Source organism: Rhinolophus sinicus, chromosome 6 (genome assembly GCF_057876585.1).
Source record: "Rhinolophus sinicus isolate RSI-liver-muscle chromosome 6, RSI-T2T, whole genome shotgun sequence".
Lineage (NCBI taxonomy): Eukaryota > Metazoa > Chordata > Mammalia > Chiroptera > Rhinolophidae > Rhinolophus > Rhinolophus sinicus.
Genome location: NC_142506.1, coordinates 28,484,128 through 28,556,216, shown reverse-complemented (window position 1 = coordinate 28,556,216; position 72,089 = coordinate 28,484,128). Strand labels below are relative to the sequence as shown.

The window sequence follows — 72,089 nt, the reverse complement described above, 5'->3', positions numbered from 1 at the left end:
CAGAAGACAAGGAGCTGAGTTGACCCCCACAGAGAGACTTCTGGATGAGACTAAGCGTTTTTACCAATTCACTACAGAGGAAGGATAGGTTTATATAAAAAATATTGTATATTATTTGTAACGTTGTTTCCTGCTGTTGGCTCAGCAGTTCAGTGCCTAGAATGAAGAAACTATTCAGAAAATATTTTTAGAATGAATGAATAAGTGTATAAGTAACTTAAGTTAATTGGTGGCTATTGCACAGAATTTATTTATTTATTTGTTTATTTATTTATTTGTAAGGCTTTATTTCTTTAGAGCAGTTTTAGGTTCACAGAAAAATTGAGAAGTTACAAAGATTTCCCTTTATCCTTACTCCCCTATACATGCATAACCTCTCCCACTATCAATATCCCCCATCAAAGTATTACATTTGTAATAATCAACCTACATTGACACATCATAGTCACCCAAAGTTGATAGTTTTTTCTTAGGGTGCACTCTTGGGGTGGTACATTCTATGGGTTTGGACCAATGTACAATGATGTGTATTCGTCATTACAGTATGATATCCTAAATGATGTATTTTCACTACCTGAAAAATCCTCGGTGCTCCACCTACTCATCCCTCCCCACTTGGCAATCACTGATCTTTTTACTGTCTCCATAATTTTGCCTTTTCCAGAATGTCATATAGTTAGAATCATATACTGTGTAGCCTTTTCAGATTGGCTTCTTTCACTTGTAGTAATATGCATTTAAGTTTCTTCCATATCTTTTCATAGCTTGTAGCTCAATTTTTTGTGCTGGATAATATTCCATTGCCTGAATGGACCACAGTTTATTTAGCTATTCAACTACCGAAGGGCATCTTGGTAGCTTTCACGTTTTGGCAATTATGAATAAAGCTGCTATAAACATCTGTGTGCAGGTTTTTGTGTGGACATAAATTTTTAACTCTTTTGTGTAAGTACCAAGGAGCACAATTGCTGGATCATATGGTAAAAGTACGTTTAATTTGTAAGAAACTGCCAAGATGTCTTCCCATGTGTCTGTACCAAGTTCATTATTACATACATTTATACAAGGTGTGATAAAAAAATACAGTGAATGTTTAAATTTTAAAAAATTATTACAGTAAAAGGCATATTGCCATTAATCCCTCTCAAAATACTCCCTCTTGCTCTGAACACACTTTTCCCACCATTCTTGCCACTTTCTGAGGCAGTTCTGGAAGTCCTCTTTCGTGAGTGTCTTTAGTTGCGCTCTCGTGGCTGCCTCGATGTCCTGAATCATTTTGATTTTGAGAAAGAGCCAGAAGTCGCACGGTGCCAGATCCAGTCACAAGGCAAATAAGGTGGATAAGGACACATCACAATGTTTTTACTTGACAGAAATTGCCATACCAGAAGCGATGTGGGACATGGAGCGTTGTCATGATGGAGGATGATTTCCAGCACACTTTAGAACACACTTTCTCTCAACCGTAGCTCACACCCGACTGACCGCACTGAACAAAGTGAAACTTGTCACACACTGTTACTAAAGTTCCATGTGCTGCTTCCTGTATTGAAGATCCCTGCCTTTCCATTGGATGGCACTCGGCTGCAGTGTTCACTGTATATTTTGATCACAACAAAGGCTCCATGTCACACATCACTTCTGGTATACGGCAATTCCTGTCAAATAAAAACATTACGGTGTGTCCTCATCCACCTTATTCACCAGATCTGACACCTTGCAACTTCTGGCTCTTCCCCCAAATCAAAATGATTCAGGACATTGAGGCAGCCACAGCAGCGCAACTAAAGACACGAAAGAGGACTTTCAGAACTGTTTCAGAAAGTGGCAAGAACGGATGGGATAAGTGTGTTCGAAGTGAGGGGGAGTATTTTGTGAGGGATTAATGGCAATGTATCTTTTGTTGTAATTTTTTTTTTAATTTATTGGGGTGACAATTGTTAGTAAAATTACATAGATTTCAGGTGTACAATTCTGTATTACATCATCTATAAATCCCATTGTGTGTTCACCACCCAGAGTCAGTTCTCCTTCCATCACCATATATTTGATCCCCTTTACCCTCATCTCCCACCCCCCACCCCCTTACCCTCTGGTAACCACTAAACTATTGTCTGTGTCTATGAGTTTTTGTTTCTCATTTGTTTGTCTTGTTCTTTTGTTGTTTTTGGCTTATATACCACATATCAGTGAAATCATATGGTTTTCTGCTTTTCCTGTCTGACTTATTTTGCTTAGCATTATACTCTCAAGATCCATCCATGTTGTCACAAATGTTCCTATATCATCTTTTCTTACCGCCGAATAGTATTCCATTGTGTATATATACCACAACTTCTTTACCCATTCATCTATCGAAGGACATTTTGGTTGTTTCCATGTCTTGGCCACCGTAAACAAAGCTGTAATGAGCATTGGAGCACACGTGTCTTTATGTATAAATGTTTTCAGATTTTTCTGGTAGATACCCAGGAGAGGGATTGCTGGGTCATATGTTAATTCTATTCACAATTTTTTTGAGGAACCTCCACTCTGCCTTTCATAACAGTAATTTTTTTTAAATTTAAACGTTCACCGTATTGTTTGATCACACCTCATAAAGCTATAAGTCAAAGGGTCTTTGTGAATCACACCTAAAAACTGTAGTCAAGACTAGTGACCACAGTGAAAAGGCTAGGTGAGCAGCCAACTTACAGAAGGGGGTCTTAATAAGGCTTATTTTTGACAGGATCTCTTCAATGTTGGATTATCCTGGGGGAGAGGGAAGCCAAATGTTGGGTCTAGTACCAAAGTTTGATTAGATTTGTGTCTCTTAAATCGCAGGAGAAAAATGCCCCTGTGTCTCAAGTGTGACATTTCCATGTTCATGTCCGTGGTTCATAGCCTTTTGCTCCTGGTGTGATATAGTCAAATGAGCTGTACCTCTAGATTAGCCTCCAGTGTAATGCAGCACCCAGCCACGTGAGTAACTGTAGCCAAACACGTGTGTAACTATAGCCCAAGCTTGCCAGATGTTTCACAGAGCATACAACCCATCTGTTCATTTGGCACTTTACTGAGGCACGTGAGAAAGCCTGGTTTCCAGCCTCAGCAACAATAGCAATGACTTAAGAAGAATATTTACTTTGTATATTTACTCAGATGTTTGGAAATAAGTTTTAGAAAAATCAATAAAAATATCGCAAACTGTGGGGAAACTTTGAGATCATCTATTTCTCCTGCTTGGTGTTGAACAATAATTATCCTGTAACTCTCTGCATTTTGAAGGAAAAAAACCCCAGCTTTTTAAAAAAGCTTCTACTCAAGTATGAGTCTTAAATGCAATCAATCTTTCTTTTTGTCTCTCTCTTGCCATGTATATGTGTTTATATGTATATACTGGGGGTGCTAAAAAAATGTATACATTTTAAGAGGTGTTATCTATGTATTACTTTTCCAAGTTGAATTGAATGACTGTAGCAACGTGTAGTATGACATTCACTCAAAAGATGGCATTAATCAAATGAATACTAGTGTCTTTCATTGCATTACAATTTTAATACAGTTTTTTCCTTTATTAAAATGTGTATACATTTTTTGGCACCCTCTGTATACCCTCTGTATCTATACATATGTCTATATATTATATCTATATCTATATCTATATCTATATCTATATCTATATCTATATCTATATCTATCTATACACACACACATTAGAGGGTGCCAAAAATGTGCACACATTTTGTTTTACTTTTTTATTTTTTAAACTTTTATTTATTTAAGTGAGTTTTTCCAGGACCCAGCAGCTCCAAGTCAAGTAGTTGTTTCAATCTAGTTGTGGAGGGCGCAGCTCACAGTGGCCCACATGAGGTTCGAGCTGACAACCTTGTTGTTAAGAGTGCCGCGCTCTTACCAACTGAGCTAACTGGCTGCCCCGTATACACATTTTAAGAAAGAAAAAACTGTATTAAAATAGTAATACTCAATATATACCGGTAACAAAAGATGAATACAAGTCATGTGCATACATTTTTTTGGCACCGCCAGTACACATATGTATACATATACAGATATCTATTTCAACATCTTATTGGGTATATGAGGAGGTAGAGAAAATACAAGTTATGATCTTTGCCCATTTCTGAGAAATAATTTTGTCCTAAGGCACTCAGAAAGTTCTACTAATTAACCCCTTCTGCTAGGGTTACTGAGTGAAATTGTCTGCACGAAGGGGCAGAATACCTAGACTTCCCCTCAGTGCCATTTCCCCCCACCCCGACCCTGTGTTACAAAGAAGTTGTAACCTTGTGGTAGTCATTAATTTCCCTGGATTCAGTTTGTTTGGAGGCAGCTACCTCTAACCTCATGGGACGCTGATGCCCTTCTTGACCAATCTCTCCCTCCTAGAGCATCTGAATGAAGAATGTAGAGACATTGGTGGTCTTCTCACCATCTGGCATTCTATGTGAGAAAGGAATGTAGAGGCCACCCAGCATCTCTCCCCCCTTCCATTGATAACAGCACTCTGAGTTCCTTTAGGGGAGCCACCCTCACCCCCACCCTCTGTCCATGTGCTCTAGGCGGGGCTCTGACTCAGACCCCAGGGTATCAGTGTTCCAAATCCTCAGAGACCCATGACCAGTCCAATCAGATTGAACCCCAGTATCTGCTGTTTCAGGAAGATACTCTTCCTTTCAACCTGAACTTGGAAGGATGTGAAACTGGGAAGCATCTGTCTCAGAAAGGAGCCACCATAGAAGCAGAAGAGCCAAGGGCTGGAGAAACATAAGAGGTCCAGATGACATAGTGTGAGTGCCTGAAGCCTTGGACTTTTTAATTCCTGAACCAATAGGCTTCCTTCTTGGTTTACCTTACATTAGGTTTTCTGTCACATGCAGAAAGAGCCCTAACTTTTCCATATCTTGTTTTACTAGCACCCACTTTTATTTAAAAGGACTTAATAATTTCAAATGTTAATATTCGTTATCATATCCTGACATGACAAGGCAATTTCCCTTCATTCATTGATTGTCTACCTGAGCCTCTTCAGGTACTTTGAATTTTTTATACAAAGTACATCTAAGATCATGATAAAAAATAATACAAAAAAGGTAACTCAAAAAACTTTCAAACAGCACAATAAAACTTGAAGAAATGAATTAAATCAGTGTCAGTGTTGCTCTATAGAACTATTGTAAGAAGCCAGCAAGCCAGGAGTACACTGAAAGGAGAATTTACAGTAACTAGGAAACTATGGAAAGGCAGAGAGGAAGGGACAATGCCTTCTGTTTGTGACACTCAATTGCTTGGGAAGCATTTCAAAATATTCCCATATAAGCAGCATTTCATTTTCAACCTATTTTGCAGTCATTACATGACACAAAGATTAAATCAAGAGAAGAACCTGGGAAGGAAATCAGTGCTCTTCGATTCCTCCATTATAGCTTTCTTTTGTGTTTAGTTGATTTTTTTTTTTTTTGTAGTGTACTGTTTTGATTCCTTTCTTATTTCCTTTTCTGTATTTTTTAGTTATATTCTTGATGGTTACCCTTGAGATTACAATTCAGTTCTTAAACATATAACAATCTATTTTGAATTATTACCACTTTAGCCTAACAATATACAAAAACTCTGCATCTATACAACTCCATCTCCCTTTTATGTTGTTATTATCGTTACAAATTACATCTTTATACATTCCATGCTCACTAACATCATTCTATAATTATTATTTATGTCTTTATATTTTAAATCATATAAAGGAAAAATGAGTTATAAACTAAAAGTATAGTACTGGCTTTCTAATTACCTATGTAGTTATATTTACTAGTTCTCTTTATTTCTTCATATGGCTTCAGGTTACTGTCTAATATCCTTTCATTTCCACTTGGAGGATTCCTTTTGGCATTTTTTGTAAGGCAGGTCTACAAGTTTCATGTGTCAGGATATACAGGTATGAACCAACCTGGGGACATCTCGGGGAGGCACGTGGCAGTTTTTTTCTTAGAATCAGAGCCGAACTCCACCAAAGACCCCATTTTGAGCTGGACTCAGGGAGCTGTCATTTTCTCTGCTTCATTCAGGCTTTGGAGTCAAGACATCAGAATTGCAGTTCTGGTCCTGTCCCTCGTTAGCCACGCCACTGTGGACAAAGTCACTTATCTTATTTGGGCCTTTTTTCCTTATTTGTCCAATTAGGTATTCTAGATCGGAGTTGTCAAATTTTTTTCTGTAAAAGACCAGATTCTAAGTATTTTAGACTCTACAGGACATAAAGTCTCTGTGACAACCACTCAACTCTGCCACTGACGTGCAAAAGCTGCCATAGGCAATAGGTAAGTGGGCATGATTGTGTTCCAATAAAACTTATTTATGAAAATAGGAAGCAGGCCAATTTGGCTGTGGGCCACAGTTTGCCAACCCCTATGCTAAATAGTGTTGGAGAATTCCTCTAGCTTTAAAGTATAAAAGGTCCGGTGAGCTACACTGGTGTTAATGAAGTCCTACTCCTTCACACCATTCTAAGGCATCATCTCTGTCAACAGCACAGTAGTAAGCATCACTGCACTCTTTGTGTATCTGTGGACCAAGCAATTATTTTGTACTTTATTCATTCCTCCCAATAAGACCACTACGTGGATGCTATGATAATCACCACTTTATGTGAAAACAAACTAAGTTGCGAGAGGTTCCTTAACAAGTCCAAGGCCAAAGAATTGGTATCAATAGGTAAGTAGGATTCCAAAACCTTTACGTTTTCTCCATCTCATGTCTCCAATGTGAGATGAGCACAGGAGAGAATTCAATTTTCTTGGTAGATAAAACAAATCTTAAAGATACGAGTCTGCAGATTGCACATTGACTATTTTTAATTATAAATAAAACGATTAGTTGCTGACTTAAAATGCTATCTCTAAGATGCAAAGCCAGCAAAAGAACACGTTGATATCCTAAAAAACTCACCATCTGTCTGGCAAGACATAAGAAGAATTGTGAACAAGATACAGTTCTGAATTAATTACAGAAGAAATGCTTTTAACTACTCTTTACTTACTGCCCTTGCCATATAGACTGATACATTCCCTCGGTACCAATTTGCTTGTGACACTCTGAGTGCTTCTTCAGAACAATACACTTGGGTTCTCTTTAATTCCCTACAGCCCCTGTAGCAAATTACCACAAACATAATGGCTTAAAACAACACACATGTATGATCTTACAGCTTTGGAGGTCAGAAGTTCAAAATCAGTCTCACTGGGCTAAAGTCAACGTGTTGGCCAGCATGGTTCCTTCTGGAGCCTCGGAGGGGAGAATCTGCTCTCTTGGCTTTTTTTAGTTTCTGGAAGCTGCCTGTATACCTTCATTCATAGCCCCTTCCTCATGTCACTTCAATTTCTTGCTTCTCTAGTCACATGTCATACTACTGACTCTGACCCTTCTGTTTCTATCTTATAAGGACACTGGTGATTATGTCGGGCCCATCTGGTTAATCCAGGATAATCTCCCATCTCAAAATCCTTAACTTAATCACATCTGCAAAATCCTTTTGCCATATAAGGTAACATTCGCAGGTTCCTGGGATTAGGGCATGAACATCTTTGGGGAGCCCTCATTCAGCCCACCATATACCCCATCCCCCAACATCTCCTCCCACAAGGAATTGTACACTTACCAATAGTTCTTGTTTCCAGACCTGCTTTTGTGCTTGTTCTTGTAACTAGCTAATTTAGTTGAAAAATTGTGAAATCTGAGGGCAAAAAGAGAGTTGCAGTGTCTGTAGAAAACAAGTTAAATGAACTAAGGTAAGTCATTTTAAAAATGTGGTCAAATTAGGTGAGGCCAAAAAAAATCTGTGAAAGTTTGACTAAAAAATATCAGACTCCAAAAAATATATATAAATGTATGAAAAATATGTACTATGTAATAGTGATGGCTTGTGTAAGAAAGATGACGGAGAACTCTTCTCAAGGGAGATAGACTGGAGCAAAAGGACTAGGTCTCTCATCAGAAAATTGGGCAACAAATGTGCATTTAAATGTTTATATTAAAAATTTAAAGTAGATGTGTTTAAATTATGACATTCCTACTTTAGCCAACCTTTCAGGTTACCTAACCACTCTCTCATCATTCTTAATAAAGGGGTCCTATTAAATTTGATTCAGGGTTTCAGAGACAATATTAATCATTTAGGGCTGCAAAAATTTGGGAAGAAGGTTTAATCAAAAGAGTGGGTCTTAAACTATACCTTGAAAGTTATGTAGTATCTAAATAAAGGTGATTGGGGGTTGAGGAAGGCACAAGGAGAAAACAAATAACATCCAGTGGCCCTCCATATCCATAGGTTCTGCATCTGCAGATTCAACCAGCCGCTGATGGAAAATATTTGGGAAAAATAAGTTATATTGTTGTTAACGTGTACTATATAGTTAGGCCTACAATGGTTGCATGTTTGTACTGAATATCTACAGACATTTTTGGGTCATTATTTCCTAAACCATATGCTATAACAACTATTTGCAGGGTAATATAAGTAATCTAGAAATGATTTAAAGTATACAGGAGAATGTGTGTAGATTACATGCAAATACTATGCCATTTTATATAAGGGATTTGAGCATCCTCGGATTTTGGTATCTGCGGGGGTCCTGGAACCAATCCCCTGTGGATACCAAGGACTCTACTCTCAACTGTAGGGGTAAAATCAGTAGGAATGATAATTTCAACCCATTAGGTAGAACCTGAGACTCCAAACACATATGTCATTCCAGCAGCGTCAGCAACACCTCCTGGGAGCTGCTTAGAAATTCAGACTATCAGGCTTCCCCCCCAATCCTACTGAGTCAGAATCTGCAATTTAACAAAATCCCCGGGTAATTTATTTGCACATAACCTGTTAGAAGGGCTGCTTTAGAGAGAGCTTGGACCTTCCCAAACTGCACCGAAGAGTTACTATGGTGCACACAAAACAGAATGGCAACAGTTTATTAAGCACCTACTGTGAGCCAGGCAAACTACCCAGTGCTTTTAAACTGTGTCCTACTTAATTCTCAAGTGTCCCAGTCTTGTGAAATGATGAAACAATCTCTGCTTTCTGTGATCCCTTTGGTTGGAGTTGGTGTAAAGAATACATTAGTGTCTCAAAAACCTCAAATAATAACTTTTTGAATTTGAATATGTAAAATATTTTGACATAATATTTCTTCACTCTCTCTGTTTCCTGGGTTGCAAACTCTTACAGCTGCGATGATTTCAGATGCCTCGATAATTTCAACCTATGAGAACAGAGGCAACTCACAAGCACTTTGCTTCGGATAAGGGTAAAACAAAACAAAACTAGTCCGAAATAACATACTATCAAGTGGAATTTGAGGATGATAAATTAGATTGAGCCAAATCTTGGAGTGTTCGGAATGCATTCTGGGTACTCCTACAGAGCTGCATGCCTCAGCAGTTTATGCAAAAAGAGAGGGCTTTCTCAAGGGGGCATTACCCAGACTGGAAAAGATAAAGTTCTTGTACCTTCTTGCTCCTCCCTGAGTTCAGTGCTCAACCCACACTGAACAGTGCTCAGCCCACTCTGAACGGAAGGAATGGCAGCAATCCAGATGTTGGGCGCTATGGAGAGCCATGAACTTGTGCGTGCCTCTTTCACTAGGTTGGTTTTCAGTAGACCTCCTGTTGTGACTGAATTCCTTTCAATATGAAAGATTCAGTGGGTCTCCACCCAGCTTTTCTCTTCCTACAATCTGGGGGTGGCAGACAGAGGGCCCCGAGTGCAGCGTGGAAGGCTGAGACCTTGTGCTCATTGCCACTAGACTTAACCCCAGAACTAAACCTAATTGTGATGGGGAGGGGGAGGCGTGGTGGGGGTGGGAGGGTTGGGTTGTGAGGGGCATTCCTTTCCCTTGGACTTGCACAGAGCACATGTTGTACTCCAGAATCAGAAATTTTGGCGTGGGAAGTGGTGGGTTAGCCATGGAGAAAAGGAAGGGAGGATTGTGGGTTTCTGAAAAGAGCGGAAAGCTAAAAACTCAAGCTGGTTTACTTACTAACCATGATTCAACGGCAGCTTTGCCAGCTCCCAATACAGCCTTAAAAGTACCTTAAATCCAAGAAAAATTCCTGCAAAGCAAGGGATTTTCCCTGCTTTACTCTCTACCACCTGAATCCTTACAGGAAGTATAGCGTGTATTAATCAGTCTATTAAAAATAATTTTAAAGTTCTACATATGTATTAAAATTTCATATTCGTTTTACATTAATTAAACATTTCCTTAAATGAAACAGGTACAGGAATACCTTGGAGAGATTGTGGGCTGGGTTCCAGACGACCACAATAAAGCAAGTATCGCAATAAAGTGAGGCACACAAATTTTATTTATTTCCTTCAAGAACTTTTCCTTTGCATTCACAACTTGCCTAATTGTTTGGCACAAGAGGCCTAGCTTTCAGCATGCCTTCTTCACTATGACAGAATAAAAATTACTTCTAAAATAAAATTGAGATATGAAGATTACATGATAGATTGTTTGTCTTGTCCAAAAGGTCTCTGGATATGGACACATATTGTTGGAGACTGGGTTCCCCAGATACACACTGAGATGGAATCTGGGGTATATCATGTTTATTAGGGATCAACACCTATAAAAAGATGGGAGGAAAAGGCATCATTGGGCAGAAGTTGAATTGTGATGTAGCCCCACAAAGACTTCAGCCTGGTGGGGAGCCCTGATATGCATACCTGACATGGTGTCAGGGTCAGGTTGAAAGAGTTGGGTCTTTCCACTGCCTTACTGTCACCAGAGAAAGGTGTGAACTCAGTGAAGTGGCTCTCTGCAGCTGTGGCAATCCTGAAGAAAATGATAACTGGAGGGTATTTATTGACCCCTCTCTCTGCAGCTGGGCAGCACGTCTGTCCTTCTTTGAAGGGAGGTCCTGGGCAGTGTATCTCCATGTCTACTATAGTCCACCCCTTTTGCTGCTTGGATCCATTCTCCATGGGCGTTCAGAAAGCCGCTTCTCCAAGATTCTGATGGGCCTCTCTTCTTAAGGTGCACTTTGTGAGAAACAAATTCTGCCCCTACTTCTACAACTGGTCTCTGGCCACAATTGACCTACATCATTTCCCTCCCTCACTATCTATTCTAGAGCCCCCTCACCCTTGGTTATCATCTCTTCTGGCTTTGGAGTCTTACCTGGTGCTTTGACCTAGACTCTCATCACTGTGCCATGAACCTGAGCCTTGGTCACCATTCCTTTCTCAGGCCAGGATCCTGTACCTGCCCATTTACAGTCATATTGGGCAAGGGAACACCAAGCCACACCCAAGGAAATCACCTGAGTTTTACACATATTCTCTCTGCCCCATTGTGTAATAATAGCCTTACCCCTTCCTGATGACTAGGGTCAATTACTCCTCCCAAAATGGTGACTCCTCTTCTTGCCTGCTGGTCCCTGGACACAAGGAGCCCAAAGTGCCCAGGCAGAAGCTGTAGTTTATAATTAAATGGACTCCTGCTGGATCCCCTGGAAAAAGTGAGTCTAACCCTGCAAAGCCCAGGGAGACAGGAAACATGCAGTCCCTCAGAAGTGGGTGACTGAGAAGTCCTTGGTTTCTGGGGTTATTTATTCTTTATACTTGGAACACTGGGACACCTAAAGACTTTGGTTCAATGGCATACTGTGCGCTGGAGGATGCATCCTCACAGAGTATTGTCTCTGAGCTGGCACTTCAGCTCTGGCTTCAGCAGGCTGTTATAACTTCATCAGGCTGGCAGCGTCTGCATGATATAATCGGTGGAGCCTATGGTCACAGCGCATTTCCACACCTCCTTTCTTGTTAAGTTGGTCCCCTGGTCTGACAAGATGTTATATGGGATTTGGGGCTGGTGAGTGGACACTCCGTAAGTACTCGGACACTGGTGCTGACTTAGGCTCTTCAGTAGGAAAGAAAAGCTCATACCCAGGATATATCCCTGTGGAAACAAACTGCTGACCCTTCCAAGAAGGAAGTGGCCTTATGTGGCTAACTTGCCATCAAGTGGCCATTTGGTCTCACTGAGGAACAGTGTGTCTCATCAGGGGTTCGGTATTGGCCTCTGTTGCAGACAAATTGGACATTCAACAGTGGCAATAGCTATATCAGTCTTGGTAAGTGTCGGGAGTATGGTGGTTAGTCTTCACTTTGAATGGTTCCAATATACACACATTTCAGTTACATGATTTAGTTCAATATCAGCCCACTCCGAACAATATGGCTTAAATTTCAGTTACAATAGTGTATTAACTGCATAATTGAATAAAGTACACACCTTGCTGTTAGCTTTTTAGTCCAGAAATCACTGGTGGTCACTGTACATCTGTTGTTCAGTTCATACACAGACAGCCAAGTATGTAGTTCTGTTGCCTGTTTCCCTGTGAATAAACCCATGTGATAGTTCACAATAATAGGTACTTGAAAAAGGGAATTGGCCAAAAAAAGATGAAAATGCAGCGCAGCAAAAAATTTAAAAAATGATAACATTGGAAGTGAAAGTCGAAGGGAATGAGTTATAGAAAAAACAGCTGATGTGGGACATGGCCACCCTTCAGGAGACGCTAGATGTACAAGCTTAGTGAGAGCAAATTCATTGACTGAGAAAGTGGTTGTGGTGAAAGGACGAAGATGTCCCAGAAGACGTGGACCTGGCAAAAACTTCACGCTGAAGCAACTCTTAGAGATTTTTCATGACATTGAAAGCACAAAGGATACAATGTTGGAAGCTGATCCAGACTTAGAAGGAAGTGCAACAATTCTCCATAGAGGCACAGAAAAGCTGCTCTCTCCATATCATAAATTATACAAGAAGAAGAAAGTAAATACTGTCCAAACTACTCTTGCTAACTTTATTTACATAGAAATGAACCGCTTGAATCCTCAGTGTTTCTAATATTAAGAGTTATGTTGTACTAAATAAATATTAGATGTACTATTGTTTTTATACATTTATAACTGATGTTAAAACCATTTTAATATTTTGACAAAGCATTTTTAAAGTTGCAGAGCAATTATAATTTCCCCTACTGCTTATTCAGATTCGTCTGCATGGTTGCATGGTCGTTTTCACCATCTGGGTCTACTGTGCAAGGCGGGGACTTCCTTTGTGTACTGTCGGAGGTACATACAGCCTCTGTCTCTGTCATGGGGTCCACTCCATCACATGCCCATCATGCCAGTCCTAGGGTGACCGATGGCTTAGGAAGTTCAGGGTCTAAAATGTCTCATCAGGGGACAATCTTTGGGGACATCCACCAACGTGTCTCCATTCCATCTGTTAGGGTTAAAGGTTTTCCTAACCTAGGCCGTGACTTTGATAAAGACCTGCCTTGATTTCCTTCCTTCCTTCCTTCCTTCCTTCCTTCCTTCCTTCCTTCCTTCCTTCCTTCCTTCCTTCCTTCCTTTCCTTCTTTCTTTCTTTTGCAGTTCAGCCTCTTGGCTGAAAAAGACCTAAACTTTTTCTGTCCTGACATTGTGGAAGGAGCATCTTTGTATACATCCAATGAACCTTCTAGCTTTCACACTCTAATTTCCTACTTGGCTTTCACCCTCAGCCTCTCCTTGTCTTTCTGTAGAGCATCAGTGGCACTTAGTAATAGCCACCCAACCTTCTTATCTTTACATCTACCTTTTTCTTCAGTCTCAAATGCCTGATACATTGTACCTGTTGATATATTTGCTCCTACTGGTACCCATGCCCAAATCACCCCCAGGGGAAGACGTAACAATTGAATGGCTACCTGTGCTAGTGGCGTCTGGGCTCTACCTTCCACTAGGGGTCCTATGGCCAGTCTGGTGGTGTGTGATCCACTTCCAAACCCTCACCGTATTGTCTGCTTTCTTGGACGACTCCCAGCACCAACGGTTGCAAGTTAGAGGAAGCAGGACTGTGTTGAGGAAGAAACTAACTATGATGTCAGCCCAACAGCCTTTGGCAACCCAACAGGAAAATCTGGAGCAGGTATGGCGTGTCAGACTTTCCCCACTTAGGCCCAAAATGACTATGCCTTTGTATCCCCACCTCCTTCAGACAGTGGATTCAGGTTGTTATGGGAAGGGCTTTGCCTCAGATGAAGCTGCTCAAGCAGCTGTTTGCTGACCACACTCCCTGCAGCTGGGCAGTGCGTCCTTCCTTGAAGAGGCATCTGGAGGGCACATCTCTGTGTCTACCACATCGTGGGGTCATGTTCCTCACACCCAACTGCCACAAATAACAGCATTGACAAATATCCATTCCAGTTGCCAACCAATTGTAGAATACCATAGAACTAGAACACAAGTCTAACAGCATAAATCTCATCCTGAGACTGAAAAAAAGTCACGATTCACACATTTTTGAAAAAAATAACACGCTTTGCTATTTCTTCATTACAACATAGATATGCACAAAGAGAAGAGTCATTTATATTTCCCTCTTTAAAACCTCCTAGAAAAAATCTTGAATGATTTTTCCTTTCCAGTATCATTGGAAAAGCAGTGTCGTCTAGTAAGCCCTGTTACTAATATACACTTAAACTGTACAAAATTAAACACTTTTCACATGACTGTCATGGGTTCCCTCTGAAGAGCTGAATCATGTACAAAAGCAAACTCCCCTAGAAGAATAACAGAAACATGGAAAATGAGAGGAAGTCTCGCTGTTAGAGACCCAGCAGGAAGGGAGCTTGGAGGTTAGGCATGACCTGAATTCCTACAGAGCTAAAATAATTAAATGATTTTAGTCCATGAACAAGTGTTTACTTAGCATCTTCAGTGTTGCCTCTAAGGTTGCACCTGGTCCTGAGGGAATGCTGAGGGCCACAGGGACTAAATGACTCCTCCAAAGTCAGGATACTGACCAAACTGACCAAAGCCCAGGCCTCCTGACTCAAAGAATGGTGCTTGTTACTCTCATCGGGTTGCTTTCTCTTCGGCACTGAATGATATGTTTGGTATCTAAATGGATATAAAACATAGCAAAATCCAAGGTCTACGTTCTTTTATGATGCTGCTCCGTTTTCCAGATCATCTTAGCAGATGTCAGGGTGCATTGGCTCTGGATGTGCTTTCCACCACCACCACACCTTCTCACATAGCCCACCTTACCTGTGCTCTTAATGGAGCCAGATTTCCCTGGTGATTATAACCCCCCTCCACATTTCCCAAGATCTACCCTTAATGAATGATTGGCAGGTATGGAGATATAAATGTTCCCAAAGCTTTCCTCTGAGAAGACAACTCTGAGAGGGACCTACCGCCTGCCCAAATCACCTCTGCTTGGTGTCACCCCCTTACTCGATCCTCTTTGCTTTCCTGCTCTACCTCCTTACTCTCCTCATGATTTTTCCCGGAATACTCCTTAATATATCATTTTCATATGAATTTCTGTGTCTCAGAATCTGCTTCCAAGGAATCCAAAAGAAAAACCATCAAGTCTGCAATAATAACAACAACAACACTTTCTTGAGCACCTACTGTGTAAAGCTGGGCCCCAGAGAATCTTGGTTAAAATCCTGGATCCATTGCTAATTTGTCATTTGATTTGAGACATGTTATGGAGCCTCTCCTATCTAAGTTTCCTCCTGTGTACAACATGGAAAATAATCTCTCTCTCAAGGATATTAAGTGCCTGTTTTTATGTGGGTGTGGGTTGGAGACTTGGCCCTTGATTTGAGAAGAGGTCAGGCCAGTGCCTTGTATGCAGTGAGTTTGCAGTCAAATAACTTGCTGAAGTGTCCATCACTGAATCCTGTGACCACAGAGTGAAAAAACTGTATTTCCAAGCCTGACTGATCAGTGGGGCAAGAGAAATGCTATTTTTCTGTATCCCTCATGGGGCTAGACCATTGAAGGGTTTTGTAAGCACTTGTTGACAGACAGGTAAACTCAGTCAGATAAGCTCCCAAGGGGAGAGCTTTGTAGGGGACATGGTGGAAAGCGGAAGAAGCTGAAGGGAGTGAGTGAAACAGGTACAAGCGGGGGCATCAAGCCTGAAATGGGGAAGGGGAAAAGAGGGGCCTTCTCCATAGAGGTCCTGGGGAGCAGCTGAAGATTCCAGAGGAGAATGGTTTGGGAGTGGGAAGGCCTGGGTGCTTAGTTGGAATAGGTGAAACTGGATGGAGACACAGCACAGGTAAACAAAGCCAAGGAAAAGAAGCTTCCAAAAAGTTGTAATCCCTTACTAACTGCCCAGGTAGTACGCTGCGTAACTGTGAGAGATTTATGACTAAAAAAACCCACAACACATCCTATTTGAGAATGTAGAGCCTGCACTGGCCAGCAACAATGACTGGAATTCCCACAATTCATCAAACCATTTGAATAAGGCAAGATTTCCTAACCTGGACCCAAGCCCCAAGGACCTTGAATTCAGGGGATCTATGAACTTGGATGAGAAAAAAATTATATCTTAATTGTCACTCTCATCTAACTGAAATTTAAAGTATGAATGCAATCCATAAATCTTAGCACTACCTAAGACTTTGTTATCAGTAGAAATCATAGATTATATTCCTATTACACTAGAGTTGCTGTGAATATTTATACTCATTTTGAAATTAAGAAAGCTACTAGACTTGCTTTCTAGATGTATTAACCTCTAGATCTTGTTTTCTAATGTATTAATAAAGAAGAACATGCATTACTATGTCACATTTTAAAACATGAGAGCAGTGCTTTGATATAATTGGTTTCCTTTTCATTTTATTTTATATATTTAAAACCGTATTCTGAAGAGGGGTCCATGGAAGAAAAAAAAAAGAATTAAGTCATTGAAAGCACAGGTAATAAAAGCTCATGCGAGTAACAGTGACTGTTTTCCTTGAACACAGAAGAGCTTCATTCCCCAGTGGAGAGAGGGTCCAACAGGAAAGATGAATTCTGAAGAGGGAGAGACAAGACAAAGCTGTGCTGCTGGTGGACAGAGCTGGGTGTTGTCACCACACCTGGGGAATCTTTAACACCCTGGAAGAACTTGCTTCAAAAAGAGAGTTAGAGGATCTGTTAGCACAACACAACAAACAAAAAACAACCTTCTTCCTGCAAAGCGATTGTAGATTGAGGGACGAACCAGCCAACACGAGGTGTTGGTTAAAATACTGATCCCCAGGTCTCAGGGTGAGTGTGGGCATTTGCATTTTTAACAAGCACTCCGGGTGATTTTGGGATAAAACAGAAGTAGGGGGTCTTGCCTACATAAAAATGTTGAGACAGAAGAAAATGCTGTCGCTTTTCAAGGAACAACTGGCTGTCCTTGACATGCTAATTTGTACCTGAATTCCCAAGAAATGGAGATTTCCATCCTGCAGGTTATAATCCAGCCTCCTACTGGAGCAGCTGGACCTTCCACCCACCCCCCTCCACCCCACCCCTGAAATTTTAAATCCTGCATTATTCATGAATGTATGGGGCCGTTTTCAAAGCCCCAGGTCTGAGCTTTCCTTGAACTAGATGAATTTTCTAAGGTAGGTCTGTATTCTAACTACACTTCCCATCTCAATTTTATAAAGAGTAAAATATTTACTTATTAACAAAGACTTATTATGTAAATCACAATGTCCTAAACTTAGAGGAATTAAATGAAGCAGTTTTTCTTTTTTTTAAGTTCTGAGGAGTAAATCCACAGTATGTTTCAAAGAGCGATTTAAATTGCCAGTTCCCAGCACTGGAATGTTAGGAAGGATTGTCACAGATTTAGCATGAAAGCCACGTATGTATTTAACATTCCTAAGTAGTAACTGTCTCTCCAGTTGCACTTTGGTTTGAGAAATAGCAAGAACAAATTCAGCACGAGGGGGAAACTTTGTTGTTTATTTTAAAGGGAAAGACAATGGATGAAGAGCTTCTGCCCACCAGGACAGAGCAGTCTCTTTAGCCTCCCACGTGATTTTGTACCTCTGATCACATCGGAAAGAACCTTTTTTTTTTCCTGATGCTGTCTGTGTTCTGCATTTTGGTACTTGGAATAGGGAAGTGAAGGGATATGTAAGACACACACGTAATAGAAATGTAAAGTTCAAGCATATCACCAGGTAATATATGTAATTTGGAACAAAGACATTTTTATTTGCCTAAGGCTCAGAAAGTTGTGCCTGGGATGCTGTGAGGAACCAGAACTGGGTCTCTCCTTTCCCAAACCCCAAATTGCCTCTTAGCCAACTCCTCTGTGCTCATTCCCTTTGGAGTGGCCAAGACATGACATTTTGATTGTTAGCTAAACCTCACTGTGACATTTTAATGGTATAATTAGTGATAATTCAGCCAATTTTTATTGGGCACCTTTCACATATCCCAGGGTCTGGGCTCAGCCCTGTATGTACTTTGGCTCAGTGACTCCTCACAATAACTCCATTAGATAGGTCTTACCTGCCATATTTTACAAGAGTGGGATTTTAAAGTGGCTGGCAGAGAGTAAGCACTCGTTGAATGATAGCCATGGTTTTAAATCATTATTATTACTTGTATGAAAATCTTCTGTATGTAGCAATCAGGACAATTTCCGACCCTTAGTTGGGCCTTGGAAGAGAGGTTTTTTCCATTTCTCCTGTCTGCTACCCCCAGTGGAAGCTTCTTCCTCGGGGAAGTAGCAAGATGGCTGCTATCGTTGCAGATACCACAACAGAAGTATAACCATTTGCAGGAAAAGGAGAGACCCCCTCTTCCTGTATCTTTCTCCTAGGAGTGAGGAAACTTCACAGAAGCCTCCCAGGAGACTTCCCTTCATGTCTCATTGGCCAGAATTAGCTCACCTGCAAACATAAGAGAAATGGCATTATCTTCAGAGTAATCAGACCAATTCCTGACATTTTCCTCTAAAATACTTAGCCATACGGATATGTCCCTGAACAAAATTAGGATTCTGTCAGAAAGGAAAGAGCGAATGGATCCTGAGTGGGCAACTTTTAAGTGGAGGGTACATTATCAGTCTCTAGAATTACAAAGAAATATTTGCTTAGGATCTCCGTCTAAAGGGACTTTTAATCTAGCTGGTGGTAGACACGCCAGCAAATGACAACAGAGTTTTTAGTACAGCATTGGTAACACAGTAAGCACTCCAAAATATTTGTCGGATGAATGAATACATACTAGTATATCTGAAATGCTAAATGAATAATACAACTGTGCTGCAGAGATTCAGAAGCTCTGCTCAACAAGTTCTAGTGCAATGATTTATTAAACTTAGTGAGGTTCTATTAAAATGCAGATAGATGCACAGGCAGATAGATACACCTGCAGAATTCAGTATTTTTCATTTGTCACAGATATCTGCATTAGTAACAAGAATCCAAGGGGAGTCCAGTACAAGGGGAGTCCTTTGGTGTTAGGGAGGGTGTTTATGGGGACAGAGCCAGGAGTGCAGTTTCCAGGCTCTCGGCCTCACTTGGAAAGGTGCTGGCTCAGGTAGTAAAAGGCCATCAACTGTGATAGGATGGCTGTCAGCTGTAACCAGTAAGCCATTGGCCACTAATATAACTGCCATGGCTACGCTAGCAAAAAAATGGGGGCTAGCAAGAAGATGGTGGCTGAGCTAGCAAGAGTGGATCGCAGTTAGCAAGGCGGATTGCAGTTAGCAGGATGGACTGCAGCTAGCAAGTGGGGTTAGTTGGTTGGCAGAGAAGTGGACAGTGGATTGCAGTTAGCACAGCGGATTGTAGCTAGCAAGAGGGGTTGGTTGGTTGGCAAAAAAGCAGATGGCAGATTGCGGAAAGTGTGGCTCCTTCTTCCTGTGTCTCCAACCCAGCCGCCAGAGACTATAGTGGTATGACTCCCCTATCTATGGCTCCAGGGGTGTTCCTTTTTGGCCTCACCATATCCTGTGTTCTTATGTGGGGGGCAGGAGCTGAGACCCCGCCTGACACCTCGCATGACAGTGTGGTTGGGTTGGATAGGTATAATTATTTAAAAAATAATTTAATGAATCATTAAATTAAAGAACTAACAGTTTCCCTTCTACTATACTTGTAAAGTGGTTGCTAGGATCTACAAAATAGTGTTTTCTAGTTCTGTTCAAAGAACCATATAGTATAAAGGGAACTTATTGTGCAATTTTTCACTTTTGGGCCCAAACTTATTGACTGATGAGGAGAAGGTGAATTATGTCTTAGTTAAACAGTGTTTCCAAGTTTCAAGGTGTTTGCTTTATTTCTGAATAGAATCACGTAAATTATTAGGTTGCTTTTTAATAATGAATGGAAAACATTTGCTCATACTTATCCTTCCACAACACATATTCAACCCCGCCCCAGATTTCTTTATAATTTATTGTACCCAGCAAATTTGCAGGTGTAGGAAGATACTTTTATTTTCTCCTTGATTGCAAAACTTATGTTTATTGAGAGGAAACCTGAGTTTGCTACAGCTCTGATTGAATTGTTTAAAGTGATGAAATGTGGTCTAAATTCCAACTGGCAGGCTTAGTTGTACTCGCTTTCATGTTGCTAAAATTATTTTCATTCATATCCCGTTAGTATTTATCTCCCTTTCATAATTCACCCTTTACTTCTGGGTTATAGTCACTCCCTTTGCTTGAGATGTGTGTGTACATGTGTATATTTTATTTTCTTAAAGAAAACACTGATATTTATACACTATTTTGGATTGTATATTTATAAATCCTAGTGCAAGAATTATGTAATAATCATAATCATAATAAAAATTATAAAGCAAGTATGTTTTCAAAGAAATCTCACTTCCATTATCTCAAATCTCAAAATATAAGACGTACTAATATTAATCTCATTTAACAGGTTAGGAACTTGATATTTCCCTAGGATCATAAAGCTATTAAATAGTGGAAGCAGGAAAACAATTTTTTTAGTATGCCATGGTGGATTTGGTAGTGTTACATAAACTGGACTTAATTTGATAGGATAATTTTTTAAAGTTAAAAGATCATCTCATATGCTAATAATAATTATTAGCTATATCTAGATGCTCTCTAAGTAAATTGTTACTTTGGGGGTTTTATTAATGTCAGGGATTGTTTTAATACAATCTGAGTGTTTAAAAATACTTTAACTTGGGGTGGCTGGATGGCTCAGTTGCTTAGAGCACGAGCTCTGAACATCAGGGTAGCTGGTTTGATTCCCACATGGGCCAGTGAGCTGCGCCCTCCACAACTAGATTGAAAACAACAACTTGAGCTGAGCTTCTGGAGGGGCAGCTGGGCGGTTCAGTTGATTAGAGCGCGAGCTCTCAACAACAAGGTTGCTAGTTCAATTCCCGCATGGAATGGTGGGCTGCGCTCCCTGCAACTAAAAACTGAAAACAGCGACTGGACTTGGAGCTGAGCTGCGCCCTCCACAACTAGATTGAAAAACAACGACTTGGAGCTGATGGGCCCTGGAGAAACACACTGTTCCCCAATACTCCCCAATTAAAAAAAAAAATACTTTAACATGTGAACGTTGAAAAGTTTTAAAAGTATACGTGTGTACACGTATGTTAACAGAAAATAGGTTATGATTATTCACATGATCCTTTAGACACTGCATGTGTTCAGCTTCTGAGGCAGTTTTTTTCCAGAGGTCAAGGTTCTGTTTAGTCTCTGAGACCAACCCTGAAGGAACAGAGGTGTGAGACCTTCTAGCTCACCCTGCTGAGATTCATGATCTTCACCGTGTGCCTCACACACCAGTTACTCTTTCGGTAACTTGGCTATTGGGTTTTGAGATTCAGTCCCCTTCCTTGTATTCCATCTGTATTCATCAACGATAATGATCATTGTAGCCAGCAATTTGTGGAGCGCCTTTGGGTGCCAGGTGCTCGCTTAAATGCATGATCTCATTTCATCCTCCTAATAAGTCTCGTGAGGAGTATACAAATGAGAAAGCTGAGATTCATATACAGCAGCAAATGGCAGAGCGCAGCCCACCTTCCTTGTTGCATCGAGTCCCTGCCTAGTACCCAGTCCCTCTAAGATCGTGCTTTACAAGCCTCCTTCCCTTTATCTAGCTCATGCTCCCTCTTATTAACCACAAAACTCTTACGAGCCCCAGAGAATCAATTATGCTAAGAATATTGTGTCAGATATTAACTTCTGTAAGTTGCAATACACTGTGTCCTCCTTCCACAAATAAAGTGATATTTTGATATTAATTGTACTTTTCAAAGTACATCCCTACTCTGTTTGAGGATCCCTATTTCGGAATCCAGGTCCCACATCATGCATGCCTTTTGCTGCTGTACAGTTCAGGACTAGAATCCTACTGCTGAACTCCAGGCCAAGAGCCAGGGTCCTTCCAAAGGCTCATGGACATTACTGAACGTCTGTCAGAACTGCCTGTCACTATGCTCTCCTGACATGACTAGCTGTCATTACAGTCCTCCTCACACACCCTCATGAGCACGTGACAGTAATACCTGAGGTCAGCTCCTGCATCCCCCAGACACCAGGTTTTACCAAGGTGTCAAGACTTCTCTCCCACCTTGCAGAGAGCTCTTACCTTTCCAACTTTCCAACAGTCTGTTTTCTCTCACCTTCACACCTAAATTGCTTCACTCCCATGGGCCCATATAGTGTGTTCCCTTCCCTTTTAATTACTAGGCAAAGACTGATTGATTCAACCAAGTTCTATGCAGATAGATACCAGCCTGACTTCTTACCTCAGATTCACTCTACACAACTGTTAAAAGAAATTCGTGCATTTTAGTTCAGTTCATATGTATCTATCAAACGGGAACTTGTTCTATGCCTTGAAGGAGCTTACAGTCATGTGGAGGGTTGGTGGGGAGAAGGGAGTATTGTAAAAAAAAATGTGAAGAGTTTTGGATTTTGTCCTGCTTACAAGCTAACAAGTTAGTCTGCCATATTTTAATGGATGCTGTATAAGACATAAGTCTCTTGGGACAGAGAAAAAGGAGTTTATTATTCACGGCACAGTAATCAGCACGAGCACAATCTTATTTCTCTCAGCTCCTCTGACATCTCAGCCCTACAGGGTTATGTGGACAGACCCAGATGGATGCCTGGACACACAGTGGGTTGTCTTACAGGAGAGGAACCCTGAGTTGAGGGAACCCAAATCTTTCAGACTAAACAGTATAAAACTTACCTAGACAAATGTACCATAAGATAATGATAATAATGGAAACTGAGTGTAATATTTATGGGAACTCTCTGCTATCTTCACAAGCTTTCTGTAAACCTAAAACTATTCTAAAATAAATATTTGTTTAAAAAATGCTTATCTATCCTTTTTTGCTTTGCAGAGAGATACTATCTGTATCTTCCAATACTGTTTGTTATCCAAATATACTTGAAAAAAGAGTCCAGACAATGGCAGAAATGCAAGAAACCCATGAGGCATTGTTTCCTAGTAATATCCACCCCTTGTTTCTACATTGTCATGGCTTCTGGTGAATTTTCCCATAAATATGCCACTCCACTGGCCACTCTGGATTAACCTAACTGACAGACTGGAACCAAACCTGTTCTATTTGTCTCATATAGATCTTACAAAGGTCACTATGAGCAAGAATCTCAGCAGCAGGAGGAGGCCATCCTGCAGCCATGTCCTCAGCTAAGTTGCCTGGGGTTTCAGAATCAATCTATGAAATAAACCCCAGAAGCCACCAGGGTCTAACTTAAGAAAAGACAAGGGATGCTCTCCTTAAGTTTCTGTACTGATCTTTCCCCTTGGCCCAAGCCGTTCATGTAGGCACAACAGGATGTATTAGCAATTGTATAGACTGCCTCGGCCCATGAGGAAGGACTTTGAAACGATTCTACCATCTTATAATGTCCCTGACCACTAGGTTGAGGCTGACCCGAATGCTCTCCAGGGTCGCAGTGGTGTCACTGATCACTTCAGCTAAACTCAGGGACAAATTTTGTACTGCTTTTTCTGATTGGATGACCTCCATTGTAGCAATAACTGGCTGCTGATTATGCACAAATAATGAGTAATCAAAGGAAGCTTCATTTTGGAGATATCGCCACAGTCATTTGAGGGCCATGTGGTTTACTGATGGTGTTTCATTAAACACTTGAAGGTCTCTTATGATCACTCCTAGGGTTCAAAACCCATGGTTTTGGAAATGAGTCAGGGTAATTCCTGGCTTCCATGCAAATACTACAGTCCTGTGGGTACACATGGGAGCCCTGGGAAGGAGGTAGTATTTATAACTATTGGGGCCCCCCAATTCAGACCTACATTCAGTGAGCATAGGTTGACTGTACCACCAACATGGCCTCTCCACCCACTGTTAAATCTTAGGGTTCTTAGTGGGCTTTGAATAATTGGGTCCAGTCCTTGTTTATGGAGGAGCTGCCTGAGGGCGGTCAGACTAAACTCTCCTGTTTGTCCATGTCACCAGGCAGGTAGCATTTATTCACCCCATGGAATGACTGAGCAATGGCTATAGGAATGAAGGAGGGGAAAACATCCAGAAGTGTTGACAGGTGTTTTGTGTGGGAGGTGCAGGAGCTGGGGCCATCCCTTGCTGTTTTAGATAGATGTCCTGGTCAAGTGAAGGGGAATGGCTGATCAAACCTCAAACTGTGCTCAGAGCTATCTGGCAGGAGATGGCAGACCTGGCAGTGAGTTAAACAGAAGGTGCTTACAACAGTTTAGGAGAATCACCCTAAGATGTTTCCTTCCTGAAAAAGCCTCCAGGGATAATTCTGAAGGACAAAGACCCTCAAGGTCCTTCCTCCCCCACACCTGCTGAGGTCTAAAGTGTTATTTTCCCAGGTGCTGGGTTGTTGTTCTCCCTCTACCAGTCACAAAACCAGTATGTCCCATTCCAGTTGCTACACTTTCACATTTTCCCAGTCATTCCCTACTCTCACTGTAGAGCGCATATAAAATGTATTATATATGTTGGGTTGAGGTTTGCAAAACAAGTTGTTTACTAGTAGGGACAGGTTATGGCCACACGTGTAAGACTGATAAGAGTGAAGTGAAAAACATGTTTTTGCGTGAAACTGAGCATAACAAAATTGAGTGATAGACACGTTCACCAATATAACTTCTGGTTATCACCTAAGAGGTAAACAAGTCCAAGGAAAAGAGGATAAAAGCAGAACTCCAGAGCAATGCTGTGCGTGGTCCTACTGGGTGCTCCAGCTAAGACCCTCTGTAAGGTGCAAGCCACCATACTCCGGGACTTCCCTGCAAGACCCGCTCGCCTTGGACCCGTCGTAGGCCCAGTCATCTCTCCCAGACCAGGAACCTTCTCCATCCCGATTGACTCTGGGACTTGGTTCGTGATTAAATTCTATTCTATTCTGTATAATATTCTGTGCTTACCAGAGCATTGGACTCTGGAGGGACATTGGTTCCCAAATAAAGCTGTGTTGCTCACTGTATCTGAACCCGTGTGCTGGGACTTTGTTCCCCACTCGTGTCATGCGTACCACGCAGGGACGTAGGGCCCTGCTGAAGGGTTAATGTCCCCTTGACTTCCAGGAAGAGACTGAAATGTAGCAACAGCCCTTACAGGCGCTCGCAACACTCACCCAGACCTTTCATCTGGGAGAGTCATACATGAGGGATGAGCCATTTTTATAAACTTACAGTGACTCATCATGTCCCCACTTTGGCCCATATGGTGCACTGTAGGGTGACATGGTGAGTAGTGTACTCAACCAAGTAGTCATTATTCTTATGACCCCTATAACTGTTGTTTGATAGGGAGTGGCACATTCTGCCTACACACGACAAATATTAGTACAAGTCATTATAAGGGACAAACCTGAGGCTGATGGCCTTCGGTGAGGAAGTGCCTTTGCCTGGATGACAGTTAACAGTATAGCAACCATGGGCCCATTTGGAGTCTTTGAGACAACATGGACAGCACCCACCTCCCCAATTCTTCCTCATTAGCAGGCAATAAAGCAGACCACACAATTTAGTCTACAGCTGATTCCCTGGGACCACACAATTCAGCTTACTATCAATTTCTACGGACTTGTTGAAAATTCCATGAATTGTTCTATGAGATCTTCATCCTTTCTCTTCCAGAAAGCTGTGTCTCTCATGTAGCCCATATTGCCACCAACATTTTAAGAGATGGGAAGCATATGAGATTTTACTCTACAAGTTAGCTTGGCTTGTCACAGTTTCAAGGACACTGGTAGCTGATACAAGACCGTGAGTCAGAAACAGAGGACTTTTACTCATAGCACTGCAAGCAGTATAAGCGTCGGCATATTTGTGTTAGTTTCCCCTGCACCCAATTTCCATAGGGAGATATGGATGGGGCCAGATGGATGTGGGGACACACAGTTTCATTATAGGAGAGTAAACCTGAGCTTAGGAAACCCAAATCTTCTATATTGTACAGTAAGTGTAGCTGTTCAGTACTTCAGAGGGAAACGTTATCTCTTTCCAATGCTGTTCTATACAAATATCCTTGAAAAGATAATCTGGAAAAAAGGCAGTCAGTGCCTCTACTCACAAGACAGGCATAAATGCAAGATCTATGAAGAATTGTTTCCCTACAATAGTCATATAAGTAAGTACATTCAATAAAATAGTAAGGGCTGAGATAAAAATATTCAAGGGGCACTTAAAATGGATGTTCATTATTTTTGTTGATACTCTTTTTTTTTAAATTTATTTCTTTTTAAGGAGGGCGCAGCTCACAGTAGCCCATGCGGGGATCGAACTAGCAACCTTGGAGTTATTAGCACTATGTTCTAACCAACAGCCAACTGGCCACCCTGTTGATACTTTTTAAAACACACTCTCCCCTCAGTAAATCAACTTTTTTGAAAGATATTTGGGTGTAAATTGAGGAATTAGTGTAACAATAAAATAGGAGACTAAAGAGAAGATGTTTATAATTAGTAAATACATCAGGGAGTTTTGGGTTTTTTTTTGCATGTTTTTGCTTTTTTTTCTTTTCTTTTCTTTCTTTTCATTCATTCATTCATTCATTCATTCATTCATTCATTCATTCATTCATTTTTATTTGCCTCGTGTCCTGGCGCTTGAGGATAGAACTGGTGGATTGGAAGCCGTGGGCACCCAAGTCATGACGCCGAGAGGGCCGGAGCCCTTTCCCTCGGCCTCCATACATTACAGGGATGGAGACCACACACCCGATCCCCGCCAAGAAGAGGAGGGTTGCTTTTTTTCTTAACTGATGGGTTCGTTATAACTATTGAGTGCTAACTTCCTATGCTATTACCATTAGGCTATTCGTATAAATAAGATGAAAATTAAGTAGATTTTGACCATAGACAACCACTTCTCAGTACAGAAGAGTAATTATTCAAAATCTTTCCTACTGTGTCATTTAAAGTTGCATTGAGAAAATTAGAAAGTAATAATAAAGGTAACAAAATCTGGAAATGAAGGTGGAAGGGCAGAACTACTTAAAAAAATGTTTGATCTTCCTATTTCTATGAACATTTGGTGCTCCCAAGAAGGTTTCTTAACATTTCCAAGGAGATACTGACAAAGATGATAATTTCTATTAGTTCAGGGATAAAAAATACAGGGCACAGAAAAAAGGAACTGACAGGTTTAATTATTCAGATAAACCTCTTCCCCTCCTCTCTGTCATAAAATGTTTGAAAACCTGGCCTGTCCTTTAGTTGTGAAATCTATTTGGTTATCACCTATTGAATGTTTACTATGTATAATGCATATTTAAGCCTCTGCGTCAAAGGTGGTCTTGGTAAGGTTGATGAAATGTAAGTAAAATTAGCTAAATGCCATTAGAGTGCCATGAGAACTCAGAGTATAAAAGGAGTGTGTCTAAGAGACAGTGCAAGGAGAGGCTTTATGTTACAGAGGTTAAGAGCAAGGACCCTGGAGCCAGACAGGACTGGGTTCAGAACTTAGATCTGCCACTTACTAATTGGTCAAATTACATAATCACCCTGTGTCTCAGTTCCCTTATATGTAAATGGGGATAATAATAATACTTGTCTCAAAGGGTTGTTGTGAGAATTAAATGAGTTGTTATATACAAAGCACACAGAACAGTTCTGAGCACAAAGCTAAGTGCTCTAGAAGTTCAGCTGTCGTTGTTGTTATATATAATTATGGGGGTCAGAAAAGGAATCATGGATGGGGAGGCATTAGTGGTGACCTTGGTCAACAACAGGGAATGAAATGGAGACAGTGGAGACACCCCATACCTGACAACCCAGCTGAGGCACCAAGAGGACACCAAGTGTCCTTGACTCTTGCTCTGCAGAGGGTTAGACACAGGCACTCTACCTGCTGCCCTGAGTCTATGGCACAGGTTGCATATGTACATGCATGTATTTGAATAGAAATAGTCTTGAGGGATGTACCCAAGTGATTTTCCTTGAGTCATGGAATAATGGGTGATGTTTATTTTTTTCTTTTTGTTTATCTATACTGTCTAATTATTAAATAATTAATATATATTGTTATAACAGGAATAAATGAAAACATGTTTTTAAAAGCCATTATTCATTAAATACTTCGTGTTTGTTGATAAAAATTTTGTTTCTAGTCTTCTCAAGCAAGAAGCATGTAGAAATGTGTGACTGTGATGGATCAGGAATTCACTATAAGGCTGAAATGTATGTGTCAATCTCTGAGCTAGTGAGTGAACTTAGCTAATATCTCAAGGTGGCAATGTGACCATAATTTATTACATGATTCCATGTAATTCTTACAATGCAACAGGTAGATTTTATTGTTTCAATTTTACAGACAAAAAAACACAAACTGACGGTATTATATACTATGTTGTTAATCAAAAATTGGGGAATCAGAATATCATGGGCCTAGTACCAGGGTTTTCAGCCTCAGCACTATTGACATTTTGGATCAGATAATTCTTTGTTGTGGGGGGCTGTCCTGGGTATTGCAGGATGTTTAGCAGTATCCCTGGTTTCTACCCACTAGATGCCAGTAGCATCCCTCTCCCCACAGGTTGTGACAAGCCAAAATGTCTCCAGACATTGACAAATGTCCTCTGGTTGAGGACCACTGGTCTAGTGTATTCTATTCATTAACCATGAATGTTAAACCCTAAAAATTCAAGATGCAAGCCTGAAACCATTTCAGGTTGACTTGACTTCCACAGGGCCTTAGTTCTGCAACTAATTCTAATGAATGTTGTTGAAAATGTTGATGATGAAAACAGACATTATGAGGTAATGAACATATTCTGCATAAATATTTTTCTATCTTTTCCATTATTTCCACCCAAATGTGGATCAAATGGAACGAGCCTTTTTAAGACTTCTCATCCATACTGTCAAATTGCTGACCATAAAAGTTCTACCAAATTACGTTTCCACAACGATGTAAGAGACTCTATTTTATCACACTCTCACTAACATTGGCTGTTTTATATATATATACATATAGATATAGATATAGATATAGATATAGATATAGATATAGATATAGATATAGATATAGATATATTTAGATCTTTGCTAATATAAGCTCTTATTTATATTTATATATTATTTATATAATTTATAAATATTTATATTGCCTTATATTTTTGAGCATTAGTGAGAGCAAACATTTCCCCGTATGTTTTAGTCAGTGGTGGTATTTTTTCATTTCTCAATTGTTGTGCTTTTTGCTCATTGGTGGGTTGGGGTTTTATTGTTTTTATAAGTTTGTCTGAGCTCTTTATATTATGTAACCTAGATAGCATAAATTTCTATCTCCCCAAAAGCTCATATAAAGCATTTGAGCTGAGACTTTACAAAGTTTTGGGCAGATGGCAAAGTATTTAGATCACAGCAATTGAAGCAAATCTCAAATGGAGTTCTAAACACTCCTATTTTTATAAGACTTTTATCATATTGCTTTCCTTTTTCTCTTCTCTCTTCCATTTACTTCCCTATGCCTTCCGCGCCTGTTTTCACCCCTCCCCCAATTTCTATTCCTTTCCAATCTCTGTTGGAAGCGAGTACAGTTACATTTGTGGTCTCTTTGTCTCCATTTACCTAAACTCTCAGTATATCTTCCATTCCAATAGTTTATCAAGGTATTTTCCTAAACAAGGACATTTCCTTTCTAAGGGAATACCAGTACTGACTTCCAAGATATGAGGTGTGATCAAACAATATAATGAATGCTTAAACTTAAAAAAATGTGTTACAGTGAAAGACACATTGCCATTAATCCCCCTCAAAATACTCCTCCTCACTTAGAACACACTTATCCCATCTTTCTTGCCACTTTCTGGAGCAGTTCCGAAGTCCTCTTCTGTGTCTTTAGTTGTGCTGTTGTGGCTGCTTTGATGTTCTGAATCATTTTAACTTAGGAGAAGAGTCAGACGTCGCAAGGTGCCAGATCTGGTGAATAAGGTGGAGGAGGACACACCATACATTTTTTAAAATTAATTTATTTTTTATTAGTTTCAGGTGTACAAAGCAACGTAATAGTTAGACATTTAAACCCTTCATAAAATGATAACTCACCCCCCAAACTATTACCCCTCTGACATCTTATACAGCTATTACAATTCCATCGACTATCTTCCCTATGTTGTACTCCACATCCCGTGACTACAGATACCGAGTATATATTTAGTTATAGTTGACATTCAATATTATTCTACTCCAGCTTCAGGTGTATACAGGTGTATAGCACATTGGTCAGGCATCTACACAATCTATGATGTGATCCCCCTGATAAGTCCAGCTGATAAGTCCAGTGCCCATCTGGTACCTTACATGAATTTTACAACATTGTTTTTGTTTTTTAATTTTTTTTTTATTGGGGAATATTGGGGAACAGTGTGTTTCTCCAGGGCCCATCAGCTCCAAGTCGTTGTCCTTCAATCTAGTGGTAGAGGGCGCAATTCAGGTCCAATTCCAGTCGCCGTTTTCATTCTGTAGTTGTGTGTGTGTGTGTGTGGGGGGGGCGCAGCCCACCATCCCATGTGGGAATTGAACTGGCAACCTTGTTGTTGAGAGCTCATGCTCTAACCTACTGAGCCATCTGGCCGCCCTGAACAACATTGTTGATAATATTCCCCATACTGTATTAACTACCAGTTTGTATTTCTTAATGCCTTCACCTTTTTCAGCCTGCCCCCGACCCCATTCCCATCTATCACGTGGATAGATCTAGTACCCACCTGGCATCATACCTAGTTATTACAATATTATTGACTATATTCTTTATGCTGTAACCTACATCCCCATGACTACTGAATAATAACCAATTTGTACTTCTTAATCCCTTCCATTTGCACCCATCCTTAACTCCCCTCTATTTAATAGAAATTGCCGTATACCAGAAGCAATGTGTGGCATGAAGCCTTTCGTTGTGATCAAAATGTATGGTGAATGCTGCTGCTGAGTGCCATCCAATGGAGGCAGGGATCTTCAATAGGAAGATAGGAAGCGTCACATCGAACCTTCATAACAGTGTGTGACAAGTTTCAACTTGCTCACTGCAGTCAGTTGGGTATGAGTTATGGTTGAGAGAAGTTGTGTTTTAAAGTGTACCGTAAATCATCCTCCATCATGACAATGTACTGTGTCACATATCACTTCTGGTATACGGTAGTTTCTGTCAAAAAAACCCGAAAAACATTATGGTGTATCCTCATCCACTTTATTCACCAGATCTGGCACCATGTGACTTCTGGCTCTTCCCCAAAGTCAAAATAATTCAGGACATTGAGGCAGCCATGACAGCACAACTAAAGACACTCACAAAAGAGGACTTCTAGAACTGCTTCAGAAAGTGGCAAAAACGATGGGATAAGTGTGTTCAAAGCAAGAGGGGGGGAGTATTTTGAGGGGGATTAATGGCAATGTGTCTTTTACCGTAATATTTTTTTAAAAATTTAAACATTCATTGTATTGTTTGATCACACCTCATATTTTTGATATTGGAGGGGGGTGAAAAATAATTTTGATTCCTATTGTGCTATCAGTTTCAAACACTTTCCCCACTTTAATTAAAACATTTATCTTTTTCCCTTGAGAAAATAAGTCTTCTCTATGCAATTTCTTCAGTGCTTTAAGCTTAAAAGGTGCTTCCAGATGGGGAGTATTTAGATTGTTAGAAATGGAAGAAAAGGTCTGGCATGCCTGTTATACGTAGTTAGATACCTATTATAGTCTTACGAACAGCATGGAAAAGTGTAAAACACATTCTCTTACTATTAGAAGCCATTAGAAAGCAATTATGCCCTGCTTCTATTAAACATACTTGCTAGATTTTCAAATGAGATGTGCTCGGCCTCATAATAGTAGTTAGAGCTAACATTTGTTGAGCACTACATTATACTGCCTCTCAGGATAACACGGTGTTTAACACATTGTAAAGTGTCAGGAATAGATGCACTTGAATTTAAAAATTAAAAAACGGAGATGAAAATTCTGTTTTAGGCCATACACAAGCATAAAGAAACCCAAAGATTTCAAAGGCAGACCTTAAAATCGCACTGTCCAAAGCAGTTGCCGCTAGCCCCCCTGTGGGTATTTAAATTTTAATTAAAGTGAAATAAATTTTAAAATTTGTTCTTTAGTCACACCAACCACACTTCAAATGCTCAATAGCCACATAAGGCTAGCGGGTACCATCTGGACAGCACAGAATAACATTTCCATCATTGAAGAAAGTTTGATTGGACAGACTTTCTAACAAAATTTTGGCTTTAGGCCCATTTTATGATGCCAGATAAAGCCTTTAGAATTCCTGACAAGTTTCCAAAGCTGAGTTATGGAACTGGTTGTCAGAATTTCCTGAACTTCATTCAAAATTGGTGAAAAGCATCAGGTTGGAGACAGTTTGGTTGGTTGTTACTCTCTGCCCAACCTAATACTAAGGCTCTAAGAAATTCTCTGGTGAATTTCTGCAGGGACTCAAGAGCAAAAAAGGATAGGTCAGAAAGGATAGGTCAGAAAACCTGGGTTCTATAATATACTGTAATAATGGCCACCATTTACTGGGTGTTTCCTACGTGCCAGACACTGTGCTAAATACATACTTTATTTAATCCTCACAGTAACTCTGTAAGATATGTATTATTACCACCATTTTACAGGTAAAGAAGCTGAAGTTTAGATGCCTAAGGTCACACAGCTAGTCACTGGTGGGGCCGGGATTTAAAACCAGATATATTTATTCCCTTGTGCTAAACGCTGACCTCTGGTTCTTCATTTTCCTCATCTGTAAATCTAAAAGGACTAAATTAGAACATCACAAAGTTCTCTACCATTTCTGAAACTATGTTTTACATTAGAATAATACTACCTACCTTCCCAAATCAATGAAATACGCAGGGTTCAGAAGAGCGGCTTGCTACCCAACTCCCAAAAGCTATGCTTTCTCCTTTCTCCCTTGGTTTACCATTTTGTGATTTCAGCTGTTTATTATGTTTACCGTACACCACACATATCCCTGAACTAGATAACATAACTAGGTAACATGCTCAAGGAACGATTGGCTCTGATAAATAACCCTAAAAAAACTAGCACAATGCCTAGTGCACAGTAAATGCTCCATGGACGTTTATGGAATTAACTTGAAGTGGGCTGGAAGGAAAACGTCAATCAGCTGAAGTGGACGAGCAGGGACATTACTCAGAAAACGGGGCTGTCTGAACAAAACCCCTAGTGGAAAAGCCTGAGTAGGGGCTGGAGAGAAGTTCTGACCCGCAGAAACCTGAGTGGGATAACGTTAGGGACGGTGGCGGCGACGTTCACAGTGGGCGAACGAGACACCGCGCAGACACCCGCAGAAGCGTGAAGCCCCACCCGCCGCGGAACAGCGGCCGCCAGCCCGGACTCCCGGGGCTCCCAGGTTTCCCGGGAGCCTCGCAGCCCAGCCCTCCTTGGGAGGTCGCGGCAGTAGCTGCGGCTGCGCAGTGGCGCGCACGTAGGCGGAGCGGCGCGCGCCGCGGTCAGCTGACTGCTTCTGTTGGCACGTGACTTGCTCCGTGGGCGCTGGGGTCGAGGAAGCCGTCAGGCCGGGCTTAGGTTCGGGATGGATGGAGCGCTGAGCCGTTAACGTCTGCCGGGCTGTGTGCCTCAGTACCTGTGACAGCCGCCACTTCCTCGTCTGGCACCTTCCTGGGTCAGTGAGCGGCGGCTACCGGGGATGGGGAGTTCCGGCCTGGCGGCAGCTTGCGCTGCGGTCGCCGCCTGGGAGGGATGGGGGCGGGCGCGAGGGCCTAGGCTGTGCCTTTGGAGATGGCTGGGTGGCTGTGTCTGGTTTCTCGGCATCGGTTCTTCTCAGTCTTGGGCCTAGGTTCCGTCTCATAAGAAGAGGAAGGAGGAAAAAGGAGAGTGCTTAGGGGGTTCTCAATGGCAAAGGCAGAAAGGAGAAACACTGCGGGTCTGGGACATTTCTCCTTGCTGTGTGTGTGTGTGTGGGGGTCGGGTCACCGTGAATCCACACCCCCTTGATTGAGGGGGATGAAAGATGACAGTGGCCCAGATGAGGACCTGGGATGGTGTGTGTGAGCTCACAGCGAACGCAAGAGCCTTCACTGAGTGTACGCGCTTGAGTGTAGGGGACAGCAGTTTAAAGGGTCTAGAAGCCCCTCCTTGCAAGCAGAGGGTCCCAACAGAGGACGCGGAATCCTTGTAGACGGGAAGAACAAGGATCCAGAGAATTGAAACCATTCTTTATTAGAATGGGGAAGGGTAGGCAAGAAATCTCTGAAAAGGATCTTGAGGGGGAGAGTCACAAAAGGCAGATTGAATCACCGGAGAAACAGGAGTAAGGGGAAGCCAGTATTCTCTTCAGAGGAAAAATCTGGTATGTTAGGGAAAAACCAAACGCTTGGTTGAGTGCTCATTGCTTAGCACTGCTCTGGGAGTGGAGAAATGAGGTGTAGACAGTCCAGCCTTAGGAGCTTGCACCAGTGTTGGGGAGATAAGTCACACACGACACATTGCAGTACAGTGAGGTTATACGTCATTAGCAAAAAGAGACTTCTAAGTGCTTTGAAGTTACGGAGCAGACACAGATGTATGAACTAGCACTATCAAGAACTGTTGTGGAGGAAAGATAACTGGAGTTGGGTCTTGCCAAGCCAGTGGGATTTGAACAGGTAGAAAGAAATGGGGGAACTTTTTAGGCCTGGAAAACCACAGGATTTGAAGGCCTGAAGATGAAAGAGTGCTTCCAGGGGAGCCAAAAGACCAGGTTGGCGGTGGATTTGAATTGCAGGGAAGTGGGAAATAAAGTTGGGCTCAGGTAATGAAGACTTGAATGATACTCATTTACTTATTCATTTGACTAATATGTATTGAACTATGTACTAGGTACTGTGCTGGTGCTAGGGTTGAGAAAACAGGGTCTCGCTCCTAGAGCTTATAGTCAAGCGGAGGAGATGGATTTTAATAAATAGTTATGCAAGTGTGAAATTTGCTTCAAAGGAATAACAGTGGAGTGAAATAGTTTATAAAGGACATGGCCTTTGCTGAAGGTTCGAAGAAGGCTTTTCAGAGGATATGCCTTTTGAACTGACATCTGACAAGGATGTGAAGGTGTGTGTGAAAACGTTCCAGGTGGAGGGAACCGCATATGTCAATGCCCTGAGATGTGAGGAGGAATAAAGTTTTTGAGAAGTTGTGGGAGGACTAGCGTGGCTGAATTGGGAGGGAGCTGTGTGAGGGAGGCAGGTGGGGGAAGGCTGGGGTCAGGCCCAGCAGGGCTTTTATTCCTAAAAGCAGAGGGAAGCCAATCAAGATTATAGGCAGTGAAGTGAGTCAGAGGTGAGTTGGAAAATAAAATTTTGTTGAGAATCTGAAGGCTGCAAAAGTGAATGAGGGGAGATTGCATTGTTGTAATGCCACCAAGAGATGGCACAACAGTTTAAACTGTCTCCTGTAGGAAGCTGAAGGGCCTCTGAAACATTGGAAGGCAAGATACCTTATTTCTTCCGTAAGGAATTAAGGAGAATGTTTAACTATACTCACTTTTAGAGAGGCTAAGGTGGGGAAGGGAAAGAATGATTAGATTATAGTTGCACCCTTCACTGAGGGTTGTTATAACTACCCCCTAAGCAGTCCAGAAATACACAGGGGAGGTTGGATCAATTTGGGGTTGATGGGAGACTCCTTTGCAAAAATCTGTTTGGCCTTCCAAACTATCCTTTGGTAATGTCATCTACTCCAGAATACCTTTTTTATTGAATAGTAGAATATGTTTTACTGAATAGTAGTTAGTCACAGGTAGGACTCGATTACCTTTAATGTTTGTTCTCACAGGTCTTTGAGAGTAAGTAGATGAAAATGCTATTCATTGTATAGATAGGAACCTATCTAGGACTTTGGAATGTGAAACAGATAAAGTGATTTAAGTCTGGCTTAACTTTCACAGTCTTCTGACTGCTGGCGTATGTTCCTCTACACAGTACTTAGCACAATCACATCTAGAGAGAAAGGTGAGTTTCTTGAAGTGCATTGTAATGATTGATTCAGGACTTTTACTGAACTTTTTCTAGTAGGACGGCTCAGGTGCTTTGGCAGTGGTGGTCAGAGCTTTAAAAACTGCTTTTCTGTAAGCTTGGGTAAAGCTATGCAGTATACAGTTCAGCTGGAGGCTATAATGAGCAGTAAAGGTGAACTGAAAATGCGGGTTGTCAATCACAGTTCTTTTGGCAACAAACAGGCCTCAAATGTGCTGAAGACTCAGCCTCAGGATTGTGTCTCAGCACTCCCAGATCTTTTTCTCTCTTGGTATGTCTTACAGGGACTAGATAAAACCTAAGGAAACAGTGCTCGGGATCTGACTAAGGTAAATGCTGAGAGCTAGGTAGTTAGTGTAATTCTGATTTTGAAACTGGGCAGGAAATACTCATTTTTTATTTTTAGGAGCCTCGTTTACATTAGTTTTTACAGCCTAAAAAGAAACTTGAGCTTCGAAGATCTGATTCTCTGATTCCCCCCCCCCACACACACACACAACTTTTGAAGTAATTCCATTGGCCAAAGAGCAAAACTGGAATGCCAAAATAAACCTTTGCGACAGGGTCTCCTTGTAGTCTGTCAGTCCCTAAACAGTCAGTCTTCCTTTTGAACTTGAGTCTGCTTAGGGTAGCTACATACAGTTTTGACTAAGTACCTCCTAATTACATTTTATTCTTGCCGATATTCCAATCTGTCCGTAAGAGAAAACCCTTTTCACCCTTTGGATGTGGATTTTTATACAACTTCAGTTGTAAACTAATTCATGTTAGATTCCCATTTCATCGATGTTTTTAAGACATAGTAGAGTGCCCTTGGAAAGAGAGCTCAGGCAATGAACCAGGGCAGTCTAAAATTTCCTTTTGGCACGTGTGATCCTTAAAACTTGAAATTTCAATCTGTATTCTTCATAATGAAGCACAGTTATTTTCTAGTGGGAAATCTACTTCTAATGGTATATCTTTGTGTAACTCTATACACTTACTGAGTTCAAAAAGGAGCCAGGTGGGCAGTGGATGAGAGGTGCTTTGGTTCCATCAGAGGATAAAAGATGGAACGTTAGCTCTATTTAAAAAGAGGTGTGTGTGTGTGTGTGTGTGTGTGTGTGTGTGTGTGTGTATTTGAAAATAAAATGCCAGGTAAGTGCAAAAATGATGTCATATAACAAGAGATTGATGTATCTTTTGAGCAAACTATTAATGAATAGGAAGTTACTCATAAATTAAGCTGATTAACAGGTGAATTACTTTACCATGAAAGGTTTCTTTTATGAACCAGCCTATAGTTTAGTGTTTCTCTGTGGGTGCTATTGGCATTTGGACAGAATCGTCCCTTGTTTAGCCCCCATCCACTAAATCCTGATAGTGACCCTCACTGTGGGACGACCTAAAATGGTCCCATATGTTTATTTCCAAACTCCTCTTGTAGGAAAGAGGTACCATTTGGTTGCAAAACATTGCATGTGGTGCCATCATTTATTTGTTGGACAGATAGCTGAATGCTTGTTAATGACAGGCACTCTCCTAGATGTTGGGAATATAGAAGTTAAGAGTAGTATTTAAATAAACTAGCATGTAAAATGGATGCAGTCACTAGCTGTGTGACCTTGGGCAAGTATTGCTTTAACTGTTCTCTCATCTGCAAGTGGGAGTAGTGAGAACATCTTTGGAGGAACTAAGTACAAAACTGCTTAGCATGTTAAAGTACTTATTACATAGTACATATTCAATAAGTTGTGGTTACCAGTAAACAATCTCAAGCTTACTAGAGTGACGTATTGAGGAAAACTAGCATGTTTTTAGTCTTGATGAATTTCAGGCTAGAATACATTGTGTTAGAGATATCAGCACCTTTGAGTAGAAATGGTATTGTGATCCAGTCCCTATTCGAAAATACCAGCCTGAAAGAAAAGGGAAGTAACTTTTTGGGAGCCATGAGTGTAGACTCAGGGAATCCCCTGGCATGGAAGGAGTTGTTTGCCCCTTGGGTCATTGCTGAGTTGCCTGTGGCAGAGGAAGTCTCTGGGAGCTTAGAAGCTTCTCATGGTTACTTCCAGTAACAGGTGTCCAGTGCCCTCCTTGGCATGTCTACCAGTTTATCTAGCTTTACCAGAAATTACAAAAAAATTTCCAACATTTAAAATCCTCTGTAGTCTGTGCTTCATAAATTAAAATAAATTGTGCATTCTTGAGCAGAGCAGGAGTTTACCCAGATTTTGTTTTGCTGTGTACTTGATTTCACATATCATATTACTTTTCACTTTTTAATCTTGTAAGCTTCCACAGAAAGCCTGTAAAAAGTGGATTGGTATATTTACGGTTTCTAAACTCCATAGAACAAAATCATTTCTGTTAGGACTAACAGTAGTGTGTGATTCTTGATAATGATGATACAACATTTAGCCATCTTATTAAAGTATATTTGCCATTTCTTGTAACATTTACTGTATAATCACTATATAATCATGGAGATGCCTGTTTTAGTCCAGTGGTTCTGACACCTGACCGATCATCTGAATTACTTGAGGGACTTAAGAAGAAAACAGAAGAAAAAGAGTCTTGGGTCTCACCCAGTATAGAGTCATGGAATATAGGAGCAGAGAAAGATCCTGGATATCATAATCCAGTCCTCTTCGTTTTACAAATGAAATGTATGCAGGCAGTGACATACAGAACTGGGATTCGATCCCAAGTCTTCATATTCTCAGTGCAGTGCTCTGGGCATTGCATTGTGCTTCCTGGGGTTGGCATTTTGGTTTTCTCTGGCGATGAGATGGAAAGGCTGTTACCAACCTTGATCTCGAGCTTCAGACATAGCTACTACTAACCTGCTATGCCCTTCTCTTTTGTATTCGCTCTCCAGGGTTCTTTGTTACCATGCCATTTAATAGTCTCTAAACTTTTCAGTATTTTCAAGTGTTAAGATACCACCCTACCTTTTTTAAAAAAGTGTGGGTTTTTTGGGGGATAGTTTTTACATGTATTAATTATTTTAAAATTAAGAAACAAATATACAGAAAGAATGAAAGCATTCATAACCCACTCCCAGGAGGTAATTTTTAACAGTTTTTAAAAATAATTTAATGTTATACCTACACATATCCTTGTTTCCTTTCTTAAAGTTGGAAAAGCTGAGCCAAAATGTGTGCACATTTTTTTGGCTCTTGATAAATATTGACAAACTGCCTTTCAGAAATTCCTCCCCCCTTGTTTTAATCACAAAAAATTTTTGGGCTCTCATGTAATACAATTTTAGATTGAGTACATGTTAATGATTGCAAGTTATTATATATTTATTAATGCTTTTAAATGAATGTATATTTTATCAATCATGATAGCAAGCCATACATTTGCAAATTAATGACATGTGTGCATATGTGTGGGACGTTTATTCAAGCTGCATCTGTTCTTTTTATTTTTAACGAAATGGAACATTGTTCCCCCTTATTACCAGAGCAGTACATGTTCATTGTAGTCTGCATTCTTCACAAATGCAGTGTTATAATACTGTAGTCTTTCAGCCTAAATTTGTTACGTTTTTCATATTGTTGTTGTTATTCCTGTTTAGAAAACGAGTAATGTTAAAACATTGGGGCTGAGAGAGGTTGGGAGGTTGTGCTGGAATCTCTACATAGAAACAAGCAGAGCAATTAGATAGCAAAACTAATGTTCATGAGCAACCAAAAACTCATGAACAGTCCATACTACAAAACTAGATGGGACTTCATTTTCTGGCCAAAATGGAATAACTGATATGATAGCATGAACAACTAGAAAACTGAACAAAATATAGGAAAAAAACTACTTCCAGATATTGGACAATAGGAAGTACAGAAACAGAGATAGGAAACACACGAAGTGGGCTCTGTAATCCCTCTGGCTTTCTGCCGAAGTCACTCTCCGCACCATGGTTTAAGAAGGGGAAGCAAGCAGAGCATGTTGGTCTTGCTGAGTTGAGGCTGAAGTTGGGGAGGGCTTATCTGGTTAGAATTTGCAGGTTATGTTGGCAGAGAGGAGGGAACTAGATAGACAGGAAAACAAAAAACAAAACACCAGATATCTATATAGGGGTCTCTGCAGAAGGGCCAGCAAACAATTGCTACAGCGCTTTCGACAACAATTTCCAGGCTTGTAGGGCTGAGGTGTTTGAATCCTTTATTAAATACCTGGGGCATTCAGTAGCATCCCTAGAAGGTCAGACCTTGGTACCGTGTTTCCCGGAAAATAAGAGCTAGCCAGACCATCACCTCTAATGCGTCTTTTGGCCTGGCTAGCTCTTATTTTCCGGGAAACTTGGTAGTAGAGCTAACGTAGCCCAGAGCTAACGTAGCCCGGGGTGAAGCCTTAGACACATACACAGTTTAAAAACAAGCCTTGAATGGATCATGCTGATCCTCAAGTGACTTGACTACCTGTCAGAACAAAGTACAACATTCTTAAAAAGGGAGACAACAACATCGAGTGGTCAACAGTTTAACATTATAAATTATAGACATGCCCAGTGATTTAACGGAAAACATGAACATAATGAGGAGGGAAATGGAAGGTTTAAAAAATGGAACTTACAAATCTGAAAAATACATCTAAAGTGAAAATTTCACTTCATGAAATGAATAGCAGAGAAGTCCAAAGAACAGGTCAGCAAACTAAAAGATACAGCAAGAGAGTATCCAAACTGAAGCACAGAGAGAGAAAAACAACTGAAAAATGAATAGCATCTCATTGACCTGTGGGACAATATCAGGTGGCTTAACATGATTGTTTTCTCAAAAGAAGGGAAAGAGAATTAGAAAAAAAAAAAAAAAGGAAAGAAAATAATGGATGCAATTTTTCCAAATTTGAAGAAACCTATAAATATAGATTCAAGAAGTTCAGTGAAGTCTAAGCAGGATAAATCCTTGTGACCTTGGGGTCGGCACATTTTTCTTATGCCACAGAAAGCATGTATTATAAGAAAAAAATTGATAAATTAAACATGAGAATTGAAAACGTCACAGAACTAAGTGTTGATGAGCATGTGGTAAAACGAACTTGCTAATGGGAATACAGAATGTTATAACTACTTTGGAAAACAGTTTAGCAGCTTCTTATAAAGTTAAATATATGCTAATTAGTCAATTCAGAAATTCCACTTCTAGATGTTTATACAAGAGAAATGAAAATATTTTTACAAAAACTTTGTAGTTGAACGTTCATAGCACCTTTGTTGTTAATGGCCCCAAACCAGTAACAATCCAAATGTCCATCGACAGATGAATGGATAAGCACATTAGTACATTCATGTAATGGAATACTAAGCAATAACACAGAGTACGCTCAACATGGACAAATGTCAAAGACATGCTGAGCAAAAGAAGCCAGATACAAAAGAGTACATAATGTATGCTTGCATGAAACTGCAATGAAATTCTAGCTCTGGCGGAAGTAACCTATAGTGTGACAGAAAGCAGATTAGCATCTGCCCAGGGCTGGCAGTGGGGTAGGGAGTGAGAGGGACGGGGTGTGAGGGAAGGTTTTGGGATGACAGAAGGGTTCTTCATCTTGGTTTTGGGGGTAATTACACAGATGTCAGTAACTCATAAAACTGCATTTTTATTGTATATAAATTATATTTCAGTAAAGTTGATTTTGATAAATAAGGGGGAAGTGAAGGGAGCTGAACAATTATAAGCCAGGTATTTTATGTCATTTAATCCTCACAGTTACTTATTCATTCAAGAATATTCAACAAATACTTTTTGAGGTTTTACATACCAGCCTCTATGCCAGGTGCTGAGGATACAGTTCTGAGCAAAACTATCAGGGTTTCCACTAATCCTAATGGGCAGTTATTTTATTTGGAAGAGAGAATAAAAAGTGTCCCTCAGGGAAATACTAAAAAGAAAGTGCTATAAGAGCATATAATACATCTTTAACATACAGTATATGCTCTCATATGGTATATGATGTGATACATATTATATATCTCATATAACATATGAAGCACTTTCTGTACCTTGGTTTCTTCATTTGTAACTACTACCCTTCTGATAGGGTTGTTTTAAAAGTACTAAATGAGTTTATATATGTGAAGTGTTTTGACTGGTGCCAGTAGATAGGAAGCGCTCAGGAAGTATTAGTGCTGCTATCTTGAGGACATTTGACAATTCTAATTGTCTAATGTTTCAGGGGTACACCTGTACTAACTCAAGGAACACTGGAGTGCGTTTGGCCAGGTTTGAGGGAAGAGATTATGAGTTTGACTAGAAATGTGGGGTTTTAGGTACTTTTGAGACACCCAAGTGGAGCTGTCCTACTGTAGTCAGCTGTGCAGACTTGTTGGGTACAGCCCTTAGAAGCGGCAGAGGGGCTTGAGCTGGAGATACTTGGGAGCGTGTTCAGCATCTAGACTGGAATCGCCTTGAGTGTAGATAAGCTCATCAAAAGAGAAGCTAGTACGTCCATACACACTTATACATACATGTAGTGGAGGGGCTGAGGTGTGAATCTTGAGGAGCTCCACGTTGCTTGGTGTGCCATTTTAATCATCTCACTTTTGTGTCACATATGGTTTGTCTCTATTTTTTGCCTGACTTCCAAAATACAAGATGAAACAAAAGGAAATAATTAGGTATGAAGACAAATTATTTCAGGTAGTTAGAAGAGGTGGAGGAACCCAGGTTCTTAGTGAGATGACAACCAGTGGACACCAATTATGACTCTGTTTCCGTGCAGCTGAGAGAAGATGGGAAATGTGTTTAGCAACACGGATTTCCTTTTCAGACCAAAATATATATGTGTTCATCTGCAAAGATAAATTGTTGGAAAATTTCAAGGAGAAATTTTTTAATGTGACCTGCATAGGTGACAGGGTAACAGTGGACATTGTTTAAAAACAGAAAAAAAAAACGGGGATTTTGCAAAACACTTATTGATGATGTCATCATTTGCAGTTCTTATATTTATCCTTAGATATTTAAGTAGCTTCTCTTTCCCATCAGGCTCTTTTGATAGTTTTGACTATAGTTTTGACTATAACTTTGACTATAGGGGATGGAAGAACTGAGGCCATGGCTTTGCCTAAAGTACAGGTAAGTTTCTTTTCTCAAGCCCTCTCTTTATATTTTTGACTATATGTTTTATTTTCACCCTTAAAATAAAAGACAAACACTTAGTAATCGGCAACTTTACCAATTTTTAATTTATAAACTACTCTAAAATTAGGATTTGTTTTATGACTCTAAATAAAAAAAATGATTAAATATTTTTCTTGGCCTTTATTTTTTCCTCTAATCATACTTTTTGATTAATTCAGTCATAGTTATAATTACATTTGATTTATTCATAAAACAAGCCTTTATTAATTTCCTCCTTTTGGCAGGAATTGTGTATGCTGGCTTTTAGGGCTTCAGTGAAGATATGATTCTGGCCCTTCAGGATTTCTCAGTATGGTGGAGACGAAAGTATGTTATAAAAAAAAAAAATTTAAAAAAAGAGAGAGAGACTAGTGTGATAAGTGCATAATAGTGGCATTTGTAAGATATTAAGTAAACAAGATATTTCCCACCTGGGATACTGGGAAGATCCTTCAGAGGTAGAATGGGTTGGGGCAGCAGCTAATACAGTCACCCCCCCCCCCCCCCCCCCCGGAAGGGAGGCTGAATGGAAAGGAGAAGATGGAAGTGCATCATTTTATTAACTCCTTCCAGTAGCTCTGTGAAGAGATTTGTAATATTACACTTTACAGATGAGGAAACTAGGAAGGGGATAGAGTCAAGGTTTTAACTTGTGAAACTCCAGAGTTTCTGTTCTTGATCTCCAGGTCTCTTGAATCTCTCATTTAAAACAAAGAAAAAATTTTGCTTTTCTGTTTGGAGGAATCATGGTTTCTTCTAGGAGATAGGATAGTTTTGGATGCTGGTTGATGCTGTTTCAGAAACAGTGATGATCCTGGATGAAAAGAAAAGGGAAAGAAAGCCCAGATCTCTTTATCTAGCAGAATTCACTGTGCCGGGAATCAAACATAGGGTGAAAGGGTTTAGGTTATGTGTGGATCTCTCTTCAAATAGAGCTCAGGTCCGCTTGGGTGCAGAACATTCTCTTTTCCTAGCATGACAATAAAAAGAACACAACCTTTACTGTCAAATACAATGAGAATTGAACCCCATCTGCAAGTTGTGTGACCTTGATAAATTACTAACCTCTCTGAGCAGTACTACCTAGCTTACAGGGCTGGCATGAGAATTAAGATAACATATGAGAAGTGTGTAAGACAGTACCAAACATAGAAGATGTCATCCTTATCTCCAAACAGGCTCTAGAGAGGGCTCCCGTTAAAAGATGGAATTAGAGAACTTTCTATAATTTTCCTAAACATTTCTGGACTGTTGTTTAGAATTATGACATTATTTCATTTGATTCTGATAAAAGCTCAGTGAAGTAGGGTAGGACAAGTATTTATAGATAAGAAAATGGGGTCCTCTTTCTAATTTCTTAAAATCCTTTGGAAACCTATAGGATGAAAAAGATTTCCTAGAACTCTAGATGGTATGATAGTGACATCTACTGTAATAGCTCATATTATTACAGTCTTTGAAGAAGCTGCAGTTTAGATAATTTAACAGTATCATCAGGAAGAACTTAACAACTGATTTCATCAGTTGCCATTTTTGGGGAGAGAGGAGGTATAAAATGTGTCAGTGTGTCATCAAATATGTTTTGTTTAACAGAAGCACTTATATAAATAATTGCAATAAAATCTCAACTTTCCAAAACGGCTATGACTTAGAAAATCTGGATTATTAAAAGAGGTTTAAAGATGTTACTGCGTTCAACTGAGAATTTAAAGTTTCAGGTAAGGTAGTCCTGCGATTGGTGTTTGGGCCAAAGAAAACTAGATTTGATAAGTGCAGGCTTATTAGGTGGAGGAGACCAGAGAGAAGGAAACAGCCAAGGCCAAAGTGGTCAAAAGAAAGTGAAAATGTAGCAAGTGTTACAGCAGCTTAGGTGAGGTAACCACACCTCCCCCCCCCCCCCCCCCCCCCCGCAGTGGAGAACCTGAGCGGGATGATAGGAAAGCAGGAGATAGACCCACATCATTTCATTAGGAATTTGAATTTCAGTTAAAAAGCAACTTTGATAGATTCTGGTGTTAGTACAGGTACAGCCCAAGCTCTTACCTTTGCAACATGACACAATTAGAGTTGTTATTGACCTGAAAATATTTAGTAAAAAAATCCTGAAACATCAAAAACGTTTGTGTTCAATATGTTATACTTGGTCATAACGAGAGATATAAACAGATTAGAAAGCATTTCCACTAGAGTTAAAACAGAAAAGTTGTGTTTGGAGGATTAATTTGGTAACTAGACTAGTCTCTGGCCATTCCATTTGAAAGTTCACTAAAATCTATTTTTTAAATAAATTTGCTAAGCATTGTTCTTTTTTATTTATCGTAAGTTACATTCTTGTATCAGGTTTTAAAATACTTAATTTTGAAATATTTCCATTATACAGGAAAAGTTAAAATATTTCAGATTAACAGACATTCATCCACGTACCCACTACTCAGATTTAACAGGAATTAACATTTTGCCACATTTGCCCAGATATTTTTTTAAGGAAATAAAATTTTACATATACAGCTAAAGACCCTTTTCCCTATGCATGTTTTTGTACTTTCTGTAAGTATATCATTATGACCAACGTATATTATGTGGGAACTTTTGTTGATGGCTGCTTTGGAGAACAGTTTGAGAATACCCAATAGAGTTGATGATGGTCTTGGTCAATTATCTCATGAAACATAAATCGAGTGCCTAAAACAGTGATTTTTTTTTTGTTTCTCTTGGCTCTGTGGGTTGCCTTGGTGGTTCTTCTGCTTGTTTCTCCTGTACTCATTGGTGGGGCTGCATTCAGCCAGGTCGTTGGCTGGACCGGAAGTTTCAAGATGGCCTCACTCACATGTTTGGCAGTTTATGCTGGTTGTCAGCTACAGTGTTGTCATTTCTCTGCCATGTGGTCTCTTATCTTACTGTAGGCTAGACTGGCTTGCTTCCATGGTGGTGTGAGGGTAGCCATCAAAGAAAGTAGAAGTTGCAGGGCATCTTGAGGGCTGGGCCCACAGAGTATGGCTTCCATGTGTTTTGTTGGTCAGAGCAAATCACAAGGCCAGTGCAGATTCAAGGTGAAGGCGAATAAACCCCACCTTTTGGTGGTGGGAGTGGCAGTCACATTGCATAGGAGCATGGGAAGACTTGTGTCTATCTTTGAAGACAGTCTACCACATTATCATACTCTCAGTTCAGCTGTTTTACTCCTGTCTGTCCTGGTGAAACTCTTTCACAAAAGCAGATATGTGTTACAAAGTTGTTCACGGCAGACTTGTTTATAATAGCAAAAATGTGAAACAATATAAATATCCTTCCAGAGGAAAATGGATAATAAATTTTAGTTTGGTCATAGAGTACCATATAGCATTTAAAATGAAGTATATCTATGTGAATCATTGTGATTAATTCTAAAAATAGGTTGAGTGAAAAAAATCAGGTTGGAAAAGAATATGGATAGAATTATGTAACTTGTAAGTTTAACATTTGAAATTTCTCATGTAGGCTAGTGAGGATTTTGTTTTTGCTTTTGCTTTCAAATCAAAGCTTATCTTTGGATAGCCTCCTTAGAACTTGGAGCTTTAAGTGGCTTCCATCCTGGGATGGCCAGTTAGGCTGTACAGCTCTCTGGCCAGACTGAGTGCTTTTTCCTGGTCTAGCCATCACTAACAAGTCTACGTTTAGTTTGTTGACCATTTGAATGTAGCTCTTAGTGCAATTTTTATGAGTATGGGTGGAAAAATCATCTTAGAGTACAATTTTTGAGATACTCATTTAACATCACTGTCTAAATTTATACCAATGTAACTTCTGACTTTGTTTCTTATTGTAAATGGGGAGGATGATATACGTCTCATAGAGGTGTTGGGAAGACCGAGATAATGCATAAAACATTTAGAGCAGTACCTGGTATATGGTAGATGTGCTATAAACTGAAGTTCAAGAAAAGAAATCACAAATATATAGAATGGCATCTATGTTAAATTCACCGTCAGTTGTGTACTGACTAGGTAGGATTACTTTAATTACAGTGGGCTTCTGAAATTAGAAAACTCCATTATGATTTACATTTTAAAGAATGTTTAAATTTATCAAGTTCTTTATAAAGTTCATTATCTGATTTTATTATGCAGACAACTTTGTAAAATAGTTATCTTCTATCTAAAATAGACTCCAAGTTTCAGGACAGGTTAAACAAGCAGTGGTAGTAGAAAGCTTATAGTATTTAGTTTGTTCTAATGAAGGCATATTAAAGTGGAAATAATGATACTGTTGTATTTTCGTTTTTATGAGTTAGTTTTGGGTTTGTGTGCTTTAAATACTTAGATTCGGAATAAATTTGGCTCTGGACTTTTTCTTCATGTGTGTGGGACGGGGTGGGAGAGAGAGGGAGACACTATAGAAGGGCGTTGGTTATGTCTTAATGGAAATCTTTGGAAAAGAAGAGCCATAGCCTCTCTCTCACTCAGCTCTATTAGTGTTGTATTCCCCCTTGCCACAAAGGTCATATTTTTAAACACGAGGCTGATTGGCAAGACTTTTTTTTTTTGGCAAATTTGTAAATGTTTGATGGTAGCTTAGTGTGTATATGCCAGGGATTTAAGGAAATTCCCTTAGGTTGAATATGGATTAAAATTAACCACCAATTTGGCTAATCTTGTAAGATTTGCTACACCAGATGTTGCCAATTTATTTGGTGGCTAATATTCAAATGTATTGAGTCAATTCTTTCTCAAAGGTAAAAGTTATGCATCTTTTTTTTTTTTTTTCTGATTTGGTTTATGTTTAAAGTTTAAGATAAACCTATAAATTAATGACTCTGATTTTTGTGGAATGAAAGTATTGGTAGTTGGTATCTTGAGTAGTCTAATTTCCTGAATAATTCCCATTTTAGGATGTTTTGTAATTTTTCAAAAAAAAAAATTAGGTACTGCATGTATTAGATCTTTATCATCTCTTTTTCATAGTATCATAAATAAATCACCTTTTACCACTTAATATGGATTTACTTCCAGGTAAGTAAATTTGACTTTCCTTGGGATCATATGTCAGTGTTAGATTAGTTTTGAAACAGCTTATACTTATCATTTATCCTGTGACTGTGAAATACTTTAGAAACAAATTTAATATTAAATTATTTTTTTGTTTTATTTTATATTTCAGAACGTCTTGATTTTGGAAGAAATTCCTGTTGACAAATATGACTGAGTTCTGGCTTATATCTGCTCCTGGGGAGAAAACATGTCAGCAAACATGGGAGAAATTGCATGCGGCAACTACAAAGAACAATAATCTTGCCGTTACTTCCAAGTTCAACATTCCTGATTTAAAGGTAAAACTGCACTGTGCAAAATAATGTATGTGAGTTCATCATGAAAGGCAGAACAGTTGTGTCTCTGCTTACTTTCTGGTTAGAAATTAGATATCCAGGTTTCTTCTCTAGCCATTGGCATAATTTAAAACCTATCTTGTTCTTTCCGATTTTCAGATTTTAGATAATGAGGAAATTGAGATTTTAGAAGTAAACGCCAAAACAAAATTTTTTTTCTAAACTTTTGTGCTTTTTTAAATTGTAATTTAATTGCAGTGAGAAATCTTACGAAAAGATATATTACATTCACAATTAATGATTTTAAGAAGTGAAAAAGCTTAATAATATATATTCCTAAATATCACAGTGAATCCATTTTTCTGTTATTAAATTCATATAATGCTCACTAATATAAATGTTTTACTATTGTACCTCTTTAACCATACTTGGCAGATCTAACCTAATTATTTAATCTAGTTAATCTACTTAACATTTATTAATGATCAGTAACCTAGCAGCCCCAAAGTGAAGCAGACTGCCAGTAATCAGTTGAACTTTTGTAAAGAAGGAAAAGATCATGATATTTATATTTTGCTGGTTAACTAAGCGAGGCAGTTATACACAGCACTCATTTATGTAAGAAATACTTAAAATTATTGGTTCTTAGTATTTGGGGAGTTATGAATTCCTTCGAGAGACCGATATGGACTGTGGACATTTCTTCCCAAACATGCTCGCTTACACACAGTTTTTTTTGTTGTTATTAGTTTCAGGTGTACAAAACAATGTACTAGTTAGACATTTACACCCCTCATGAAGTGAGAACCCCCCTGCCCAATCTACCACCCCTCCGACATCACACATAGCCGCCACAGTTCCACTGACCCCATTCCCTGCCCTGACACACATACAGTTTTGCATAGAGCTTCAATTACAGGCTCTCTGATGCACAGTCATGGACCCCTGTTAAGAGCTGCTTTTGTAAAGCATGGCTTCAAATGATTCACCGTCACTGGGCAGCACAGGCCTGCCATTACAGAACCTTCACATTTTAAATGGTGGTTGTACCCACGAATTAGAGGATTATTTTGTACATATAAATAGCTTTGAAATGTCTGGCAAACATGTTTTAACCACACGTGCACATTATGAAATAAAAAATAGAGAACTTAAGATTTATGGGCCCTTCAAATCAAGATGTTGTATCATCTTGTAAAAAAAATAAAAATAAAAAAGATGAAACCTAAGTAACAAAATGCTATACTTCCCTTCTAGGTTGGCACACTAGATGTCTTGGTTGGTTTGTCGGATGAACTGGCTAAACTGGATGCATTTGTAGAAGGGTAATGTACTTCCATGCACAGACTAGGGCAAGAGTATCAGGCTGCCTGAACACTAGCTTTATCATCACCTGTATATTCTGCTTATTGGAATGGTTTTAGAAAGTGATGATTCTTTTTTCTTTGTAATCAACTTTATGAAGATACAATTTATATACAATAAAATACACCTGTTTGAAGTGTGAAAATACAATTTTTATTGAGCTATAATTTGCATACCATGCAATTCACCTATTTAAAATGTGCAAATCAGTGATTTTTAGTATATTCAGAGAGTTGTGCAGCCACAATCAACATTTGTATATTTTCATTACCCCTACCCACCATCCTGTTCCTATTAGCTGTTACTCCCTGCTCCCGACAGCTCATTAATTAATCTGCTTTCTGACACTATAGATTCGCTTATTCTGGACATCTCGTTGGAATCATGCAATATGTGGTCTCTTGTGACTGGCTTCTTTTCCTTAACATAATGTTTTCAAGGTTCAGCCATGTTGTAGCATATATCAATACTTAATCGCTTTTTATTACCAAATAATATTCCATTGTGTAGATATACTACGTTTTATTAATCTACTCATCAGTTGATGGACAGTTAGGCTATTTCTACTTTTTGGCTAGAATGAATACTACTATGTATTTCTACTTTTTGGCTAGAATGAATAATTCATTAGCTACTATGAATTATTTGTGTATAAGTTTTTGTTTTCATTTCTCATGGATATGAACCTAGGAGTGGAATTGCTGGGTCATAAGGTAACACTGTTATTAGCATTTTGAAGAACTGCCAGACCATTTTACACCTGGACCATTTTACAGTCCCATTAGCAGTGTGTGAAAGTTCTAATTTCTCCACATTCTTGACCATGCTTGTTACTATCCATCTTTTTTATTATAACCATCCTAGCGGGTATGTAGTATTTTATTGTGTTTTTTACTTCTGTTTTCCTGATGGCTGATGATGTGTTGAGCATTATTTTCATGTGTTTATTGGCTATTTGTGTTCCTTCTTCGGAGAAATGTCTATTTTGGATCCTTTGCCCATTTTTTAATTTGCTTTTTTTATTGAGTTGTAATAGTTCTTTACATATTCTAGATACTTATCAGATGACTTGTAAATATTTTCTCCCATTCTGTGATTTGTCTTCACTTTCTTGACAGTGTACTTTGCAGCACAAGTATTTAATTTTGGTGTCCAGTTTATTTTTCTTGCTTGTAGTTTTTATACCAATCCAAGGTCACACAGTTTTATATTTTCTTCTAAGAGTTTTATAGTTTTAGCTTTTACATTTAGGTCTTTGATGTGAGTTATTTTTTGTCTGTGGTATGAGGTAGGAATCCAGCTTCATTCCTTTGCGTGTGAATAGCCAGTTGTCCCAGCACCATTTGTTGAAAAGACTATTCTCCATTGAATTGTCTTGGGACCCTTGCCAAAAATCAGTTTGAACATAAATGTGAGCGTTTATTTCTGGACTCAGTCTAGTCCATAGTTCTTTTTATCCCATAGTTCTGTTTTTATGCTAGTGCTACATTGTCTTGATTATTTTAGCTTTATAGTAAGTGAAATCGAGAAGTGTGAGTTCTCCAACTTTGTTTTTCAAGATTTTTTTGCCTACTCTGGTTTCTTTCATTTCCATATGAATTTTGGGATCATTGTGTCAAATTTTGGCAAAGAAGTCAGCTGGAATTTTGATGGGGATTGTGTTGAATCTGTAGATCAATTTGGGGTGTATTGCCATCCTAACAATGTTGTAAGTCTTCAATTCGTGAAAATAGGGTGGTATGCCATTTATTTGAAGATGGTTATACGTTTGTCTTCAGAATTCAGTTCTGTTAGAATTTTTCTAAGCTTCAGTTTTAGTCACTTTTGAAATACAGTTACTGTGTATTTTAGCTGAAGTTGGGTATGGAATCCTTGCTAACTTTCTGCATTTTGGTTAATTAGTGTACCAAAATGGAGAGCTTTTAACTACTTAGGGCATTAAATAGGTATGATCTGTAAAATACAGAATTTTGGAGAATCTTAGAAATGTACCTTGGTTAAAGCTTTAAGGGAACAGGCCTGAATAGTAGGGTACTTACTCCCGTAATTCGTACAGAAGGGTTTCCCATTTATGCTGTTACGCTTTTCTGAATTGATAGAACCACCAAAATGCAATGGCTCTGGTAATAGAGTCTGAGATTTCGCAGAGAGATTTTTTAACTTAACAATATGTAATAAGGAAATATAAACAGATGTGAAGATGTACTGATGGTCTTTAATACTTGAGCCAGAACGGCTGGCTAGGAGATAGTTTTACAGTAGATTAGGAAAAAGAGATTAAAAGCCTCAGCTAAGACCAGGCACTTGGCAATAAGAATGGAAAACAGAGGATGAAAGAAAAATAACAAATTACTTTAAGGTTAATAATTCCATGCATTTATATAGAGCAAATGTGAAAGTAATTATTGATGATATTCTCTAAGAACTAATTGGTGGTAAGAATCATCTCTTGGTTTCTTGAGTATAGGTTTTTAATTAAAAGAGTTTGAGGAAACTTTTTGTGGTTGCCATCCCTGAGCTGATTGTCTTTCCTACAGTCCCATTTACCTCATCACATTTTCAGGTCATGACAACCAAAAAGACATTGAAAAGGGTGGTTCCTGAGAACATAATTATTAACACTTATTTGGATCCTCATTAATTACCTCGATGGCTTTATAGGTCTTTCTTTAAATGGTCAGTGGAATGTCCTGAATGTAGTTTAAAGTTTGGTTACATTTTTTAGGGAAGGAATCTGGAAAGTATTTTTGGTCACATTTTAGGGAAGGAGTCTGGAAAGTATTTAGGGCAAATGTAGTTCATTTAATTAGTAGAATTGAAAGTAACCTGTGCAGTTCGTCAGCTGTTCTTTTCTGCACTGTTATGCAATCTTGTCTTCATCAGTCTTCCTTTAAGATGTGAGGAATTTAAAACTCATGTGGTTGTTAGACCTTGGTAGAATTGACAGATGGTAGCTTAGTGATGTAAATGTTTTAGTTTTTAAAGTCTGAACATTGTACTATGTGGAATAAATGGTAGTTTATACTTTTTCAGTCATCTAATCATTAGAGCAGATTTTTTTTAAGGTGACCATGGGTACTTGCACGTAGATAGGCTTGTGGAGATACAGAGGGAGATTATGACGTTCTGAGTCAATGTTAAATTTATAGATTTGACATCAACTGCACTCTCAACCTTTTCTGTGGTAAACATTTGCACATTTTTGAATGTCCGTAGCAAATGGTTCTGTTTACAAGATGTTCGTCAAGTTACATGGGAATAATGGTTTGAAGGAATAGGTGAATTTTGGAGACGCAGCCAAGTGTATGTACAAATCCCAAGTTAAGCATGTTGAAGACTTATGGCTTGCATTTTTTGTGACATTGTTCCACTTTCTTAGAGTTGAGGTCATTCAGTATAGGATTGTCATTCAAATTTAGCCCTTCAGTTGTTTTGTCTGATCCTTCCTGGTTGATGTTGCAGGAGTTTCCTTTTTTCTTTTATTTTTTTAATTGTTGCAGGAGTTTCTTAATTCGTCTTCCAGTTTACCCTCCCTGCCACTGAGCATGCAGTCATCAGAGTGATTGTCTGAAGCCCTGTTCTACCATGTTACACTTCTCTCTAAAGTCTGACGTCAGAGGCTATCTGTCTGCAGTCTGGCCCCAGCCTACATCCCCTTCTCTTCAGCACGATGCTCTGGGCAGTATGGGCCCTCATTATTCTCTGACTGCCAGTTGCTTTTCTACCTCTCCCGAGCTTGACTCATCATGCCCTGTGGCAAGAATATAATTTCTTCCTGTCTAATCATCCTTTTAAAACCATTTCTGTCCTCCTTGGCCCTGCTCATGAGCCATGATGCTTTCTTGATTACAGTGGCTGGAAGTGATCCCTTTTTCCTGTATGCGCCTCTGCCTGTACCCTGGTAATCTCAGCTGGTACTTAACCAAAGTTTGCCTTGTATTTAGTCATTTCTATTTTTTGGTAGCTCTCCAATTCAACTTTAAGCAGTGTGAAGCTAGTGATTTTGTCTTGTATATTTTTGAATCCCACCCAGGGCCTAGAAGCACACACACACAGAATGGGGGAAAAACACCAGACTCTAGAATCAAGACATCACAGATATGCCATTGTCTTTGGGGCTCTGTGACTTTGCGACTAAGTCTCTTATTCTCTTTATACCTGGTGTCTTTACTTATAAAATAAAGGGATCAACAAGGTGACACCTATAGCTAGGTGACTCAGTAGTTTTGGCACTGTGGTTTCCTATATGGGATTGCTCCTTGCAAAGAGTCGATGTCCAATAAAACAATAATGAATAAATGATGTAGGACCTCATTCTTCATCGTTACTGTTGCTTGTGTCCTGTGGCCTGTTGGATCCCTTTCATCCTAAGTGAAAGTACGTAATCGATGAATGCTAGCTCCCTGCCTCCGCCTTTCTTCTTGGTCCTTGCAGTCAGATCTATCGCCCAGTTTTTCAGCTTGTAGTACATGGATATTTATAGATGGCTTCTCACTACTTTTTTTCCAGACTAATAAACATATTTCATGTAGTCTCTTTAATACTTTACTCAGTTTTGTTTTGCGTAAAACAAAATTTTTGTCCATTTTATCTTTAAAATATTATTTATAGACGTTAATACCCACTTTTCTATATTATATAGATATGTGCAATGGGAACATATGTAGTCAAATTCATGTCTTTATGTAATGTGTTCATTGTATAGCATGAAATTTAGGTCTTTTTCCTGAAAATGATTTTTTTTTTCTCCCAAGGGTGGTTAAGAAAGTAGCTCAATATATGGCTGACGTATTGGAGGATAGTAAAGATAAAGTTCAGGAGAATCTGTTGGCCAATGGAGGTAAGCGAATGTTTCATGATTTGATATTGACTTCTATAAAGTGAATGACTTAGCTATAAAAACAAAAAGTACTGCAAAACGCATCTATAGATAAGGACATTAAATACAATAGAAGGCCATTAAAATTAATTGTTACTGAATTTCTGCTAGTTACATCCTGTCCTCTGAAACACAATCTCATGTAAGACAATCTTACGTATAATATAGCTTATGATAATGGATGTCAGGTCCTTCCAAAAGCAGTATTATAAGGATTTACCATAGTTCTTTCTGGGATCTATTTGTGAATTCACATTTACAAGTGTTTTTCCAAGTTATGTGTCTTAGCATTGTTCCAGTTGAATACTTGCTGTCTTCTCTAGATTTTTATTTAATAGCATTCAGCTGCTAAAGCCTTCAAACAGAAATTATTAATTTTATTGCAGAGTAATGCCTCCCCTCAAATCTGAATATTACATTTCTTTACCTTAGTACCTATAGAATAGTCTACTTCTGACCTCTCTAGCTAGAAACTAATATTTACATCACGTTTGCTCTGTATAATAACGGCTTTGTAAAGATGGCTTTGACATCACTGCTGTCTTTTGTACTTGCATTTGTGGTTTTCTTATGGAACATCACTTTAGCATTTGCTTCATTTAAAATTAGGCTGATCTTTAGTAATATGTCATTATAATATAAAATAACCCTTTCCTTCCATTCTATCCTGTATTGCCTACTATGATAAGATCACTATTTTAACTTTGTTAAATTAACATTTGTTAAGTAGAGCCCCAGGGTGTCATGGGATGGGGATGTCATAAGATGGTGAGCCACAGTTCCAACAAAAGAGCTTGAGGGAAAGTGAAATAGAGAAGTTTATTACTCACAGGTCCTGGAGGAGGTGGGGCCATGTGGAGAGAGGTGGAGGGAGAACTAGGGCACATGCCTTTACTAGGGTCTGTGAGTGGAATGCTTTGGGGTTCCTAGGCTTAGCCCAGATTGGTCAATTTAAACCAAAGAGAGTGGGGTTTTGGTAATTTCTGGAGTGTCTTATCTAAGGGGTACACAAACGGAAGGCCCTGGGCAGTGAGGGAGAGTGCTTATCACAAGGGTGATATCAGGGGGAGTTATATTTACTTGTGACTTCCTAGGCTATTACTTAGGGCTGTTGTTGAGGGAGGGGCTGGTGTAATTTCTAAGCCCCTGCAGGCCACTTGGCCATACAAAATAGATACTGAGGCAGCAATAAGGAGTACTTAGGCTAAACTCTCAAAAGTAACAGTATTTTAAATCCAGTGTTTCTCTAATCATTACTTCTTGCAAATAATACATGCTCAATAAATACTTAATTAGTAAAAGAAAAATAGTAATTTATTTTTGCTCCTTGTTATAATAATGCTCCTAATCTAATTGTTTACTGTTCCTGTTAATTTGTCTTTGGGGCAGAAGGATGGAAGGTCGATGTTAATTTAGGGTGCCTTTACTGATCTTCAAAGTGTTTGATGAACTAGGGCAATCAGTTGGTAGAATGGGGGTTGACAATTGAGGAGGGCAGTGCATCTAAAATTGCTTTTGGAAATATGACCTGTGTTGTTGACTTGTTGGTATTATGTAGGTAGAAGTTGAGAAGAGAAAGACATTTTGATGTGAATTACTTTTGCCAGTTAGCTCTGCTTGACATTTGTATTTCCTGACCTTGATCCCATCAGACGTGAGGGGTAAAGTAATCTTGATTACTAAACGTTCAGGGAAGTAGTTGTTGAGTCTCTTTGACTCTACATTTTTTATTCTTTTCATTTGAAAGTGAAAGGTTCTGTGTTTTGAAGATTGTTGAAGTATAGACCCCTAGAAACAATCACCACATGGTTTTAACAAATAAGTTCATTTTCAGTTTGTTTGGATTAGTTGTCAAAGAGAGAACATACTTTTGTCAAATTCTACTTATCGAGGAGAGAATTTGAAGTCGTTTCTTAATCTTTGTTTCTCTTTCTCCTATATATGAAGCATGTCATGGATATGTACATATTTCATTTAATTCAGTCATCAAATTGGAAAGAACATTTTGATATATATTAAATTTTGAGTAAGGATAAGGGATCCAGTCAGATTACAAGGTAAAATTTTGATTAATCTGTGTTACTTAATGTGGTCCCACATTTATTTAATTAGGACTCTTCAGAAATGATGACATCTTTACTGATTTTCTCAGTGCTAATTTCAGCATTAAAATCTATTACTGTGTAGCAAACTACAAAAAATTCTGTTGCTTCTCAGTAATTAATTTATTCCCTTGTTTCAGTTGACTTGGTTACTTATATAACAAGGTTTCAGTGGGACATGGCTAAATATCCAATCAAGCAGTCCCTGAAAAATATTTCTGAAATAATTGCCAAGGTAAGATAAAAAATGACACAGGTAGGACACATTGATTTATAGTGGCTTTATTTTATAAGCATTTTAGCTATGAAATACTCTAGGTTTTGACAAGGCAGCTTAAATATATGTCATTGATACAAACAGGAGGTAGGGGTACCCTTACTTCAACTTTAATAAAAAAAAAAGATGTTAAAAAATATAACACTTTCTTGTGTAGATTATTCAAGTTGTGTAATATACTTATTTATATACTTAAATATTGTATCAACAATGTTGAAATAAGAAAAGAAACCTTAAAATTCTGTAATTATTTACACAAATTTTCAGGATAACTGAGATTATGTGGAACAGGAAATTAGAGTGTATTAAAGATTTATGAGTCACATAGATGACAGTGGTCCTGTAAGTGTATTTATGTACAGTACTGATTCAGACATTAAACTTTATGTGTTCTCTGATGCCTTCTGACATTGATCCTCTACATAGAAAACTGCCCGTATTCATGTACCACACGATTTCATGTACAGTTTCAAGGAGTACACAGATCCTGAAGCCCATCCATGAATTCACTGAGTTGAAAGCTCCTTTTATATTGCAAAGTCCTGGAGCGTGAGCGAAAATGTAAAAGTCTTACCTGAAATTATAATGAAGCAAATAGACAAACACCTATTAATTGTTTGTCAACATTTTTATGACCTGGCTAGGGTGAAAAAATATGGTTTAAATTAATTGGATAGACTTTCCTTGGCTCCCAGTGACTTTATTTATACAGTGTGCTCTATAATTAAATGTAATTGAATAGACTATCAAGGATTTTAACTAAAGTCATCATACAATTTAGTGAAAATGAGTAGTTTGATAATGTACAGTGGTGCTCTTACTATGACTGAGCCTTATTTTCTTTTGATCCTTACCAAGGATTTAGTCGTCTTCTGCCTGATACTATTACAGACGAGAAAACAGGCTCAGAGAGGTGAAGTGACTTATCCCAGTGACATAACTGATAATGGTAGAGCTGAGTTGAAACTGGGTTTTCAGATGTTAAATCAGTATCAGAAATGGCCAGGGCCGAGTGTGGTCTAAGGCTCCAGACTCAAGATGCTCAAATGTTAAATCCACTGCCTTGTGTTTTCTCCTAAATTGTTAGTAGTTTTAGTCAATCTTTTGAAAAACCAGCTTTTATAACATTTATAAATAATTTCAACTACAATTCAAATTACATTGAGAAAATATTTTGTATAATAATAGGGAGTTGTGGACAAGACTCTGTAATTTAGTTCCTTTTGGGAATTAATCCGTTAACCTTGTGAATTACAGCCTTTTAATTAATAATCTCTAAACCCGGTGGCCTAGATTCTATTTACATGGTTTAAGAAGTAATACAATAAATAATTAAAATACATGTGGACTAAAACATTGTCTTTAGTAGAAAAGAGTCACATGGAAATTACCAAGATTATTTTTGAAATGACCTTTTAAAGCTGTGCTTTTAAAATAGAATGTTTTTACATCAGGAATTAGTAGTAGTTTTTTAAAAGTTATGTTTAAGTACAGCTACTTTAATTGTATTAGTAGAGGCAGATTTAGGAAAATCTTGCATTTTTTTTTTTTTTAAAGGGAGTGACTCAGATTGACAATGACTTGAAATCTCGAGCATCCGCATATAATAACCTGAAAGGGAATCTTCAGAATTTGGAACGAAAGAATGCGTAAGCATACCAAGTATTCGTGAATATTAAGAATTTAGGGAAGCATTGTAGCATACACTGACTGAGATATTGTTTAGTAAGTTCCAGCTGTTTCTATAATAAAAATCGAACACACTTGTTTTGGTTACTCTCCTTGTAGCATGACTACTACAGGTGTAGCTCTAATCACTTAACTATTGAAGTTAAGCATTTATATCCTAGAGGCAAATTTGCCTGGATTCTGTCTAGTGGTGCAAACTGGGCAAGACATTTTCATTATGAGAAGATCAGTACTGGGAGACTAATTGAAGACTGATTTGAAAAAGTTGATTATTAGGTTAACTAACCAAAATTGCCTGGTGTCAAATGATACCCAGGGAGAGGCAGGAAAACTAAAGGCTCTGCTTAGATGATATAATTTTATAATTACAGTGAAATAGACTTTAATTGATATCTAATGAATAACACTTTCCCAGTCAAGATACTATATATATAATCAAGAGAAGAGCCCAGTTACATTAATTAAAGCAAGCACAAAGGGAGATAGGTGCTAGAGGCAAATTTTGATAAATGTTGACATTTCTTCGGTTGCATGGATGGGAAATATTCAGCTAAATTTTGATGACTTATAAAGTAAAATGTTAACTAGGCTAATCCCTCTCTTGAGATGTCTATATAGTATGTGTAAATATAATTAGCTTGCTATTTCCTTACAAGTGTATGGAAGCACATAATTATCAGCCTAATGATTTTTTTCTTCTTCCTCAGAGGAAGCTTGCTAACTAGAAGTCTAGCAGAAATTGTGAAGAAGGATGACTTTGTTCTTGATTCAGAGTATCTCATCACTTTACTGGTCGTAGTTCCCAAGTATGTCTTTTTATTGTAAAGGTTTTTTTTTTTTTTTTTTACTTATTAAAATACAAGAAAATGTTAGTATCTAATATTGTAATTTGAGGTTTTCCATAAAACCCAGGTGTAAAGGGGATATCACCTTGTCATTCATTCTGTCAACCGACATATATTCGTGTGGCACATACAATAGAATTTAGTTCATAACTTGAGACATCAATTTCAAATCAAAATTAGCAACTTAGTAGAGTTGGCTCACTAAAAAATTAAGTAATGCTAAATTATTTTATGTAAAAAATTAGATTTTTCAAAATAGGAAGCTCTTTGTATTTTTTTTTTAATCTTTATGATTGGTTGGGATGAATTAAGTCCTATAATAACAAGCAAAGGATTTAGTGGATCAGGGCTTAGGACACTTTTTTCTGTACAGGACCAGAGAGTAAGTATTTTAGGCTTTGCAAGCCATATGATTTCTGTTACAACTACTCAACTCTGCCACATCAACTTTGTGGGTATAACTGACAGCAGCCATACACACAATATGTACACAAATGGATGTGGTTGTGTTTCAGTAAAATTTTATTTACAAAACAGGCTGTGGGCATAGTTTGCTGGATTAGATAACCCTTTAAAATATTCTTTAATAAGGCCTTCTTTGTTAATTAACATTTGATCATACTGTGTTTCCCCGAAAATAAGACCTAGCCGGACAATCAGCTCTAATGTGTCTTTTGGAGCAAACATTAATATAAGACCCGGTCTTATTTTACTATAATATAAGACTGGGTCATAATATAATATAATATAATACAATGTAATATAATATAATATAGTATAATATAATATAATATAGTATAATATAATGTATTATATAATATAATGTAATACCAGGTCTTATATTAATTTTTGCTCCTAAAGACGCATTAGAGCTGATTGTCCGGCTAGGTCTTATTTTCGGGGAAATGCGGTAGCTAATCTTGATAAAATGAAACCTTTGGACAGTTGGAAGATTAGAAGTTGTGTGTGTGTGTGTGTGTGTGTGTGTGTGTGTGTGTGTGTATGAGAGAGAGCGAGAGAAACAGAAACAGAAACATTAATGTTTTCACTTTTGACTTAACATCAAAGTCTTGCTATCAGGGAATCTTTGGAGGATCCAAACTGAGATGGGAAATTAGAAAACATCGTTTGTGAAATCTTCCTTTACTGTACTTTCCATTTTTATCTATGGTTAAGAAACTAGGAATATTGGAAAATGATGCCTCCTGGAAAAGGGTGTGAAAGTACCTCTATCGAATTTAGAGTGGCTACAATATTCTGTTTTTTCCCTCCTTACTACACAGTGGATAATTCTTTGCTTATGGAAAAGGGCTTAAAACTAAGGGTTTGGTTCCCAAAGTTGTACTTTGTCTTTTAGTAACAACTCATCTCTGCTATACTAGAACACTGATTATTTATAATTAATTTTCTGTGTTTTTATAATACATAAGAAAATAACCTTTGCCCACATAAAAGATTTGTCTCATTTAACCTTAATTAAAATTTGTGTTTAAAACCAGAAGTTTTCATAGTTTTCTGTACACTATAATTGAAACATAGGACCTAGGGCACCTTATGTAATGAGTTATTCTCTATCCTGGCCTACAAATACTACAGTTCTTTATTTTAAATTACAAACATAATTGTCTCTTTCCACACTCCCCAAAGCCAATGTTCTCTAGAGAAGGTTATTGCACAATGTTCTGTGGCAGCATAGTTTACCGTCATTTTATTTACTCAATACTTCCTGGCACTCTGTGCTTTTAGAAAATATATAGTTTCATCCAGCCTTTTATAATGGACACTGAAAAGAAATGAGAGTGATTTTGGCATGACCTTTTTCTTTCCTTTTTTTTAATGAGGTAATATGTATCAACCCTAAAATTTGAAAGTTATTTCAAATCTGTACTTTGCCTTACTTCCTTTCCAAACTTGGTTCTAGGATGTGCCTTTTTTGCAATAGTTACTGCATATAAGAGGGTGGTGAACTGTAGTCCCTGCTTCACTCAGTGTATTTGAAATTCATTCTCAGTAGGAAACTTGAATTTTTTTGTTATATAGATTTGAGGTATACTTACTGTAGCCAAATTTCCTGATTGTCCCATCATTTCTTTCTCTTTGTGGACATGGCAGGAGGTAGGACTTGCTCTTCTTTTCCAGGGCTTATTGTACATTTTCTGCAGGTTAAACCACAACGACTGGATTAAGCAGTATGAAACACTTGCGGAAATGGTAGTTCCAAGGTCTAGCAAGTAAGTAGCCATCTTTGTAAAACCTCTTTCTCTCCTAGAATTCCTTTTATAGTTTGGATGTTGGATTAGGAAATATCTGTGCCATCTTTGTGATAAATTTACAGTTTTAAAGCCATTTTGTTCACCTTATAAATAAGTTAGTTATATTATTATACTTTTAGACCTGCAAGGGACTTTGCACAGTCTGGTTGACCGCTCATGTTTATAGATGTAGAAGTTTGAGGCCACAAAGGTGAAGTGGTTTGCCCAGAGTCACACATCTTATTAGTGGCAGAGCTAGAACTGGAACCCAGGTCTCTGGTGTAACACTTTTTCTGCTGCACTGTGCTACCTTCTGAAAATTCATCATGTAATATTGTAGACCTACGATGTGTCTATAATTCTTCATTTACCTTGTTTGCAAAGATAGTGTACCAAAATGGCTGCTGGAGTACTGTGTTGATTTTGAAATATTTACCATCACTTTCCAGTAAACATAGATTCTACCTAATCTGTACTCAAAAAAAACTTTTATTAAGTACTTTTTAATTTATTAAATACATAAATGGATCAACATACATTGTCTAATTTGATATTTACAATTCTGTGAAGTAGTTTGGGCAGTTATTCTTATAGATGAAAAAGTCAAAATGCAAAAGACTTAAATAGTTGATGGAAGCATATGGCTGTATTAAGTGTCCAGTGGCAAAGTTAGGCCTTAGAACTCAGGTCTTTTAACTCCAGGTCCTGTACTCTTTGACACCGTACCATGTCATTTTTTACTATAGTCTACTATTCCATATAAGGGGTTCTTTGAAAAAATATTAAATGTAGTGTATATGTCCCCCCCAAGAGATTCCTTTGTATGTATATGCCTTAAGAGGTGGCAGCGTGGTGAAAGAAAACTATAGGCGATAGTAAGGGAGTAGTATTAGTAGGCCAGGCCCATGAAATATTTTCTTTTCCAGTTTCATTGTGTCATATGGGAGGTAGGTTAGTATAATAGGAAGAGTCTTGGACCCAGGGATCTGAGTTCTATTGCTGGTTCTGCTACCAGCTTGCTGTATGACCTGGGGTAAGTCTTTTAACTTCTTTGGGCTTCATTTTCTTTGTCTGTAAAATGAGTATAGCACCGTCCCTGTACATGTTAACGAGGTTACTTTAAGGCTTAATACAATTTACAAAATGTAAGGTAACATGATTAATACTGTAGTTTCACAAATGTCGACTTTTTTGAGACCTATGCCACAAATGTGTGCTCATGAATTTTTTTTTTTGGTAGCGGCGTGGGAATACCTTCCACTCACACCAGCCTTTCTCATGGTAAACTGAAGACTAATGCTGTGGGTTGATACTGGTTTTCCACTGAAGCTCTCTGTCCTGACAGATAATACCTCTTATACCTTTGTGTGAGGCGTTAAAGCCTAGAGGTTGACTTTATGTCTGGGAGGCAGGAGAAGGAGGAGAGGAAGGACCCTACGCACACAATATGCCCTCCCAAGTTGTGCATATGCCAAGCCTGAGTTCCAGGGGAATGGTGTCTAGGCTGGTTAAGTAGGCCCAGATTTACTCTGAAAGAAGGACTTTAAAAGTACTACTTCAGAGGTTTACATTTTTTGAAAATCACTTTAGTAGTTTCAAGGAAAAAGTGTTACTGTATTTCCCCGAAAATAAGACCTAGCCGGACCATCAGCTCTAATGCATCTTTTGGAGCAAAAATTAGCATAATGTAAGACCGGGTCTTATATTAAAATAAGACCGGGTCTTATATTAATTTTTGCTCTAAAAGATGCATTAGAGCTGATGGTCCGACTAAGTCTTATTTTCAGGGAAACATGGTAGGCAGTAACAGTTCAGTGCAGGCAATACCTGTCTTCTGAATGACACACAACTACTCACTGACCACTTGAGAGTTCCCAGCTCTTCCCCACTCAGTGAAAACATCTGCTCCACCTATTTCTCAGTTCAAAATACATTTGGAATCGCTGACTTGAACCTGCTGTTTAAATATAGTCATCAAGAGCAGAGCAGTAGCTCAACTAGCACTGTGAAGAGGATGGGTAGTTCATGGGGGGCAGACAGGCTTTAGTGGGTTAGTCTGGAGTTCTGTCCACTGTTTGGGAAAGATCTGTATGACTTGATGTTGGGCTTTTGGTTATCATAATAACTAACATTGTGGAATAGTTACTGTGTGCTGGTCTTTGTTCTAAGGGCTTTATTTTAAAGTCACATATAAGTAGTAATGCTTTGACTTGTTGCTTTTTGGCATGATACTTGAGTGATTACTCTTGGATGGAGTGAAGGTGAAAGTGGAGTTCTGAGGTAGAAGAATAGATTGAAAAATACCATCTTCAAACCTGAAAGAAGCAGTTTCATTTTAAAAATAAACAAAAGCTAGCTATTTGCAAAGTATTCTACCTAAATCTTAAATGATTGAACAATTTGCATTATTGCCATTATTGTGTGGTTACGTGCAGGGAGATATATAAATGCCATGTCAATAGGGCGGCCAGAGAAGTGAAGGGTGGGCTGCTGTTCTGCTTCTTTTCATTGGAAAAACTGTTCAGAAAGAGGTGCTGCTCACTTGTCCTTTCAGCATTCCCACTTTCCTTTTTGTCTGTCTGCTTTTGCTTGTTAAGATAGTCTGGGTCAGTTCGCTGGTTAACTTTGGCCTTCTCTGTTGTTGGAAACTACCACAAACTCACTGTGCTTCGTGGGGGCTTTAGTTGAGGGAGCTAGCACAAGTGAGGCAGGAGACTAGCTAGGAAGGCCTAGAAGAAAACCACGCTAGCCACTGTGCAGAGGGAAACTTCTCTTGTGTTTCGCAACAGAGGTTGCCAAGATCACTTTTATGAAGAAAAGCAGGGAAGATGTCTTGACAACGAAAGTTAGGTTGATTAGGGAGCTGAGAAAATGGCAGGTCTTTCCAGTGACGTCCATGAGAGCTGTGACTGGGTAGAAGTGATGACCTCACTGGGATCTTCGTAAGCCTAACAGGGAGTCCTGAGATGCATAAAAGTGTGTTTTTCAGAGGGTATTTAGACAGTTGCATTAGTCAATTTTTGATGTAGGTGTGATGGGAGAAAAGGAAGGCGCTGAGGTAGGAGATACTGGCAGTGCGGAGAGGGTATGTCAGGCCTCGGGGCTGGGCTGGGCTGGGCTGGAGAGAGGAAGAGAGAATTAGGTTTCCGGAAGTGAAGAGGATACTTAGCAAGAAAGCCAGGGCCCTCTGGAAAGACACCAGCTATTAGACAATTTTGCCTGGGTAAGCCTAGCACTGATATAGATTGAAAAGCATGGTTCTTAGAGTTTGGGTGCTTTACTTGAGTTAATGTTTAATATTGTTGGTTAGGAAGAAATAAACATAATATAGGGCTAAGGCATTGTAAACAAAAACATCACAAATACTCGGTGTCTTCAGTGTTTGAAGCAATACAGATAAATAGCATTGAGATGGTTTGCGAAGGGCTGCCACACCTTTCTGTCCTCTTTCTCTGTTTCTGAATTGTCCTCAATATGAAAGACAGCAAGTAAACACAAAGTTTTAAATGGACTTCGTCTTTTTTTCCCAGTGTTCTCTCAGAGGATCAAGATAGTTACCTTTGTAATGTCACCTTGTTTAGGAAGGCAGTTGATGACTTCAGACACAAAGCCAGGGAAAACAAGTAAGAGCATTATTATTATTGGTTTGTTTTTTAATTTGTTAAATCACCTATACATGGTGTGAACAGTTTTGTGTTTTTTTGCCCCAAATGTAGATTCATTGTTCGTGACTTCCAGTATAATGAAGAGGAGATGAAAGCAGATAAAGAAGAAATGAACAGGCTTTCTACTGACAAGAAAAAGCAATTTGTATGTGTTCTTAATGTTTAGTGTTATCAGTGTTAAAGCAGAAGAAAAACTGGTATTCCTTTTCTTTGATTTAAAAGAAAACAAAACTTCTCTGATTTTGCTTTTTAAAGCATTTTATTTTAATTACTTTTTCTATTAAATAATCAGAATGAATTATATTTTTGATTTCACGCCTAGATCTATGAATAGTGATCTTAAAATGCATACCTTGAAATAATTACCCTATCTAAATCCATATCAGAAATTGATTTTAAACGCAGTGTTTTGGTTAATGCCCTATGGTGGGACGGATTCTATAATATTAGTATTCTCTTTTCAGCAAGATTTTTCATTTTCTTGAGGAAAATTTTTTAATGCTGTAATCTTTTACTGAAGCAATTTGTATTGAAACCATTGGAGAATTAGTACATTCTAGGCAGAATGGAGAACAGGGATGGAATTGGTGTCAACTTTCTTGCTATCTTCAGGTGTAGGATTATTGTGAAGACCAAAAGCTTGTACGGAAGGGGTGAAGTGAGTGAAAGAAAAGGTGTTTCCCTTGTAATGCTAGAGGAAGTAAAGGCAAATTCCACTTAAAATTATTTCTAAGTACTTTGTAAACCAGTTATATCTCAGTTGGAAAGAAAACTAACCCTAACCAAGTAATGTCAGGTAAAGCCAGTTGGTTTATCTAATTCCTAGTTGCAATTTTCAAGACTAAGTTTGTGGTGATTTCTTTTTCTTTTATAGGGACCACTCGTGCGGTGGCTGAAAGTGAATTTCAGTGAAGCGTTTATTGCGTGGATTCATGTGAAAGCATTGAGGGTTTTTGTTGAGTCTGTTTTAAGGTAAAGTTAATTGAGAAACTTGCATCTGAAGAGTTTCATAGATCCCTTCATATTGGACCTCTTTATTATAACACACAGTCCAGTAATAGGAAATTGACTTGTAGACACCAAAGGGCCAAATCAAAGGACCAATCATGAGGTAGAGATTGTCAATATTATACAGCTTTTTATGTACGTATTAGTCATGTCCCTAAATACCAGGTTTAGAAAAAGAGACCTATGCTGCTGTACTCTCTGATTCTTTTCTAATGTACTTATTTAAAAGTGGGTCATATAAAATGTTAGCCAGTATTTGTTTAAAAGAAAGCTTTCAAATATTTATATGTGTTAATAGTTTGGTATACAGTATACTGATGACTTATTTGAAATCACTTAACCTAAAATTTTTAATATTTTGACATACTTAAAATCTAAATTATCTTGTGATCTTCTGTACATGTTGTTCATATTAGAAATTGTTAAAAAATACTTATCTGCAGCTATGTTCACTTTTTAAATTACTTTGAGTTTTCAAAGTAGGTGTGGGTAATCTTATGTTGTTTATCGTGAAAGTATTTTCTAAGTATACATATTATCACTATTTACTGAGGATGTTATTCACAGATTACCTTAAAATTGAAGAGTAATTAAAGTAATTCCTAGTAGACAATTGGCTCTCATTTCAAAGAAAAATACCTAGTTGACAGTGAGGACCAGAGAAGATTTGAGTTTCCATGTTTAATAGTTGAACTTGTAAAGGTGTTCATTAAAATGGGATACCATCTTCCCATTAGCTATGATTAAAGAAGAGTGTGAGAATATTTGCTTTAAAAAGAAAGTCTCCTTATATGTTTGCTTGTGTTACATACCATACTTTTGCTTCTTTATAAGGTATGGCTTGCCAGTGAACTTCCAAGCTATGCTACTTCAGCCTAATAAGAAAACAATGAAGAAACTAAGAGAAGTATTATATGAATTGTATAAACATCTAGACAGCAGTGCAGCTGCTATTATTGATGTAAGTATTTATTAGATAGCTTCATAGAGTAGGAACTGGAATGAATTTCAGAAATAATTATTGGAAAAGGATAAACAGAAAAGGGATAGGGAATATTGTGATACCCAATCTTTTTTTTTTGTTTATAAAAATTATAAACAAAAAATACTAGTTGTTTATAAAAATTATAAATTGCAGAGGAAGAAAATACGTAACTATTTTAACTTTATTTGGTAGAAATAATGGAGTTAATAGATAGACATTTTACAGGCAATTTTTATTTTTATGCAATATAGTGTTTATATCTTCTTTGAAACAATATAAACAAAGTATATGTGATTTTTTTTTTTTGTCATTTCTGTTTAAAATTGCAGTGGGTCTTTTATATTTTATTTCAAATAGCTTGATTTTTTTCCTTTTTAGTTTGGGATGGTAGTATCTCACATGGGCAGTATTAGTTAGAAAAATCATTAAAAACCATGAAAAATCGGGGTGTTTTGGTAGAAGAAAATGAAGGAAATGACTTTCTACGTTTTCATGGAATTGTCAATAAAACATGAGGTTAAATATTTAATACATAATTTCCCACCAGTAAATTCTTATAATGTGCATATATAATACATATCTTTAAAACCACACTTGGTTTTATCCAGCATTCTCTAAGCCTTGTAGCCCATAAACTCAGTTCCTCAAGCTTGAGATTGAAAAATAATTTTTTACAATGTCTGTTAAAAAGAAAGGTAGGGCCATGATGAAACACATACTGTATGGCTTCAGAGTCAGTGTGCTTGAAGCTGGCTTCCTGCTCACTGTCGGTGCTTCCCAGGGTAAGGCAGCCTTCTGAGATTGTTTCCTCATTTGCAAAATGAAGATAATAAAGCCTAGGTTAAATTAGTATGAATACATAATCTTAGTCCAGAGCAGGTGTTTAATGGAAGGTAAATGGTAATTCTTTCTTTCTTTCTTTTCCTTCTGTAAGTACATAATGGAACAATTTGTCTGGTTTTTCATAGGCGCCTATGGATATTCCAGGCTTAAACCTGAGTCAACAGGAATACTATCCCTATGTGTACTACAAGATTGATTGCAACTTGCTGGAATTCAAGTAAAAACGAGCTCCTCCCAGACAGTCCTGTCCTTGTGTTGGTGTATGCTAACAGAAATAGGTTACAGTCTGAGTACTTTTACCTCTATTACCCTTTGCTTGCTTCTGACCCCTTTTCCTAGGTGAATTCTTCCATTGTGGTCCATTGTTTCTTTTTATTGATCAGGTCTGTAAATGTGTACTAAAAAAAAAATCAGAGTCTATTTATAAACAGAATAGTTTATTTAAAGAGGTCTTTCCTCATTGATATTGTGGTATGCATAATTCCATTTGTTACCGTTGTGCACAAAAGCCTTGTTTACAAGGGAATGGTGTAAACATTTATACCATTTGTTCACTGTGTTTAGTAGACATAACTGTTTAATAGTTACTGAATCGTGATGTAAAGAAATGTACAATATTCAGATATGTGCTTTCTGAATGTTTCAAATTACAATCTATGAACACTGTTCACACCCACAGGAAAGAATAAAATTACCTGTGCAAAGGTGTATTGTGGTGTGTGTAACTTCAGAAGATTACAATTCAGCTTCAGAGTTTAATAAATGGTATCATAGCTAACTTGCTATGCTACTTTCAGGATTTTGTTATATACTGAGGTGTCACCATTTATGTCTGACTTGCATTATACTTTAAATGTGTCAAATTTGGGTCAGAGCACAAATATGAAGATCATTTTTAAACATATGAGGGGTATTTACACTTGGACCCTAGACTCTTAGTTCTTTCAAATAATTAGGAAGTAGGGCCAATTTCGAATAAAGTATAGCAAAACTATCCAGCTTTAGTCATTTATTTTGCTAAGTCTTTATTTTACATGTTTCCTTTTTAAGATCTATAATTATAAAAGCCTTCATTTTAACATTTATGTCATTTTGACATAGTCTGAAAATTGAGGCGTTGCTAGCCTTAAAAAAATGTGAATGACTTAGTTTAGCTTCCTGAAAGAGCTTTTAGAAGTGGGTGTCAGGGCAGTGCTACCCTTCCTATACACTCACGGGCTTGTAAATGGGAGAAAGACGTCTACATTTTATTTTAAGGGCATTTATAAACTATTCCCTTTTCCCTAGAAATTTAGTCTCCAAAATGCTTTTCATTTCAAAAGTTTATATTATTTCAAAAGTAATTGTTAACTTCAAACCAATACAGACAAACTCCTGTAAAGAAAACCATGAAAGATGATGCCTGCCCCTGCTACCCCTCAGCCCCATTGCTTCTTCCGAAGGAACTGTATGTATCCCAGGCCTCCTCTGTATCTCCACAGCGTATCTCACACGCGCGCACACACACACAGGTTATTTTAAAATCAATATAGGATTATACTGTACATACTCTATCCCTTGCTTTTTGGCTTACTCGTATATCCAAGATACCTTTACATATCAGTATATGTAGAGCTGCCTCATTCTTTTAACCAGTTACATGGTTTTCCATCATGTAGTTGTGCCAAATTATAGCTGGCCAGCTGAATATTTAGGTTTTTAGTTTTTGCTCTTACACTGCTTCAGTAAACATCCTTACACAAATATTTTGTTTCCTTATATTAGTATTTCTGTAAGACAAGTCCGGGAAGTGGGTTTGGTGGGTCACAGGGTGTGTACTGCTAAGTTATCTATTTTAATTCAAGACATGTTTGGAATATGGATTTTATTTTCAATTTTCCTTTGGTAAGAGGAAGCTGAAAACTTTTGGTTTTGATGTCAGAAAATTCTGGTTGTCTTTTTTTATTATTATTATTAAATTTATTGGGGTGACAATGGTTAGTAAAATTACATAGGTTTCAAGTATACAATTCAGTAATACATCATCTGTATATCACATTGTGTGCTCACCACCCAGACTGGTTCTCTGTCCTTTGCAAGTGTTTTTTGAGTCTTAGTATCTGGAAAGGGGTATAATCTATCATGGAAGATGTGGTTTGATGATTAAAGTAAAAGATTCATAGGCCTACACGATGATTTTAAGGTTTTATTCAGACTTTAATATTGTTCTGATACCAGTGGGTCAGAATTGTGTCAAGCTTAACTTCCATGGTGATTTTTCTCAGGGATGCGGTGCAGCAGAGTGGCCAGGAGTGTGGCTCTGCAGGCAGACGCCAGCTGTGCTATTGAGTAGCTCTGCGATCTCCATGCCCAGTCCCTCCTTCATGGAATGGGGTCACTGGCGTACCCACCTTATAGGGCTGTTGTGCTGAGTAAACAAGACCCCACGGGCACATTAAGTACATAGAAAGGTGCCTGGTAAGCGCTGGCTACATGTACTTACAATCCAATAGGAGTGCCTGTAGCTCCTTTTCACTTGTGTTTAATCTGGGAGTGTCATGGTACATGTTACTGTGGAGCCCGAAGGTTAGAAAGAAGTAATTGTGTGTGAGGGGGCGAGATGAATAATAGAGTCTGTGTCTGTAACATTAAAGCAGTTTGAGTGTCTGAGCTTCAGTGTTGGATTATTTATATTGACCATGGCGGCTCCCAGTCCTGGGAAGAGACTGTTCCCATTGCTTACCTTGCTTGGTCTGCCAAGGAGTCTACTGGTTGTCCTCTAGGATAGAGCTCAGATAACTTTGAGATTCATTAAACATTTATCCAGTGTCTGTTAGAGACCTCTCTGCCGGTGCTCACACCCATCACCTCACCCCTTCCCGTGGTCACGCTGGAGGGACTGGTTGTCCCCATTCTACTCTTGCAGAGGCTTAAGGTCAGAGAAGTCAGGTGATTTTGTTGTTGTTAAAACTCAAATTTTGAGTCGGAATCAGAATTTGAACCTAAGAATTCTGACTGCCCTGCCTTCTGCCTACCGTGCCTCCTGCACTCCACTAGGTACTTACTGTATAAGGGAGACCAACACATTCCTTAACCGCAGTCCAAGTTAGACAGTGATGTAGAAAAGACGTTAGGTGTGGACCATCAGGAAGGAAAATGTGTCGGTATTTGGCAGGAATGCAGGAGCCCAGGACATTTTGTTGATGTTGATGATGGGCGATCATGTGTGTACGTGTTGCATGCTAATTTCAATAGCCTAGTTTATTTGACCTAGATTTTCCTACCTCTGATAGTACCTGCCGGAGTTGCTCTGAACCACCGTGTGGTCCAGGTGGAACACAATCCGTAGGGCTTTTTGAGCACAAATCAAGTAGTACCTTTAAAGTAATACTTTGTACATTACAAATACTCAGCAAATGTGAACTTTTCTTTGCTCTCACTTCAAAATTAAA

At 38.6% G+C, this 72,089-nt stretch overlaps 1 protein-coding gene and 1 non-coding gene across 2 annotated transcripts; one reads left to right on the top strand and one right to left on the bottom strand.

Annotated features, from left to right (window-relative positions):
- Positions 1 to 26,919: 26,919 nt before the first annotated feature.
- On the bottom strand, positions 26,920 to 27,068 carry LOC141567963 (small nucleolar RNA SNORA57). Its single transcript, XR_012491007.1, has one exon. It is a non-coding gene; the product is annotated as a small nucleolar RNA SNORA57 (small nucleolar RNA).
- A 6,755-nt stretch (positions 27,069 to 33,823) lies between these two features.
- ATP6V1C1 (ATPase H+ transporting V1 subunit C1) lies at positions 33,824 to 69,366 on the top strand. Its single transcript, XM_019711780.3, has 13 exons — positions 33,824 to 33,990; positions 48,583 to 48,751; positions 50,006 to 50,073; positions 54,868 to 54,953; positions 57,235 to 57,329; positions 58,929 to 59,020; positions 59,768 to 59,866; positions 62,068 to 62,136; positions 65,688 to 65,780; positions 65,874 to 65,967; positions 66,697 to 66,794; positions 67,665 to 67,791; positions 68,784 to 69,366. Exons 2-13 carry the CDS (start codon positions 48,620 to 48,622, stop codon positions 68,877 to 68,879), a joined length of 1,149 nt encoding a protein of 382 aa, XP_019567339.1. The 5' UTR covers positions 33,824 to 33,990; positions 48,583 to 48,619; the 3' UTR covers positions 68,880 to 69,366.
- The last annotated feature ends 2,723 nt before the right edge of the window (positions 69,367 to 72,089 follow it).

Excerpts from the sequence above, each read along its gene's own strand:
- ATP6V1C1 (XM_019711780.3), top strand. The coding sequence starts at position 48,620 with ATGACTGAGTTCTGGCTTATATCTGCTCCTGGGGAGAAAACATGTCAG. Across the intron at positions 59,021-59,767 it reads AATTTGGAACGAAAGAATGC|AGGAAGCTTGCTAACTAGAA; the intron begins GTAAGCATACCA and ends CTTCTTCCTCAG. Across the intron at positions 62,137-65,687 it reads GTAGTTCCAAGGTCTAGCAA|TGTTCTCTCAGAGGATCAAG; the intron begins GTAAGTAGCCAT and ends TTTTTTTCCCAG.